Consider the following 69,853-nt stretch of genomic DNA (forward strand, 5'->3'; position numbering starts at 1 on the left):
GCCAGAGGTGGTGGCCAGTTCCCCTTTTTGAGGCACCTGGGAGCAGCCAAAGGGCAGGACAGGCATCTCTCCCTGAGAAATGGGGGCCAGAGGGACAGGACCGGCCTGCCTGTGCAGCCCCAAGCTGCCTGAGGGGGGAGGTTTGAGCTCTGATGCACACGAGGAGGCAGCAGGAGCCTTTGCTTCGACTTCGATTTGAGAGGCAGCACCTTCCTCCTTCCAACCTGCCGCGGGTGCAGAACAGCGCCAGGGCAAGGAGGGGGTTCAGCTGCTCAGCCCTGGGGTCAGGATGCCCAGGGGAGGGGGGTTCACAGCCCACCAGTGCTGTCCTTCACTGCCAAGGTGCAGCACCGCTCCAGGCACGAGCGCCACGACCCCGGGGAAGATGCTCCCGGTGACCCTCCTCCCACTGGGATGGAGCTGCTTTTCCTCAGCCCTCCTTGCACCAGGGCAAGGTCCCTCCCTGCTCCCACGTGCCCAGGGTGCAGCTGCAGGCTCTGGAGTGGGTTTGGCCCGGGCAGCCTGTGGGGTGTCACGCAGCAGTGATGGCATGGGGACCTGGGCTCCGTGGGGCTGTTATCCCTCCTCCCCACTCATCCCCTGATTTGAATCTCCCTTTGCAGTGTCAGAACGCCCATATTTTCCAGGAGCATGGAGGGATATGCCCTTCTCATCGCTCTGGATGCCCCAGACCTGAACACATCATTTAGACACCGTGCTTGTGGGAAGAGCCACACTAGAAGGAGACAGGAGCCTGGGGCTTTTTCCCACTCTGATTTTCCCCGAGGGTCCCTTCTGGGACGCACAGCACCCTTTGCATGACCTCCTTTCTCATCCCTCCCCCTCCCAAAGCTATAACAAGGCGTTGCAATAAGTTACAGCGGCAGCTGGGTTAAAAAAAAATGTGCTTTTTCTGAGGCCAGAGCGTCATAAACCCACAATAGGCCGGGCTGAGGGGGACACCCTGCCCCGCCACTCGGCTCCTCAGCCTGTAAAGAAAGATGAAGAAGGAATTAAAGAGCTGTTGGAGGGAGGGACACTCCTCATTATGTCTCCTACGCCGCGGTTTCCAGGGAGACAGCTCCCGGTGCCGCATCCCTCTCCCGTCCTGCTGCGGCCCTTTGGAAGTTACAGTAGCGGCGGCTGCTGTTTTCCCTCTGTTCCCAGCTGTCTGCCAGGCGCTCTCCCAGGGGCTCTGGCCCAAGGTGGGCCTTGACACCATATGGAAGGGGGGGAAAAAAAGCCCCCCTGGTACACATGAGGGAAGGAGAGGGAGGTGGAGTTCACGTTCCAGCCTGGAGAGGCTGGGATGCACTGCTGGCCTCAAGGACGGATAAACTGGGCTTTGGATTTTCTCTATAAACGCAGGGAAGTTGCAAAGAAGCTCAGGAATATTTGGGGAGTCATTAAAATGCCCGTAGATCAGATCATGTGCTCTGATATGTGATTTTTTTTTTGGAAGAATAGCCAGTGGGAAGCACACAACCGTGTCCAACGAGCCAGAGCTCCTCCAGCAAACGTGTCCCAGCTGGCAGCAAGAGAGGGACAGTGTCCCAGGAGTCAGTCAGGGGTCCTGTGGGCTCTCTCACCCTCCACATCCTCACTGCATCTATGCAAAGTGCAGCTCTCCATGTTTCTGGATGTACAGGAAAAGACAAGTGAGGCTTCCAGGAGCCCACGGACGAGGAGCAGGTCACGTGGAATCACAGAATGGTTTGGGTTGGAAGGGACCTTAAAGGCCACCTTGTTCCAAACAGCCTTCCACTATAGGTCTCACATCCTACGGGAAAGGTGTAAAAGGGCATCCCTGTGCTCAGGAAAACACTGAAAGGTTCACAAATCTACACCCACCCGAGTTCTGAGCGTGCTGGTTTGAGCAACAACTGCCACCAAGGGTCTGTTGTGCAGGCAAATCCAGGGCCCTGCCTGAAAACACAGAAAGCCATAAAAGGCATTAATTAAATGTTAATTAAGTGTAATTTACTGTTGTTTTTTTTCCTCTGGGTCCCCCCAAGTGCCAGTGCATTGGTTTGAGCTGCCTGTGTGGTGTTATTCCAGATGCCTGGAAGCAGCAGAGTCGCCAGTGGTTGCTGGTGTGTCCTGGGTTTGGTTTTGTATCTGTTCATGGGGAAGAGACATCCAGAGTCACAGCTGAGCTCTGACTCCTCCATCACATGCAGAGAGGCTCGGGAATACACTCTGGAGAAGGGCACTCCAGAGCCCTGCTTGGGATTTATTGCTTATTGCTTTGGGGGCTGGAATCTCCAGCACCCATTGAAGGGGGGAATCCTTAGGGGGATCCCAGGCAGCCCCCACCCCCTCCATCCACCCCTGGCACCTCTCCTGCAGCTGCCACCAGGAAGAACTGCAGCTCCCAGCCCGTCCAAGCAGAGCACAGCATCCCCAGATGGCCTCCCGGGCCAATTCCTTCACACCTGAGCACCCATCAGCTCGTGCATGAACACCCATTTGCACACACAGGAGAGCCCAGCAGCTTCCTGCATGGCCACCCAGCTAATTTATGCATGAGGGCCCAATTAGCACATGCTCAGCACCTGATTAGTCTCATTATTAACTCATGTTTGATTGCTCCATCACATGAGCACCCAATGAGTTCACAAGTGAGCTGTTTGCTCCCGGCTGGAACACGGGTGGGTGCACCCTGGCGTCACACCTGATCACACCCGGTTAATTTATGCATGGGTGCCGAGTTAATTTATGCACGAGCATCACATCCCTTCGTGCATGATCGCCCAATTAATTCATGCATGGCCGGCCGATTAATTTATGCATGAGCACCCAATTGCACGAGGCATGAGCACCCGATTAATTTATGCATGAGTGTCCAACTCCTTCATGCATGGACACCCAATTAATTTATGCATGGATGCTCAATTAATTTATGCATGGGCACCCAATTAATTTATGCATGGGTGCTCAAGTAATTTATGCATGGGCACCCAATTAATTTATGCATGGGTGCTCAATTAATTTATGCATGGGCACCCAATTACTTCACACAAGGGCACCCAGTTACTTCACACACCCTCTCCTGAGAGGAGAAGTTTTGCTGAGCCAAAGGCTGAGCCGTGGTGGCCACCAAAGGGGTCACTGGAAGGAGAACAGGAGTGAAGGGTGACAGCAGAAGGCCACTGGAGGAGAAAAAAAGGTGCAGGGAAAATGGAGATGAAGATACTAAAACAAGGAAGAACGAGAGAGGACGGAGGAGGGAAATTCAGGGATAGCAGAGGAGGGGATAAAGAGCTGTGCCAAGTGTTCCCCATCTTGTCCTGTAAGCTGATCTGGTGGAGGCAGGTATTTACAGGACGGGCTCAGCTTTCCCAGCTTGTTCCCAGTCTTGGCACAAAGGCCACGAGTAGACGGAGAAGAAGGGCCAGAGAATGGCAACAGGGCCCATGAAAGCCCCCGACAAACCCCATTGAGGTGGCGGCCCTGTTCCCATCTGTCAGCAGCCACTCAGTGAAAGGGTGTGAAGGGGAGGGGGGCAGGCGGTGTGAATCAAGGGCTGACACAAAGAGGAAGAGACTGATTATGCTGTTATTTCTCCACTTTCAAACCCCATTAGGGGACATGCCGGGCTTTTCTCAGGGTCTTTGGGATGCTTAAGCTGCCCATTTAGCAGCGGGAACGGTCCAATTAAAAGAAAGACAAAGGAGGAGCCCAGCCTGTCTTAATTGAAATGGGTTTCAGTCTAATGAGGATTAGGTTCAAGAACAGACCTAAGGGAGCAATCCAATACCCATTACCCTCCTGGACTGTACCACCGCGGGCTGCTGGCCCTGCTGCCGGCCTTTTCACCAGCACACAGCCTGGCACGACAGCCCGGGGTGGTGGCAGCAGAGCAGCCCCTCGCCCACAGCGAGGGCAGCTCCTTCCCCAGCCACCAGCCCCGGGGGCAGCAGCCCAGACCTGCAGGATTTGCTCTTACCTGGATATTTGGAGGTGAACATCCTGAATTTAGCCATCCCAGCGCTGGACACGCTGTGCTTAGCAGGGAGGAGGGCAGTGGGCTCCAACAAGGAGCGTTACTCACCTCCTCTTGCATCCTGCCAGCTCCCCCTGAAGCTTCTGGGAACCTCACTAGGGGGCAGTTGCTTTGGAATCTGGAATTAAAAGTTGGAAAAGACCTCTAAGATCACTGAATGCAACCATGAACCCAGCACAGTGTTCACCACTGAACCACGTCCCCAAGTGCCACCTTCACAGTTGTTTAAATGCTTCCAGGGATGGTGATTCCACCACTGCCCTGAGCAGTCTGTTCCAGAGCCTGACCGTCCTTGTAGTGAAAAAGATTTTCCTAATATCTAATCCAAACCTCCCCTGCTGCAACTTGAGGCCTCTCATCCTATTGCTTGTTCCCTGGGAGCAGAGCCTGATCCCCCCTCCCCAGCTCCCCCCTCCTGTCAGGGAGTTGCAGAGCCAGAAGGTCCCCCCTGAGCCTCCTTTTCTCCAGGCTGAGCCCCTCCAGCTCCTCACAGGATACTCCAGACCCTTCTCCAGCTCCTTTCCCTTCCCTGGACACGCTCTAGCCCCTCAAAGTCTTTCTTGTCATGAGGGGCCCAAAATTATCCCAGGATTTGAGGTGGTACCTCACCAGTGCCCAGCACAGGGGGACAGTCGCTGCCCTGCTCCTGCTGGCTGCACTATTTTGGATACAAGCCATGGGCCTCTCCCACCAGGCAGCTTTCCAGTGAGCAACAGGGACACCCCGAGCCCTCTGCCACATGGTGCCACCCCAGGATCCCTTGCCTGGAGCTGCCAAGCCTGGTGGTGTGGGAGAACCCCCTGCCCAGGGGGCACTTCCACCCCCACACCACCTCCCAGAGGGCTTCTCCCTTTAGTCTTGTTCCTGCTGCTGCAGCACTGACCTCGGCTCCATTCCCGATGCCAGTTCCATCCATCCCCATCCCCGATTCCATCCATCTCCATCCTCAGCTCCATCCCCATCCTGGCTCATCCCTTCCCATCCCTGGCTTCATCCCCATCCCGGCTCCATCCCTCCATCCCCATCCTGGCTCCATCCCCAGCTCCATCCCTCCCCAGCCCCGGCTCCATCCATCCTCATCCCAGCTCTATCCATCCCCATCCCAGCTCCATCCATCTCCGGCTCCATCCCTCCCCATCCCGGCTCCATCGCCATCCCGAGCCCCGGTGCCACGCGGGGGCACTCGCGGCCCGGCCACGCCGCCGGAGCGGCTCGGGAACGGCTCGGGAACGGCTCGGGGGGTCGGGCAGCCCCGCAGAGCCCAGCCCGCGATCCCAGCCTGGGATGAATCCAACCCCCCGCAAGCCGGGAGCGAGCTGTGGCCGGCCCCGCAGAGGGACCCCGGTTCCCAGGGGGTCCCAGGGGGGTCCCCACCCGGCCCCGCCGGGAGGCTGGAGGGAACCCTCAGCGTGGGATGATGCAGCTGCTTCCCGCGTGGGACCCTCAGAAGCCGCTTGTGTTCTCATTGCGTTCCAAACGCAGCGAGCGGCAGGGAGGGGGTGGCCGCAGCTCCCACCCGGAGAGGGGCTCCTGATCCCAGCTGGAATGGGGCTGCTCCCACACCCTGTGCTCACAGAGCCCCAGGGGAAACTGGAGCTCCCCTGCTGATCCCTCCCTGCCCGCTCAGGCCAGCAGCAGTTCGTGGCTGGCAGGAGCTGATACTGTGCAGCCAGAATAAGAAGGGCAGAACCTTCTTATTGCTAATAAGTCACTTCATTCTGCTGGTCTGGAGCAGCACAGGTCCCACACCGGCAGCAGCATCACCAGTGCCCGAGCTGAGCATCTCAGAGCTGCTCCCTCCAAAGCATCTGTTCCTCTCATCCCACACCTCCCCTTCCCCACACCTGCCCCTCCATCCTCTCGCTGGCAGCTGCCGAGTGAATTTGCGAGGACCCAGAGCTCTCCAGAGCCTCAGGAAGCGAGGCTTTAGGGATCATCTGGATTCTTGTGCGCTTCACCTCTCAGCTGCCAGGAGCTGGGAGGCTGGGAGCAAGCATCAGGCTGGGCAAGCCTGGGAGGCAGCTGGGCTGAGGGATGCATGATATTTTCCATTTTCTCATCTGAATTACGAGCTCCAATAAATAACGCTGGAAATCTCACATAGAGCGAGCGCTGGCCTCCCAGGTATCCCACGGTTTGAGTCAACAGAGGTGGAAGCAGGTGGCATTCCCAATCTATCATTTCCTGGCGGGGAGGGGGGGGGGATTTCTCGCAGTGACTGACAAACGGGTCCTTTCTGTTGTCGCCGTTCGTCTCTGTCAGCCCTCCCTTATCAGCGCTTTGCTGGGTCTCTCTCTGCCTCCCCCCAGCATTAATCATTCCGGGGATGCTGCCCACGCCTCTGCTGGAACCAGGTCGTGAAACTCTCATCCCACCCACTTCACCACAACCCAGCTCCAGTCACGTTTCAGCCTCCGGCAAACCCATGTGGGGCTCGGCGGGATGTTCTGGCCGCTCTTTTAACCCGCTCTGCCCCGGGGCCGGCAGCCGGTCCCCTCTGCCCCCGCCTGGGGGGCTCCTGCGGGTGGGAGAGGGCCAGCCCAGCTCCGGGGTGGGCAGGAATCCCGTCCCCACACGGAGCCACCGGCCCTGCCGCCTCCGCCCCGCAGCCAGGCAGGCTGCTGGAAAGGCTGCGGCCAGACTACAAGTGATTATTGTCTCTGCGTGTGGCCACGAAACGCGTCTGAGGCTGCTGCCTGCTAAGGAGCTGCAAACACAGGGCTGCAGGCAGGGCTGCGGTGGAAGAGCAGGCTTGCCAGGACCTCCCGGGGCTGAGAAGGGAGGGAGATGCTCCGGGGTCACCGGTGGTTATCTGGGTAAGGATATGCCAAAGCTGGCAGCTGCCTGAGCCCCCCCTGCTCTTTCTCCTCCCTGTCCTGGCAGTGGGTTCGGGGTCCCAGCTCTGTGCCAGGGGTGGATGGTGCAGGAAGCCTCTGTGGGTGCAATGGGGCTGCTTTAGCACCCAGAGGTCCCTGCCAGTGAGAAAAGGTCACAAAGATGCAAAGGGCGTGCCCAGAGGATCCCGGGCCGCTCTTCCCCCTTCCCTGGTGGGACCTGTGTGTGACCTCCCTGACTTCTGGTGACCTGGCAGCTCTCTGTGGCCCCAGCACTTCTTCCTGTCCTCCTCAGAGGAAAATCCCCTCCCTCAGGTCAGGGAATAAACAGAGGGAGGAAGCCAAGGCATTCTCACCTGGGCCTGGGCCCCCCCTGGAGTGGGAGCTGGAAAATGAGATTAAAAGTAGTGATTTGCTTTCCCATGCTGAGAGGAAAATAGGGACAAGGGATTAGCCCCAAGAGTGAACATGTCACACCACACCTGCTGCCGCATGGCCAGCAGTGCCAGAGCAAGGGATGGGGCCAGGATTACCCCCTCATCCCAGCCCTTCCACCCTCCCACTGCTGGTCTTGCACTCTGTGGTCCCACACAGCACAGGGCAATGCCACAGAGTTTCTGGGGCGTGACCTTCCTATGGTGCTGGACACTGGATCCCAGCATGTCCACACTGGGAACGAGACTTTGGGACAGGCTGCCACAGCACTGCCTCCTCCCAGCTCAGGATGAAGGCTGGAAAGACAAAAATACCACGGAAGTGGGAGGAAACACTGAATTTTAGACTCTTGTGCTGCTCCAGGGCTGAATGGAGCCACAGATGCAATTCCAGGCGAGCTGGTCCAGACCACGACCCTGTGGCCCAGGCTTTGCTTGGGACAGTGGAGGGAAGCGAGGCTCCTGATGGCAAAAACACTTTCATCACATCCCTGATCCCAAATTCTTCTCCTGCCTATTTATCTGGCCAGCAGACAGGGCCAGCAGCGTTCCCAAGCACACGGGAAGGCCTGGATAATGTCTCTTTCCAAAGCGGGTATCAGGCTTTGCATTAAAATACAGCAAGAAGCTGAGAAAGGGCAATAAAAGAAGATGAATGATGTGCAGGTGCTGGCTGGGATCCCCTGGAATGAGCTGCACTAAGTCCCCAGCTCCTCTCACCATCCTGTGTGCTTTTCCCACTGGCTTCTTTAGCAGGGAATTATTTTTTATTTTTTTTTTAAGTGTGTGGCTCGTGCTCTGAACACGCTGGGAAATTCCATCCTCTGGTCCCACGTTAATGGATCCAGCTGCAAAGATACTGAACGTTCTGGCCCAGGGTTTGCTTGCTCAGATCTGTCTCTCATTTCATTGTTAAACCAAGTGAATTGTGACAGATTTAAAAGTGAGACTCAGAGCAAAGCTTGGTGGGGAAGAACCTGTGGAGGTTTGAAAGATGAGTAGGAAGTAAATGGAGCTGTGGAGCCGAGTTTGTGCTCTACAAAAACTCCGCTTTTTTCCAGACCTATTTTAGTTCCAAACCACCGTGGGTCACAGCCTCTAAATTATAAGTTCAAACTGAAATTTTGAAACTCTAGGACATGGGAACGCAGCATCCCTGATAATATGCAGCAGTGCCAGGTGGAGACACTAAATACTGCAAAGAAATGAGACACTCTGCAGCTTTTCCAGAGCATTCCCATCTGCATTGTCATCACGCTGAGCTCTCCCAGCACCCCCATTTCCCTCTGCCTCATTCCCTGCCTGCTTCCTCCCAGCAGCCGGGAGGGATGCGGGACTGTTCCACAGGGAGCACACACGGGAGCGGGGAGGGGGGGGGGAGCAGGAGAAGAGGAGTTTTCCCCTGAATTTTCCTAGTAGCAGTTAACAAGCCGGCAGCCGAAATGCAGCTGTGCCTGCTCCGGCGCAGGGGCGAGCGCTCAGGGAGGTGGTTTCAGCGCTGATTTCCAGCGCTAACAGCAAAATCCAGCGGATTTTTTTCGGAGCAGCCAGCGCGGGGCTGTGGGATGCGACCATCAAAGGGAGCCTCTCCGCAGGGTGACAGTCCCTGCCTCTGCTCCCCGGGGCCTCCCCGTCCTGCCGCTCCGCTCCCTCCCGGCCCCGCAGCTCTGCCCATCCGCCCCTCCCCGCAGCCCGCGGGCGAGGGCGAGCCGTGGGAAACCCGGCTGGCTGCCCCACGCCAGGGCATCCTGCCGGCTGCAGGCAGCTCCCATCTCGCCACATCCCGGCAGCCGGCGGCATCCGAGGGCCAGACGCTCCGCCAGGGAAGCGGGCACGGTGCCACCCAAGGCAGCCGCCAGCCCATGGCCAAAGCCGCGGATGCAGCCGCGCTCCCGGCTGGAAAACCGCACGGGCTCGGTCCGTCTGCCCGGCTGCCGGCGAATTAACCCCGCGGGTCCCCGGTGTTGCCCTCAGGGCTGGCACTCGCCGCCCACCCGCGGTTTGCCGAGCAGCTGGGGGGGATTATCAGCTCCCGAGGAAGGCGCACGGGGCGGGAAGGGGCCCTGATCCCATATCGCTGCGGCAGCAGCCCCGTCCCTGGTTGCCTGCCAGGCTGGGAGGGCGATGGAAGGGCTGACTCAGCAGCTGGATGGAGCCTGATAATGCGGCGTTATCGCGTATAGACCCGATGTGGCTGATTGTTGTCCTGGCTCCTTTCCAGATCTTGATCCTTGAGGGAGCTGCCGTGACTCACCCGCGGGGCGCGGCGGGAGGAGGTCACACGCTTCCCGCAGCGCGTTCCGGGTGCAGCTTGCCCCTGTTTCAGTAAATGAGCCTAAATTTTATTTATCGCAGCCGCGGTGCGCTGCCTGCCACCCCCAAGCACGCAGCCGTGCTGTCTCTGCCTGCCTGACAGCGACATTCCCAAATGGATGCTGCCACCAGCCCATATTTCAAAGTCGCAGCGCAGGCGCCGGGGTGGGGGGGGGTTGTGGGGAGGACCCGGCGGCCACCTCCCTGTTTTCATTTGTGTGGGGATGCTGCGCGTGTCCCTGTGTGACATTTATCACTGAGTGAAGGCAGAGCAGCCCCGCAGCACGTTCTCAGCCCTCTGGAGCGTCTCAGAGGGGTCTTGCCTCCTCCTGCACGTCCTTTCTGCTCGCTGGTGGGTGTTTGTCCCGTGGCTGGCTGCCCTCCAGGCAGTGTTTGCATCTTCAGTGGGGAGAGAGACACGCAGAAATCCTTGGCCTGGTGAAAGCACAGAGCCTCTCCGGTGGGATTCCCCTCTCAGGAACTCTCACATCAGTATGGCCAAGCAGTCTGGAAGTACTCCCATTTGGATAGCAACTGGCTGACTAGTCAGGAGCAGCTTTGCTGGGAAATTGGTTCCTCCACACCTTCTCGGAGGGGGCAATACCTCCCTCTGCACCTTGCACCGCTGAATCCACACCCTGATACCCCTCTTGGTGGCCCTGTGGCTCCTGAGATGCAGCCAGCTTGGAAACTCCCCTGGGATGCCCTGGGGAGAAAACCCTTCCAGGAAGGCTGGTACTCACAGCCCCTTCCCTCCTGCCCTTTTTCCCACGGGGTGAGATGGGTTTTTTTCATGTGCTGAGCACATTCCTGCTGCTTCCTTATCAAATTTCATCTCATCGATCAGAGGGAGGACTGGCAGCCAAGCTCCATTTCTCCTTAATGCATTCCTGGTGGAGGAAAGTGTCCAAGCAGGAGGTGCCCAGCCGGGGCCTCCCTGGTGCCCTGGCTCTGCTCCACACCCCCCTCCATGCCCACCTACTCCTGCATGTGCCAGGTAGGGCAGCTGACACCTCTTCATCATAGCAGAGAATCATGGAATGGTTTGGGTTGGAAGGGGCCTTAAAAACCATCTCCTTCCAAACCCCCTTGCCATGGGCAGGGACACCTTCCACTAGCCCAGGTTGCTCCAAGCCATGTCCAACCTGGCCTTGGACACTTCCAGGGATGGGGCAGCCACAGCTTCTCTGGGCAACCTGTGCCAGGGCCTCACAGGGAAGAATTTCCTCCTGATCTCTAATCTAAACCTGCCCTCTGTCAGTGTGAAGCCATTCCCCCTTGTCCTGGCACTCCAGGCCCCTGTAAATAGTCTCTCTCCATCTTTCTTGCAGCTCCTTCAGGCACTGCAAGGCCACAATTAGGTCACTTCGAAGCCTTCTCCAAGTTGAACAATCCCAATTTTCCCAGCCTTTCCTCACAGCAGAGCTGCTCCACCCCTTTCTGATCAACGGGGATTGCTTCCTCTGGACTTGCAGCTCCACGTCCTCCCTGTCTTGGGACCCCAGAGCTGGAGGCAGCTCTGCAGGGGAGTCTCAGCTCAGCAGAGCAGAGGGGCAGAATCACCTCCCTCGACCTGGTGGCCACATCCTGGCCCTGTATGGCAGAAGCCACATCCTGGCCCTGTGTGGCAGAACTGCCTGGAAGTGCCAACCCTGAAAAGTTCCTATCGATACACAATTACTGTGCTCCCTCTTATCCTTTCTGTCCAGCTCCATGTGGGATGCTGAGCTCCATGTGGGATGCTGAGTCTAAAGGGGGCTCGAGGCAGTGCTGGCAGCCTGGGAAAATGGGTTCTGCCTCCCAGAGTGGCCTCTGTGAACTGCTGCTGGGGAAGCCACAAACCAACCCCTCGAAGCCCCTCTGTGCTCACTCAGGGGATCTGTTTGGTCTCCCCAGAATGGACACAGCTCCCCAGAGAGCTCTTTGCAAAGCTCATCCCTTTCCCAGCTGGGTCAGCCAGGGTTTCCCACTGCTGCCCTGGGTGAGCCAGGTGCTGGAAGCTCACAGGCAGGAACTTGTCCTCCTGGCCAGCAGAACCTGTCCAGCCCCACGGGGCTGCCTGGCAGGTCAGCAGCTGAATCACCCCCTTTCCAGTTTCGTGCCTGCTGGAGCAAATCTGCAGCACGGGGACGGAGCTGGTCCAGCTTGTTTGAGCATCCCCTCTCAGAAAATCCACCTTTTTTTCTGGGGCTGCCACACCCCTGCACCCCATTAGCCAAGTCACTGGGCAGGGTGTGTGGACTGGGCGCGTGGTGTCCCCGGGGACCTCGGGAAGGGCTGCATGTGACACTCGGGGCGTGGGGTGTTGCAAAGACATGATTGCAGAGTTCAAACACGGCCCTGGAGACCACAGAGCCTGGAGGACCAAGCTCAGCACCCCCATTATCTCACACCCAGACGAGCAGGTCCTTTACTGGGACACCTCGGAGGCTTCACTGGGAACAGCCACAGTCAGAGACAGGATGCTGGGATGAGGGTGCTGGAGGGAGGAGCTGAGCAGGCAGGAGTGATGGTGGTCCTCACACTCTGCCAAGCATTATTTTGGATAAACCCTCCTAAAGGAGCTCTTTATTCCCATGCCTTCAAGCTGGGAAAGGCACGGGAGCAGCAAACCATTAGATTGAACAGGGCTGAGCATCACAGGGCCCCCAGGCTCTGGAAAACAAACACTGCAGCCCCAAAGCCAGGGCTGCCATTGGGACAGGAGTCTTTAAAAACCTCAAAGAATCAGTGCCTGATAAAATTTGGGAAATGCAAACCAGATTTGGGAGCGAAGGAGGAGGGGGGAGGTGTTTTTGCATCCGGCATCCCAGGGCAGACGTCATTAGCCAGGAGTGGAACACAGATGTTTGTGTGGCAGGGACAGGAGCTGGGCACTGGCTGTGTGCACAGGGCTTGCCAGGAACAGAAGGAAAGGGAAGGAAAAGGAGAAAGGAAAAGAAAGCTGAAAAGAAAGAAAAGGAAATAGAGAAAAGTCAAACGAAAAGAGAAAGAGAAAAGGAAAAGGAAGGGCCACAGACTCAATGTCAGTCAATCTGCTGCTGCTCCACTGCAGAAACACCTCTCAGGACCCCACTCTGTACAGGTCCAGCCCTTGGGCCACTTTCAGTGACTGCTGAGAGTGAAACAGGCTGTGGGTGGAATTTATTTTGCCCAAACAGGGCAAGATGAGGTGACTCAGCTCTGGGCACCCTTAATACAGGCATCAAGTGGCACCAGCCCCTGGTTCCCAGTGCCCTCGGCTGGTCTGGCTGTGGCAGCGTGGCAGGCCTGGTGCTCCCACACCTGCAGTGAGCAGGAAGGGCCACGTTTCATCCTCACATCCCTGTCACAGGTGTCAGGTTTGGTGCATGAGGCAGCTGCCACCAGAGCAGCAATCCCAGGAGCACAGAGCCTTCTGTGCCTCTGGGCACCATCCAAGGGCTGTCCCTGTGCCTCAGACAACTCCAGCACCTCCCAGCGTGGCTCAGCACCCCCGGGCAGCCCTGATTCCTCTGCCCAGTCCTTCTGAACTTTTATTGGGCGAGGTGTTTGCAGGGTGGAGGTCTGTCTGCTTCACCATTGTGGGAGCTGCCAAAGCTCAGCCACCAGGGAGGTAAGGACCATCCACTCCAGCTCCTCATCGGTCCTGAGCATCTCAAGAGAAGCCTGGAACTCCCTCAGGGCAGATGACAGCGTTAGTCATGTGTTGCAGAGCGCAGGGAAATTGGTCCTTCGCCTGGGAAAGGGTTTGCAGGGAGGAGCTGATGGGAAATAATGGCTCTAGATCGCTGTGTTTCACGGTGAGGAATGTGTGCTTAGCACGTTCACCAGAGCCCTGTCCTCTGGGAGGAGCTGGATCGCAGGTATCAGTTGTGAAATCAATTAGCAGTCACTGCCCGATGAATGAAATCCCTGAGCACCATCAGCGTCCGGAGTCCCTGCCCTTGGTCCCCTGGTTGATAACATTGTGCCAGGGCTGCCCTGCTGATGGCCCGGCCATTCACCCCCTCACTGGCCGGACACGCAAACAGCGGCTGGGAAAAGGTGGGGAAGGCACTCATCCAATATTGGGAGCAGGTGTGAATTGAAGGGTTTAGGTTTCTCCAGATAAGCTCTCATTTCCCAGAAATGTTTTGCAGGGAGGCAGAACGGCTTTCAACAGCCCAGTCAACCCCTGGTAACACCCCCGGGCAAGGGAAAGGTGCGGGTTCCCTCAAAGGTTCCCGTAGTCCAAACTCCACCTCCACAGAAAAGGCCAATTGCAACGTGTGAACTGCTAATTTGTTCTCAGTGGTGCAGCCGTGGAAGGAATTCCAGCTGAACAAAGTCTTTTCTGCTCTGATTAATTGTCCCCCCCGGTTATGAACAATACAGAACAAAATAGGGATAATATTCATGCTCGGGAAAACGGGGAGGACAGTCACCCAAACGCTTCCATTAACGAGCCCGACTAACTAAAGCTGGTCCTGAATGCATGAAAGTCGTGGAGGAAGTCCTGGGAGGAAGGAATGTCCCCTATTAGCCAAGCTCCCAGCGTCTGGGGCATTACAATAGCGGAGCGATTCCTCGCTCCTCACTGCCTGCTGCTGCCCCGGGTTCAGTGAAATGTCAGCTCAGCATCGACAAACTACAAATTACCAGAGGGCGTGTAGCTCTTTCAGTCCCACTGAACCCTATCAACGGGGAAATAATCGTGTGTCCCCCCGGCTGGCTGGGATGGAGGCACATCCCCGGCGGGATGGACCCGGACCGCTGCCTCCTGCTCCAGGCGAGGGAGGAGGGAGCAGCCCCACCCCGCGACTGCCTGGAGAGCTGGGAGCTTCCCCCTCCCCGGCAAACTTTGGCAGGTATTTCCCAGCCTTTCCAGGTCTTTTCCGACCTTAATGATTCTGTGAAACGCGGGGATGGGAGAGTCAGCCTGGAGGAACCCTCAGGCGGCCAAGTGGCGGCATCTCCAGTGCAGGCTCCAGTTCCCTGCCCAGCGTCAGGAGGGAGCAATTTAACGTGCTTCCCTCCCCAAAAAATGTTCAGGCAAACAGAAAGCTCGGTGTGACTTTTGCCCCCCTGCCCCAGCAGCCCTGGAGCTGGTACAAAGCTGAGTCTCACGAGGACGTGGCTGGAAAGGGTTTGGTTTTCCTCGGTCCCGAGATGCTCTTCGGTTTAATTTCTCCAGAGCATTTGTTTCAGAAGCTGGCAAATATTGGGAAGTGGAATAATAAGGCAGTGATAGCTGTTTGCTGTCCTCGTGGGGGTGCTGGGAGAGCAAACCCACTCATGATGTTCCCAGGCCAAGCAGATGCTCACTGGAGCAGGTAACAGAGAGAGAGACTGGAAAGCTCGGCCAAAATTATCAAGCATTCCCGCAGATGTGGAGTCCCTGAGGGACTGAAATGGTGCCTCTGGCTGTGGTTACCTGCAGGGCACATGCCCATGGGTGGCTGTGTGAGGACTCCAGGCTGCCAGAGCCAGAGCAGTGCCCCTGAGCTGGGCAATGGAAGTGCCCGATTCAGAGCACCCAGGGGAGCTCTCAGGGCTAAGCAAGGCTCCAGGCAAGGAGCTGGTCTCATCAGAGAAGCAAAATACGCTGGCCAGGGTGTTGATACACTTATTTTGCCATTGTCCCTGCAAAAGGAGCCTTAGTGCTTCCCTGCTGCTGGTTTTAAACTAATTACAGTCCCTTTAAAGGGGGAAAATAAAAGGCGCTCCGTTTACTGGGAAGCCTGGTAGCATTTTACAGTCGCTGAGCTTTTAACCACAAACCCCCGTTTCTGCTGCCCCTTCCCCAAACTGCCTGCAGGCTCCGACCTCCACGGCAGGGGAAATATTCCCAGCAGTTGGGAAGGGGTGCAAAGATTGGCCTTTACTTTTAAAGGCTGGTTTTCCAGCACGTAATCTTTCATCCCGTGTGTCCTCCCTGAGCCAGCCCCTCTCCTTGCCCTCACCCATTGTTCTGAGCTGGCTGCTTGTTTTCAAGAGATGCATTTTTAACCGATTGCTGGTATTTTTTTCCCCCCCCCATTCACACCCAAAAAGTGCTGAGCTATCTCTTTGCTGCTCTGGGCTGTGTCTCACCTGATCTGTTCCGGGTCTCTGGCTGGCTTGGGGCATGCAAAGGGATGATGTAGGTGGCCATGGATGTGTGATGCTGTGACATCACCCACAGGTGTAGGGTTGAGATGTGCCATCCCCAGGCAAGGAGCACAGATGTCCCTGTGTCCTCCCAAGCCGTGCAGTGGAAGTGGCATTTGAAAGTTGGGAGCAAGTCCTGAACTTGCAGGTGGTTCCTGGCACGGGCAGGATCAGGCTGGACATGACCCAGGTGGTTTTCCTGGCCACTCCTGCTTCCAAGTCAATATGGCAACACATCTCTCACTGTGTTTATGTTGTCTACCCAATTTGCTCCCTATTCCAGCCCTGACACAGCTACAACCATTCTGGAGACCTTGGACAAGAGAGCAGTCACTGGCATGATGCTCGAGCAAAGGCAGAAGGGCTTTTCCCATATTTTCCCACTCTTCCCTCTCCTCTGACCCTTGGAGCCAACTGGTTTGAGTTCATGGTCACTCCCAATGTTGTATTAATGCTTCTCCTACAAGTCATTATGGCAAGTCTCTGGAGACCCAACCCTTGCTGCTCACCCTCGGCCAGGAGAAACCACCGACGGCGTTGGGAAGCTTCAGGGAGTGGGAATGGGAAAGGGAAGGCTTTGTGGGGACGCTGGGGAGCTCTGGTCCAGGGCATCCGCCACGCAGAGAGGGCTCTGCCCGCAGCATTCCCATGAGAACGAATTTTCCCTGCCGAAAAACGCCTCGACCTCCCCTCCCCGCCGCCCTCTCCCCTCCTTAATTGGTTCGCCAATGTTAAATGCTTTGGCTCCGCGTTTCAAACCGCTGTCTGGCTGCCGTCGATCCCCGCCTAACCCTCGGAGTTCCCCGGGGCTCCCGGCCCCTCCGGCTCCCCCTCTTTGCCATAGCAGCGATCCCCCGCGGGCACGGCCATTGTGTCCTCCTCCCCCGAGCCCGCAGCACCTGGAGACCTTCTTGTAAAAACTTCATTTGCTGGGGGGAAAGCTTTGATTAAAACAGCCTGGCGGGAGGCTCCCCCCGCTCTCCCGAGTCAATATTGGTTTTGGAACAGATGGGGGTGACGACAGGCCCGGGGGGAAGCGGAGCAGCCAGCGCCGCAGCGCCGGCGGTGCCAGGGATGCTGTGCCTGGATGCCTCTGTCCCAGCGCCCGGGGAGTGGCAGGAGGCCCCTTAGCAGCACTGCCGAGATCAAAGTGGGGCAGCCACGGAGAGGTGGAGCAGCCCCTGTGTGCCTGGAAACCTCCGGGAACAAAAGCATCAAAGTAAATCAAATGAAACTAATTGAAGTGCTTTAACGTTAAATAACGAGGGGAAGAGAAGCTTTCATGAAACGCCAGCTTCTTCCCGTCAAAAAAAATAAATAATAAAAAAGAAATCCAGGGACGTGCTTCCAAGAAAACCAAAGGGACAAGCCCTAACAACAACAACAACAACAACAAAACCCCAAACCCAAACATCTCGCACAAAAGGGCAGGATAATTCCGGCTGGGTGGCTGCACGGTCCCTCCCAAGGCGGATGGAGGCTGCAGGCAGCCCGGACATCCCAGCACGTGGCTCGTTTTCCCAGGCTGCTGCAGTCCCTGGGATGGGGGGGAAGCACCTTCAGCTCACTCCAGGCACTTTGCAGGTGGCAGAAGGATGTGTGTGGCTCCGGTGCCCAGCTGTGGGATGCTCCAGGAGCACCAGTGAGGGCGGCTGCTGTGGAGATCCTTGCTGGAATGCAGCACAACTCCGTGCTCCACCTGCCTGGAGCCATGGCTGAGCCTCAGCTCTGCAGGGCATGGGCTTCTGGGCAACCCTGAATTTGCAACACAAAACTCCGAGAGCTCTGATAATTGCTGGGACTGAAGGTCCAACCTGGGCTCCAGAGGTTCCCAGGACAACCACAGCAGGACTTGCTGTTGCTGGAGAGCAAAGGGAGAACTTTCAAGGCCAGGTTGGACAGGGCTTGGAGCAACCTGGGCTAGTGGAAGGTGTCCCTGCCCATGGCAGGGAGTTGGAATGAGATGATCTTTAAGGCGCCTTCCATCCCAAACCATTCCATGATTCTATAATTCCATGGCTTGGCACAGCCACTCTGTGCCGACAGGGAGCAGAGGGCTCCAGCTCACTTTCTCCAGCAGCAGCAAGGATGGATGGACACTAAGAGCAGTTTCTCATCCTTCTGGCTTGGGATTTGCACGTTTGCAGTTGCAAAGGCAAAAGGGAGAGTTGGGTTTCCCTCTCTGCTCCCTCAGAGCGGGATGGGAGCTGGATCAGCTGAGGGATCTACACCAACAAGGTCCCTCTCCCCTCCCTGATCTCTTGGCTGCTGAGCTCTCTGCAAAGCACCTCCTTTCTCCTTCTGAGAGCCCTGGGAGGCTGGAAGAGAAAGAAGCAGCAGAGATGGACCAGCCCGACCCCACTGAAATGTCCTTGTGAGCCGCTGGCAAAACGGGATTGTGGCCATGATGAAAGAAACCCACATGAAGACAATTAGACTAAATTATGTCCAGTCACAGAAGACAAGTTAGCAGGGAAATGGGAGGCAGCCCGACTCCAGCCAGGCTCAATGTCTGGCTTGCCCCATCGCTGCCACTCATACATCACCGATCAAGGGAAGCCCCTGCAGGTTGTTTTAAACCAGGGCCAGCAGGAGGTTGGGCTAATGAGTAAAATCTGAACATTCCTCAAATTTCCCATCCATCCCCAGTGAGGGGAGGGTGAGGGAGGGGGATGGGGACAAAGTGCTTCTCTCTGGAGAGAGGCTGATCCCAACAGAGGGACAAAACGCTTGTGCTGAGACTGGGGAGCTGCTAATCCCAGGGCTGATCTGTGCCAAGCCATGGGGTGGTAAAGATCTCCTCGAGATGAGGACACAAACCCCCTCCCCTTTCCCTCCCTCCCTACGTGGAGTCCAGTTTTGCCTCAGCTCTGAAATCAAACTGAGGGGTGGTTGGGAGACGCCGTGGTGGGAGCAGGATGCTCCGTGCCAGCTGGTTTATCCTCCTCCTTGGAGCATCTTATCCCAGCTCCAAGGCTGTGCAGAGCAATAAGAGGGCCAGGAAAACAGCCCTGGTCCCTGTTATCCCATTATTTCCCTGAAGATTCACTCAAGGAAGAGGCTGTTCAACACCCAGCCTCATCCATAGCAAAGCCAATAAATTAACCTCGCCCACCTATTCAGAGCTCTCTAAAGGGGGCTGTGGAGGAGGGGAAAGGTAATTAAAAGACATCAAAGAGGTGGCAGGAAGAAAAAAAAAAAAAAGGGCATTTTAAAGAGGAAAAAAGGGAGAGAAAAACCAGCGCTGGTGGATCCAGTCACAGTGTTCCAGAGAGCTGCTGCAGAGCACACACACCTCTGCAAAGGACACACCAAGCTTTGCAGCAGATTTTTGGGGTCCTGGGGTTGTGGGGTTTGTGTGACAGCTTTAAAAGGATCCCACAAAACCATGTTTCCTGAGATTTCTGACTCTGGACAGTCACTTGCAGAGCTGAGGCAGCTTTTTAAAGTTTGCCTTGGCTTTTGCAGCTCCCTTCCTTTAACATCCCTGGATGTTAAAGGCTGAAGCCAGCCTGCCTGCAAGGCAGGTCAAGGTGACTTTTGGTTTCCTAAGGGTGAGAGGATGGCCAGCTCCTGCCCAGTAAAGCAGGGTAGGGAGTGTGGTAACAACTGGACCAAGAGCAAGGGGAAGAGCCACCCTCAGGTTGCCAAAGGGAGAGGAGAGACACGGGGCAGTGTGGGAAGAGAAGGTCTAAAGCTGTCAGAATCCTTCCAAAAGTGGCTGGATTTCTGCTTCACGTGGGGCCAATTCCAGCCAAGCTGCCTTCTGCTGAGAAATTCCTGCCCCAGGTTCCCAGGCACTTTGCTCTCAGGCCTGACCCCAGCCTCTCCTCACCCACATGCCACTGGAAGAATTTGGGAGGTGTCTCCTGCAGACTTCTTGCAGCTCATCACCTGATAGCAGTAGCCTCTTGAACCAGGGCTGCTCGGAGCACAGAAGTCCTTATTCCACAGGCAGTGGCACGAAGATGCAGAGGGTAAAATCCCATGTCTGGATGCAAAGCCCTCTGGGGCTGGCTTCGTTTATCAGGTCAGACCGGCTGGTTATACTCGTCCTTCCGGCTTGAAATACACGATTTCTTTTTTTTTAAAGGCGAGGAAAAGAGAGGAAAATACAAGAATTTATCAATAACAAGTTTCCACCCTTTTTTCCTCCCTAATTAAATCAGCACACGGTCCCCACCCTGCAGCCTCGCCGCCTCCCTGTTATCCAGCTCCTCGCCCTCCACCGCTCTTCCTCCCTCCGCTGCTCTTCTGTGCCTGTGTCTCCATCTCTCTCTCTCCCTGGGATTTTAATTACATTCATCTATTTCCACTCACTAGGTCTGTCACTTTTCCAGCAGGACTGCTGTAATTATATTGTGGGAAGCATCGTTCACTTTGCCGGAGCCTGAGCGGATTAAGGATCCTCCGCACCTTTTTCCCACCCCTCTCTGCCAGGTACCTGCACAAAGATGACAGATGGTCAGGGGCCATTTATTTCCCCTAATGAGCTGGTACAAAAGGAGATGGCTCCCCAAACACATGTATATTTTCAGTTAGCTTAAAATGCCCCAGACTCCCAGGGCTTTGCCTGAAAGACGGGAAAGGTCTGAAGGACGGAGACGGGGGGTTTCGGGAGGAGCCCGGCTCTGGCTTCAAGGGAGCTTGGACTGTGGGAATGTGAGATCTGTTCAGCTCTAGGGTTAGTCAGGCTCAGTCTCAAGAGCTCTCCAGCCTTATCTCCACGTGGGATGAGCTCCAGTTCACTTTTCCTTTCCCAAGGAACATCAGACAAGGGTCATGCTCGAGGCTGGTCCAGCAAAGACTAAAACATGAAGCTGGGGCCAGAGTGAGCTTTTGGTGGGCATCAGGGGATGTCAAAGGATGAAGAAGATAATTCCAAGCATAAGCATATGCAGAGATTACAGCATGAAAAGAGAGCATGGTGCCCGTAGCCTGAGCTGATATAAAGCACCGGAGCTTTGAAGGATCTGCACAGATTTGTGCCAGCTGAAAGCTTAGCCTCAGAAGTGGATTTGGTTTAACCCTCTGGAAGCATGCTGGGAGGCACTGGAGAGAAACTGGGCACTGCATCCTCCCAGTTTGCTGGCTTGACCCTACCCCAGCTGATTAAAACATACATTTCCTCAGAGAGGCCAGACCTGTCAGTGCTGGGCATGGAGAGTGTCCAAACCCACATGTGCTGTTGTCCAGTTTCACCTCCCCACTGCCCATACAGCACCCAGTGCCCCCTGGCACCACCCTTCCCATCTGGACTCTGAGGTTAAATCCACAAGTTGTCCTTCTGTTTGCAATTCCAAGGAAAATAAGCTTGATCCTCCCCTTGCTTCGCTGTGCAGACAGCGAGGATTTGGCTGGGATCTCCCTTTCCCAGGCTGCCTGTGGGAAAGGAGGGAAAGCCACAGAGGGAAACTTTCCTAATTCCCTTCCACATGGCCACCACCTAACCCTGCTTTCAAGGATTATGCTGGATGGGCATTGCTTCCGCTGGCTATTTCCCAGGGGACGGAAAATAAATGAACCTGGAGTTTAAATTAAATCCCATCAATGGCAAAGCACTTGCAGGGCTGGACGTGTCTCTCCCAAGTGCCTCCAAGTTCCCTGAGCTCTGCTTAAGCTCACAAGGTGTAAGTGGAGCCAAGACCTCCACTTGCCTCTTCAAGCCTTCCCCATTTTTGTCTGGGCACATCACATGGTGCCCAGTGAAGGCAGGCACCAGGTTCAGCTCCACATGCAGCTTTTTTTCCCAGCACAAGAATTTCCTTTGCGCCCACAGACCTTTGGTCCTGCTCTTGGAGAACTTGGGTGCAGAAGTAAAGGCTGTTTCAAGACGTTTGCTCCCCACTTGTCTCCTCTGTGGATCAGCAAAGCAGACACCTGAAGCCCCGAGCCTGATCCCTGCCCGTGAGATAACTCTCATTTGCTAATTCCATATATTTTCCAGAGGCAGCACCTGAAAAATAGGCCCAAACCCAGCGCTCTGAAGCGAACGCTGTGGCTGCTGGAGGGCCCCTGGGCTGCCAGAAACGCTGTCTGAGAGACGAAACGCGCCGGTAAAAACCAAGGGTCTTGACCCTGAGGTGGTAATTAAAGATCCCACGGCAGTTTTTTTGCAAGAGTAAGGGAACTGGCCCTGCTGTCCTGGCCAAAATCCAGCTTGGGTAATTATATTCACCCCCTCGACCCCACCGGGCTGGGTCGGTGGCAGCTGTGACATGACATAGTGTGTGCTGGGGCTTCAGAGCCCAGCGGGGGCCCGGCCGGCCACGACTGGAGGGACCTGGGAGCAAGATAAAAGGTGAGCTGAGGGTATTCAGCTCCTAACCCTGCTGCTAGCTCATTAAAAGACAACATTTGCAGGTCCCCTTTAAACTGTTTATCCATTATTGAAAATACCATATGTTACATGTCCATGAAGATCAGCTTTCAGCCGCAAGATAAGCTGCGTCCATTTATTGTTCTTCCCTCTCTCCCTCCCTCCCTCCCTCCCTCTGGGCTTTTAATTACATCCATCACCTCCCACCCCTCTCTGGTGGAGCTGGCTTCGTGTCTCACCAGCCCCAGCGAGGGAACAAGGCCCATTTTTTTTCTCCCCCCCCTCTTTGGAAGGGAGCAATTGTTTCGCTTCCCGCACACAAGTCTTGGAGCGAGAGACATTTAGCAGCCGCTGTGAAATTTCAGCCAGGATTGGAATTTATTTTAAGACGCCGGCCTTTAAATTTTTCATTAAACCTTCTCCCCCTGCCATGCAGCGGCTTCTGCAGGGACCAAGGGAACGTGGTGTTTATATGCCTGGCACGTTGGGAGAGGATGGAGGATTTCACACCACCCCGGGCAGAGGCTTCCCAGCGCAGCACATGCCTCTGGTGAGGCTCCACAGCCGCTGCAAACCCCTCCAGCCTGGCTTGAATTTCAAATGCCACCCCGCTTGCATGGAGTTAAACGTGCTGCCTCTCGCAGGAGCAGCCCTCTGAGCTCCCTTTTTCCATGAGCTGCGTGTGGCTTCTCACCCGCCGGGGTGCTGAGCCCACGGTGTGGTGCTGGGAGATCACAGCAGGTGCTTGGAGCACTGCTGGCTCCAGGGATTGCTTGAAGCATCCTATTATAAGACCTGGGGTTTTGTTGCTTGTAACTCTGCCAGACCTCAGGTGCCTGAGCTGAAATTTTCCGTGCCAGGCGTCTGCTTTTGCAGGGAAAGGGAGATGCCTGCAGCAAACTCAGAGGGGATGGAACAGCCTGCAGGAGATCTCCCTTCTTCTCCCCGTGTGCTCTTGTTGGATTTACCTTCCAGCTCCCTCTGTATGTGAGCCAGGGGCTTGGCAAACATCAACCAAACCCGTGCACAAGACGAGCTGGGGCTCCCACAGATCCATGGCTCGTGATCGTGGTGTTAAAGACACCGTCACGCTCCACGGTGCTGGGATGGGGCTGCCAGCACAGGCTGGAGCAGCATTTCTAAAATGTCATGTGCCTGAGTTTGCAGCCTTACCCAAGTTCTCTCTTTCTCACGTGCAATAATTTTCTAGTGTCAGCTCTTTTGGATCATTGGCTGGTCTTTTAGATTTTCCTGAATAAGACCTGAAAAAGCGCCGTGAGGGAGTGCAGTAACTCCTGACTGAGCTTGGCAAACCAAAGGGAAAAGCCTGACCAACCCTCTATTAGGAGTCCTCTGGCCCAAATTTGGTTGCTGTCAGACCAGTGGCTTCCCTGCAGAGGGATTACAATCCCAGGAAAGCCACAGGAGGAGAACTGCTCCTCTGGCAGAGCCTCTCATGGATGGGAGCATCTCCACAGGGTGCAGCCCAGCATCCCACCTCTGCAAATTCCTCAAGGACCGTGGTGGTTTCAATGCATCCAGGTCCCAACTCTGCAGCCAGATCACACTAACAGGGTTTAACCCCTTTGCAGGCAAGGGGTTCCCCCAAACCCTCAGGGCTCCCTGTGCCCTTCCACATGGAACACCCCATTCCACACGGAACGCCCCATCCCGGCCCCACATACCAGACCCAAGCTCTCTGCCAGGTTTTTGCAGGGCAGCAGGTTGAGCTCCAGGCTGCCAGCCCATTTAACGTGCAGCAGCGAGGTGTATCATTAATTTATTAATTATTCATGGGGTGCCAGACGGGCAGGCAGAGATCAGACAGGAATTGCTGGCTCCCAGCGCGCTCCCGGACTCTCCTTATGGCAAGACTTGCTCTTCAGTCCCGGGCACGTTGTCACTGGCCACCTGCTTGTGATGGGACAGTCTTTGTTAAAATCCCAATTAGCATATAATAAGGTAGGAACAAATCCTGACTCTCCCAAGCCAGACAGGCCCCAATTTCCCTTTCTTTCCCTTTTTTTTTTTAACAAAAGATTTCCTGTCATTAAAACTCAAGGGGGGTGAGAACAAGGGTTTGGATTAGTGGGGGGGTGAGACCTGCTGGGTGCCTGGAGCCCAAGACCACATCTCACCCTGTGGGGAGCCCACAGAGCCTCTGGGGAGCCCACAGACCCTCTGGGTTGACCAGCTGCAGCCACCAGGACCCAGAATGAATTTCTACCCACAAACAAGTCAGTAGGAAAAATTTCTTCACAGAAATCTTGGTCAGGCACTGGAACAGGCTGTTCAGGGCTGTGGTGGAACCACCATCCCTGGAAGTGCTGAGAAACCCTGTGGATGTGGCCCTTGGGGACACGGTTTAGTGGTGAACACTGTGCTGGGTTAATGTCACCACTCCACTGGCAGTTTCTGGGGGTCTCATGGGTTAAACTGTGCTGGGATTTTGGCTACTTGTGTCTCCATGTGTCCATTTTCCTTCCCCCCCACGCCTCACACACCGTTCCCTAGAGCACCCAGCCACGTCAAGTTAGGCTTAAGAATGATTCATTTGAGTTCCACTTCCTTCAAAATCCAAATCCTGGGCTCAGTCCTTCTCCCTTCATTTCCAAACAGGTTTCACTCCAGGCACAATGCCTTCAGTAAGAACAACAGGCGGAAACTGGAACAAAAGTCAGTATTTTTCCTGTCCAGAGGAAGTCTGGAGCATTCAGGTTCAAACCACGGAGAGACAAAGATACATGAGAGACAACACTCTGTGTGTGATGCTTGGAGGAGCAAATGTGTCCTAAACCCATGAGCTAGGGAGGGACTGTGGCTGTCACTGCTCTGCAGGCAGTGGGAGGTGTGCCAGGCTGGGTGTCCTGCCTCTCCCACCCGACGAAGACAACTCTTCTTTGCCATTCCATTGAATTTTTAATATAAAGCTGATACCATGAAAAATGACGGCCTTCTCCCCGGGAGACAATGGGGTATTTTTCAGGGAGTTGTTTTGCTCATTGTGTCCCTCGTGGGGATCTTCTTTTGCTTATTTTTGACTGGGGCAAGTTTTATCAAAGCCGCGAAATGACTCCAAGTCGCGGTGACAATGGCGGGGGGGATGAAGTCACAACGTTAATCTTCTCTGTGCAACTCTAAAGAAGTGGAAACTTCCACTGAATGCCATGAAATCCTCCCCACAATGAAGTTGTTCAGACATGCCAGTCACAAGGTCATAACATCTACGGAAGTGGAAATCTTCCTGGAAGGAAAAGGTCTGGCCTGGTGCTGACAGGAGGGTCTCTAGATGTTGAAACCTGGTGCCTATATGGTTGTTTTTTTTACAAGTAGAGAAATGGAGAGTGAGAATTCATGGAATCCTATAATGGTTTGGGTTGGAAGAGGCCTTAGAGCTCATCTCATTCCACTCCCCCTGCCACGGGCAGGGACACCTTCCACTAAATCAGGTTGTTCCAGGACTCAGCAGCATCACCAAACACCTCTCGGAGCAGCGAGGAGCCTCCCACCCTAAAATAAGGATGAGATGACACAGCCTCAGGCTGCTCTAAGGGAGGTTCAGGCTGGACATCAGAAGGAATTTCTTCACAGGAAAGTTGTTAAATGTTGTCAGGGGCTGCCCAGGGAGGTTTGGAGTCCCCACCCCTGGAGGTGCCCAAGGAAGGCCTGGCCGTGGCACTCAGTGCTCTGGGCTGGGGGACGAGGTGGGGATGGGGCCCAGGGTGGACTCGATGGTTTTGGAGTTCTTTTCCAACCTCAGTGATTCTGTGGCTCTGTGATTCTGTGATCTGGATCAGGGATTCTGGTGTGTGAAGGTCCCAGACTGATCTTTTCCTGGTGCCTGACAAAAGAAAAGCGAGGTGAACACTCGGAGCTGTGGAAACCAACCAAGAAGGTGTTGCTTTGTTTTCTGTGATTCTTCTGAGCTCCTTGTGGGGTTGTTTGAGGGGAAGGGTGGGCTGGGTAAAGGACAGACACCAAAGTGTGTCCTAGTACCTGGGGAACTCCAGAGGAAAACAGCTTATTTCATTAGCCTTGTAAACAAGACGGACTTTTTCAAAATATTTATTTTAGGAATCAAATTAGATGTTCCAGCTCTTTGGGAATCCAATTCCCCCTTTCTGCAGGTCCTAGTCAGGGTTCCCAATGCATCAGTGCACGGCTTTAAAGGCATTTCTCCCCTCTTTTGGATTAGTGACCCATTCTAACAGGTCTTCATTGACGGGGAGTGTGGGTCTCTCAAAGAGTCCATTGGATACAGCTTACAAAAGAGTTTAGCCGGAGATGAAGAGTTTACAAAAAGTTTGTAGGAAACCGTGGAGTCCTTTTAAAAGAGAATAAACTGCCACTGCTGTGTCTGGGTTGAGTTAATCTGATTAGGCCAAGCTCATCAACAGGCCCACTGAAAAGAATGAGGCGGGGGGAAAGCAAGCTGTGGACGGGGCCAAGGGAAAAAAAACGAGGGACCTTTTTACCAGAGAAGTCAAACAAAACCTATTGTTGCAGAGCATGCTTGCCTACAGATGGCAAAATGACAAATCTTTTCAAAGGCAAAGCAAATATAATTGATGGCTTTTTTTTTTTTTTTCCCCTTCCTTTCCTCCAGGTATGGGAACAGACACTTAATAAGATTAAGGGAAACCGAAAGGAAAGGGGCTTGTGAAATGCTGTGGATGTTGGTCTTGGGTGTTTGGATGGCAGAGGATGATGGAGTTTACCCATTCTGCATTAAAAAAAAATTGAGGAAAAAAGGGGTTTTCATGTGTTGTCTATGCTCCTAAGTCCCTTGGGAAAGGTGTATGCATCATTCCCCTACCCCCAGTAAATGGGTGTACTCTTCCAAACTCTGGGAGATGGCAGCACCCACCCAAGGAGTGAAGGAGTGGACCAGCAGGACCTCACCTAGGAGAGGCTCAATCCCTTGGGAAGCTGTGCCATCCCTCCTGCCCTGGCTCCTGCCATGTCACCTCCTGGGCAGCAAAGGGGCTGTGCAGGGTCAGGCTCCCCGGGCACAGAAAGGGGGTGGTGGCATCACTGCCCCACCTCGCTTTGAGCTGCTCATTGTGGGCAAATTAAAAAGCCTAATTCAAAGCCCTGCTGGAAAGTTACGTCACCACCACCACCAGCACCACCTTCCCAGGAGATATTTTAGGCTCTATATTTAGACCAGCTCCAAGTTGTGCTCGGATTTAACATAGGCAGCAACTCAGCCAATATAATTAAGAACAGTATCAGTGGAAGGCATGTAAGGAGATTTTCTCCCCAAGGCCACCTAATACAGATGTAATTGACTCTATTTTCTGCTTTCTGCACATGGATTGCAGCAACTCAGCCCCTATTATCTATCAACAAATGAACAGGACCCAGTGAAAGGGACCTCTTCAACCAGGACTGGGGTTAGAGAATGGAGCACTGGGCTGTGTTAAATCTGGACACAACGCCGCTCCGTTCCCTCGCTTTTTATCTCCGCCGCCTTTTCAAGATGTTTTCCAGCGAAGGGTAAGTCAGCAAATATGTGTTTGGGCAAAGTGTTGGCACTTGCTAAAGAAGAGAACATCTGTCTCAATCAGCTGGTCTATTCTGCGGCGGCGGCTCAACGGAGGCTCTCAGCACGGAGAGACAAAACCGGGGCGACGTCTTCAGAAAGGGGTTTTTGTCTACGCGGTTGCAATTTTCTTTCGCTCGGATTTCCAAGGGCGGGGAAGGAGGAAGGGAGGGGAGAAAAGAAATTAAACCCCATTTGCTTCCTAGTTAAAAAAAAAAAAAAAAAAAAAAAAAAAAAGAGGCCTCGGGGAAGAAAAAATTTTAAAAAAAATAAAAATAATAATAAAAAAAAAAATCTGCATTTCTTAACGTTGCAAAAATTCCTGCGGCGTTCCCGCAGCCAGTTTCGCAGCTCCCGAGAAACGATGTCCTCAGTAGCAGTGGGAGAGATGAATAAGAGCTTGTTAGTGCTCAGACAGTAATTTTCTTAGAAATATCTTTGCCTTCAGCTGAGAGAGGCCCGATGGCTCCGGGGTTTGCTCTCCCTGTGCTCCGTGAGTGACCAGACGGTGCCGCCCCAGCGGGCAGCGCGTGCCGGACGTAGGGAACGTGCCCAGTCTGGAAGCGCCTGGAATTCAGACAGCGTGAAACCAAGCACGTGGAGGAACGAGAGGAGCCCTTGGCACACCTCAAGGCACGGCTATAGAGTTGTAGAATCATGCAATCATGGAATTGTTAAGGTTGGAAAAGACCATAAAGGTCAAGTCCAACCATCAAGCAACAGGTGAGCCCTGTTCACCACGTCCTCGAGTGCCACATCCACATGTTTTTTTGGACACTTCCAGGAATGGTGACTCCACCACTGCCCCATGCAGACTGTTCCAATGCTTGACAACCCTTTCCAATTTTTTCCTAATATCTAATCCAAGTGGAAGATGGAAGAGCCTTTTGCTCATGAGATGCGGCCTCAACTCCAGAGCTCTGTGAAGACACCTGGGCACAGACTCTGTGGGTAACAGGGAGATGGCAGTGCTGAAACCAAGCACATGGAGGAATGAGGGAAGCCTTTTGCATGCCTCAAGGCACGGCTATAGAATCATAGAATGGTGGAATCATGGAATTGTTAGGGTTGGAAAAGACCATAAAGATCAAGTCCAACCGTCAAACCCCACACCACCACCTTGTTCACCATTAAACCACATCCTCAAGTGACACGGTGTTTTGAACACTTCCAGGGATGGTGACTCCACCACTGCCCTATGCAGATTGTTCCAATGCTTGACAATCTCCTTTTCATGAAAATTTTTTTCCTAATATCCAATTGAAATGGAAGATGAAAGAGCCTTTTGCTCATGAGATGCGACCTCAGCTCCAGAGCTTTGCGAAGGCATCTGGCCACAGACTCTGTGGGTAACGGGGAGATGGCAGTGCTGAAGCCTGAGCCTGTGGTTTCTCCCTGATCTGGTGCTGTCAGAAGTGCTTGTAACTGGCTTTGGAGGGATGGGGAGGAGCAGAGCACAGCAGAGATGGGCCGGGGGTCGCATGGAGTCACAACTCACAAAAGCTGCTCCGTGTTTCCCCCAACTCCTTTCTGGCCCTGGGCTTGTTTGGGGGATTTTGCCAGTCATATGACCCTGATAATTAATTTCAGCTGATTAGAGCTGTAAGCTCTAAGGGACAAAAGAGGCCGAGCGAGGTTTGAAAAGGATGCTCGGGGCAGAAGGGCTGTACTGTAATTTGTTACACATTATCGTCTGCTAAAGAACCTCCTCGCAATCTGCCAGGGCCTTAATGTCTTAATTTCTCCTTCAGCATTCCCTTTGACACACTATCCAAAGTGATGTATGGCGAGGGGGGGGGGGGTGGTGGTGGGGGAATGATTGCATGGGATCAAGCCGAGGGAAATCCAGGAGGGATTACAGCCCAATCCCTGGGCAAACAGGCGCTGGAGTGGCTGAACAGCCACAGCTGTCTGCCCAACAATACCCAGAACAAACAGCGCCGGGGGAACAAGGCACGGCCAGGGGCACAGGCAGCCAGCCCCGGGAAGGAGACAAAACCCCCATTCAGCCCCCTGGGACCCCGGGGCCTTTTATGAGCCTTTTCACCCCAGCTGCAAAGCTTTTGAGTCGGGGCTTCCAAATTTTTTAGAAGCCCGGCTGTAATAAAATTGGGTTTAGGGATCAAAGAGAGCCGGGCATCCAGTGAGTATCCGGGCTGGGCAAGGACAAGTGGGGACTGCCACCAGCAGTTTGTCCTCTTCTGTTCACCCTCATCTAATCAAACACCAATATTAGGGTTAATAACCTGTCTCACGTTGCCGGTCTTCAGGCGGAAAGAGCCTTTAAGCTGTTTTTATTTAAAAAAACACAACATGTATGAACGTGATGGGGTTTTTTTTTAAGGGATCAAGATTAAATATATAGGCCATGCCCAGAGAGGAATCACAGGGACTTTTCACATAAGCCTTAAGAAGGAAAATCCCAGGTCTCCCATCCAGAGACAGTTTAAAGGCTTTCACTTTCCCAGCGCGGATTCAGGACAGGTTGATGGTGGCACAGGCTGTAAAACCCAAATTATCCCAAGCCAGGGTAGTGCTAACCACAAGTGAGTCATTGCATGAGAGCAGGAGGGAATCCACGTGAATAAATGCAGTTCCAGTTGCAATGGAACAAATGCAAGTGAATAAATGCACTGGGATAAATGCAAGCGAGTGGATGCAATTCCAGCTGCAATTCCAGCTGAATTCCAGGATTCACCAGTCGTGCCACTTTTTTCTTTGGTGTCTCCTGTGGACCTTGCTGGTGAACCACACTGATGATAAAATAGGAGGTAAAATAGATGCACATGAGCTGAGATGGAGAAAAGCTGCTTATAAGGAGAAAAGCCTTTGTGAGGAAGACTCTGCCCACCCTCTGCTCAGCACCACCCTCCACTCTGATTTCCCAACACCCCACATTTCTCTGACACCCTGCAGGAAGCCAAAATTCCCAGGGACTTGGCATCCTCTGGCCAAGACAGACCTTAAATGGGGGGCTCAGGTGGGAATGAGGCTCAGAGTAAAGCAACACATGTCCAAAACCCCAGTCCTGGAGTAAAACAGAATCCTGGCTTAATCTGAAATTACTTAAGGGAATGAGAGTCTTTCCCCTGATTTCTCTGAGCTTTGAAACCTGAAGACACGTGAAACTGGAGGAGAGGGGCTGGGTGTTATGTCAGAGGTTTAGAATGACAAAAATTCTCCCAAGTTATCACATGGAATTCTCTCTGGAGAGGAGCACAGTCAGTAATCACTGCTCCCAGCCTGGGAATTGCAATATTTGATGTAGATTCTGTTGAAAAACTTGCTTGATTGATGTTATTTTTTTCCCCACTGTAATTATGTAATTAATGCATTCAGAATTAACTGTCAAAGGAGGGACATTATTTTTTGTTATTAGTTATTTCCTCACAGCGCTTTTACAGTCTCCCTTATTTTTAAGGGGAGGCTGCACAAAGGGCTGTTGTTCTGCATTTTATTGGTCTCATAAGGAAACAGATCCCTGAACCTTCCCAATGACACTTATAAAGCCAACATTTATTATTCCCCAGCGAGGCAACCTGCCCTTTTTTTGCAGAGGAATGGGGCTGCACCGGTGGTGCTCACCCAGAAAAACAACACACCTCCCACAAACCCAAAAATCATCATTCAGCCCAGAATTGCTGTTTCTGCGGTCACGTGTGCCTTAGTGTGAGAGAGGGAAAGGAGCCTGAAATAAATGTATTCTCCTGGAGCCTTTGATGTCTGCGGGAAGATGATGCTGTTTCCTACAGTACGTCTGCCTTGTGTGCATTTGGCAGCCTGGATGTGGCAAAACCACCTGAAATTGCGCCGGAGATGAAAGGCCCGGGAGCTGAGCAGGGAGGAGAAGGGAAAGATCTCCAAGTGGGTTTATTTCCTTTTTCAACCATCTTTTTTTCCCCATCTATCTTTTTTTTTTTCTGTCTTTTATCCTTCCTTCCTTCCTCTCTTCCTTCCTCCTTCTCTCTCTCCCTTCCTTCCTCCTTCTCTCTCTCCCTTCCTTCCTCCTTCCCTCCTTTCCACCCTTCCTCCCTTCCTTCCTCCCTCCCTCCCTCCTTTCTACCCTTCCTCCCTCCCTTTTCCTCCCTTCTCTTTGGCCCTCTGGGGCCCTTCCAGCCCCCTGGAATTGCCCCTGTCCCAGGCTGAGCCCACCAAACTCGCTGCACTTGTGCTTTCGGACCAGGAAAGGCTTTTTCCAAAGACCCTGGAGCGTTCAGCAGGGACTCAAGCTGCCACCACTCAGGTGTGGGACCGTCTCCACATCCCAGCAGTGGCCAGGGAATGCCCAAATTACTGCAGGAGCAGTGAAGGCAAACGGAGAATGATTCATTGGGGCAAATTAAAAGCAAAGCAGGAGCCGGGCCAACAATAGGGATTAAATGCAGTGTGTGGTTACATTCTCCTCCAAAAGAATTCCCACAAACTAAGCCGTGTTGCCCTTGGTTTTCAGAGGAGAATCAAACCTGATTTCATGAGAGTTTTCAAAATTTTATCAGGTGACTCTTTTATCCTTCAGAGCGGGTAAGAAAAGGGGAAAGAAAAAAAAAAAAAAAAGGACGTAATGCTTTTCAAGATATCACCCCGAATTTCATCTGTTGGCCTATGGAAAGCTAATTCCCAATTTATGATTATTAAAAGATTAAAGCCTGCAGCACCGAGGTTTAACACATATGCTGCATTCCCTGAAAAGGTCTTTAAAGAGGCAGGTTGTGAAATTAGCCAAGAGCTCGGGGGCTGCTTAACGATGGCAGTTCCACGTTAAAGGGAATTCTTTGGACACGGGAGCAGGATGTGCTGTGCCAGGGGAGCTCCCCGACCCTGGAGGGGCTGTGGGTGGGCACCGTGACCCCCAAAGCCCCCCCCAGGCTTTGAGACACTCTGTACCTGCCTGTGGGAGCACCTGGGAGCCCCAGGGTCCATCTGCACATGGAAAAGGTGGAAGATTTGGCACTTCCACCGCGGTGACATCGCGTGCCTGGTGTCACGCTCTGACGGTGGGCACAGAGCCCTGTTTTAATTAACCTTGATGACAAAAAGCAAGGGAATTTAGGCAAGAGGCAGACAGTCCCCTTGCGGGGGGGGGGGGTCAACTCACTGCCAAGCCCCCCCCCCCCCTTCTGCCGGGGGGGGACAAACTGCCGGGTGCCCTTGGTGCATCCACAGGGCTTGGGAAGGGGGTGTCACACCATGAGGGGTGACAGGAGGGGGGGTCCCTCACAACTCCAAGGGGATCTGACCCTTCCCGACTGGCTAAAATGGGGGTGGTCGCGGGGCACTGAAGCATCGCAAGGGTTCCCCGGGGAGGGGGGGGGTAGAAGGCGCTGTGGGCTCTGCCCCCCCCCGTTTGCTTCCAGCTTCCCACGCCGCGGGGGCTGCGCACACCCCCCTGACCCCCGTCCCCCATCCGGGTTTTGCTCCAGGGGGATGCAGGGAAAAGGGGGGAAACGGGGGCTCCCCGGTTCGGAGAGGGAAGGCAGGCAGCACGCCCGGCGGGAAGAGCGGGAATGCCACGGGGGGTGGAGGGGCGGGGGGTGTCCCCCAAGACTCCAGGGGGGTCCCGACCCTCCTTGACCGGCTGCACCGGGGGGTTTGAAGCATCGCAAGGGTTCCCCCGGGGGGGGGGAGAAGGCGCGTGGAGCTCTGCCCCCCCTTCCTGCCCCCGTTTGCTCCCAGCTTCCCACGCCGCGGGGGCTGCGAACACCCCCCGCTTCCCCCCTCCTCGCCTCCCTTTCTCCGCATCCCCCGGGATTTGGTGGGGCGGGAAGCGGGGGCTTCCCAGTGCGGAGGGGAAGGAAGGCAGCGCGCCCGGGGCGGCGGGGCGGGCGGGCGGGTGCGGGCCGCGCTGCCGGGGCGGCGGCGGGGCGGGGTTTTCCCATGGAGCCGGGAGCGCTCCGGCACGTGCTCCGCCGGGAAAACGGGGAAAAAAAAAATAAAAAAAAAAAAAAAGAGGGAAAGGGGGGGGGAATGGGAGAAGGGAAGGGGGGGGGAGAGGGAGGGGGGAAACGGGGGGGGAGCGCGCGCGCCGCCGCCTCCTTTGATTGACAGGCGGCGCGCCCGGCAGCCAATGGGAGCGCAGAGCGCCCGCCGGGCCCGGCCGCACCCCCCGCCCATTGGCCGCCCGCTCGCGTGCCGCGCCAGCCGCCGGGCGGCCCTCCCGTGTGACACCCGCGCGGAGGAGGAGGAGGAGGAGGAAGAGGCGGGCGGGCGGGCGGGCGGGCGGGCGGCGAGACCTCAGTGGGTGACAGCGCGGCGGCGGCGGCCGGGGAGAAGGGGGGGGGCGCTGGTGGTGTGAGGCAGCCCCGCCCTCGCGTCTGCCCCCCACGTGGGAGGAGAGGAGCGCGGAGGAGGCGGGGCGGGGCGCGGGGCGGGGCGCGGGGGGGTGTGGGCGGGGCGCGGCGCGGGCGCGGCGCCCAATGGGAGCGCGAGCGGCGCGGCGGGCCGGGCGCTGATTGGGCGGCGCCGAGTGTGGGAACGGCCGCGGCGGCGGGTTCGCACGGGCCGGGCCCCGCGGCCGCCGCCGCCGCCGCCGCTATAAAACGGGGGGCGCGGGGCGGGCGCCGCGCACGGAACCGGCCCCGCACCCGCCGCACGCGCCCGGCCCGCGACCCGCACCCGCCACCACCGAGCCCCTCGAGCCATGCCCGCCGACACGGGCATGGAGAAACCCACCGCCTCGCCCATCGCGGGCGCGCCCGCCAGCGCCAGCCACACGCCGGACAAGCCGCGGAGCGCCAGCGAGCACCGGAAGGTAAATGGAGGAGGAGGAGGAGGAGGAGGGTGCCGGTCGGGGCGCAGCAACGCTGGCGGCGGAGCTGGATGGCGGCAAGCCCGCGGCCGTGCTGAGGTCGGTGACGGGATGAGGCGGGCTGGGGGGATGCGGGGTTGTGCGGGGCGGTCGCTGAATGGATGCGCGCTCTCTCCCCCCGTGCAGTCGTCCAAGCCCATCATGGAGAAGCGGCGCCGGGCGCGCATCAATGAGAGCCTGGGGCAGCTGAAGACGCTCATCCTGGACGCGCTCAAGAAGGATGTAAGTGAGGGCCGAGAGTGCGGGGGGATGCGGGGTCGGGGGTCTGTCCGGCTGCGGGCAGCCCCTGATGGAGCCGCTGTCGTCCCGCAGAGCTCCCGGCACTCCAAGCTGGAGAAGGCGGACATCCTGGAGATGACTGTCAAGCACCTGCGGAACCTGCAGCGGGCGCAGATGACGGGTGAGTGGCTGCCCCGCTCCGGGGACAGGGGACACAGGACTAGGAACCGGGCTCCGGACCGGGAGCTGGGGCAGGAGACTGGGCATGGAGATATGGACCGAGGACAGAGGACTGGGAACCGGGTTCCGGACCGGGAGCTGGGGACAGAGAACTAGGGACCGGGTTCCACAGCGGGAGCTGGGGACAGAGGACCGGGGAGGGCACTCCGCGCAGGGGACACGTGACAGGGGAGCGGGGATGGGGTTCCGGATCGGAGACAGGGGATCGGGAACCGGCTCCAGACCAAACGCTGGGGACCGAGGACTAGAGCTCGGTCTCTACAACGAGGACTGGGGAGCAGGGAAGGAGCTCCGGACCGAGGGCTGAAGGCAGAGGACCTGGAACCGGGCTCCACATTAGGGGATAGTTGACCGGGCGCTGGGGACAGGGGACCGGGCTGCAGGGTACCGAGACCGGTGCTCCGGACCTTCCACTGACCTTCCGCCCCTCCCGCCCCCTCCCAGCCGCGCTCAGCGCCGACCCCACCGTCCTCGGCAAGTACCGGGCTGGATTCAACGAGTGCATGAACGAGGTGACCCGGTTCCTGTCCACCTGCGAAGGGGTGAACACCGACGTGCGCACCCGCCTGCTCAGCCACCTCTCGGCGTGCCTGGGCCAGATCGTGGCCATGAACTACCCCCCTCCTCCGCCGCCGCCCCCGCCCGCCGCCCAGCCCGCACATCTGGCGCAGCAGCCCCTGCACGTCCAGCTGCCTCCCGCCGCAGCTGGAGCCGTGCCCGTGCCCTGCAAGCTCAACCCCGCCGAAGCCCTGTCCCCCAAGGTCTACGGGGGCTTCCAGCTCGTCCCAGCCACCGACGGCCAGTTCGCTTTCCTCATCCCGAATCCGGCTTTTCCTCCCAGCTCCGGACCGGTTATTCCCCTCTATGCCAACGCCAACGTCCCGGTGTCCGCGGGCAGCGGCTCAGGGAATGCCGGTGCCACCCCCTCGGCATCCCCCGTGCAGGGCTTGACATCATTTGGGGGCAGCATTGGTCCAGCGTCCCAGGCTGGGAGTCCCATCGGAGAGCGCAGTGAATCCGTCTGGAGACCCTGGTGACTTCCCTAAAACTATTCCCCCTCTCTCCAAAAAAAAAACAAACAACAAACTCTTCTTGTTGGCTCCGTTGTATGGAGCCCCTGTTATGTTTGGTTTTTTTGTTTTTGTTTTTGTTTTTGTTTTTTTTTTAAAAGCAAATTTAACCAGAAAGGAAGAAAAAAAAAAAAAAAGGACCTCGCTATGAACGTGCTATTTATTATTTTCGGAGGTTGGGATCTCGACTTGTATTTTTACTCCTTTAAAATGCCTTTATTTGAGATACTTTTTTTAAAGAAAAAAAAAATAAATGAGAAATAGTTTTGTAACAAATATTCAAAAGTTATAATGCCAAAGTTGTTTGTATCCCGTTTGTCTGTGGGTGTGTGCGTGCCTGTGTTGAAGACTTCCAAAAAAAAAAAAGAAAAGAGAAAAAAAAAAGCAGGTGTTTAAATAAAGAATCTCTTTGAAATAGATTTTCTTTCCCCCCCCTTTCCTTTCATTTTGTTTGAGGGTGGGCAAGGACAGGCTCATCCTGTGTGTGCAAGAAAAAGTAGGAATGAACTTTATGGCCTTAAATAAGGCTGTTGGAAGGGATACCGGTGAAAAATAGTTGGAGGGGGAAGGTGATGGGGTTGAGGGGGGGTCTGGCAGTGTTAAATATCTCGTGAGAGCTTAGTATGTGTTCTGTTCTCAGTCAGAAGAAAGATTCCTAAAAAAATCCGCCCCTGGAAGCTGAGGAAACACAGGCTGCTTGCTACCTGCTCCAGAAATCAGGCTGCTCTCCAGCTTCCCCTCCTTCCCACCTCTCCTAGGGATCGCCTGTGTGGGGGTGGCAGCACAAAAGTTACTATCTTGCCTACAAAAGAGGCAAGAGAGTCTGTCCCTATTGTGAGGAGGGTAATTAGAAGGTATAAAGGGTCTCATCGAGTATGCAGCGGGCTCTTTGGGAAGTTGGGAGCCCTATTGAAACGCCTGGGAACTCGGAGCTGAGGGTTAATGTGTGTCTTTTTTTTTCTCGCCACTCTCATTGACAGGGCCAGATAGACTCTGATACTCAATGCTGTTGTAAATTCAATTGCCTGGCCTCACAATGCCTACCTCATAAAAGAGAATAACTCGGGGTTGTGGCTTTTTCTTTTCCAGTAAGCAAGGGAACTGAGGAAAAGACAGTTTTGCCACCCATTCTGACTCACCCCCAGTACTTGAATCCTGGCCAAGTGGAAGCAATTGCAGCCTCACACACAGAGCATTAACCACTTCCAATTGTCACCAATTAATAAGGCCGTGGTGTGGAGAAAGACCATTAAGAGGGAATGCACAGTATGGAAAGGAAAGCTTTGTGTGCTTTGCTCCAAATTTATGAGGTGGGGCCATCGTGTAATCTCCAAGAGAAATGCCAACAGATGATGTGTGTGTGCCAAGGCCAGGTCCAGAGGCATCACCCTCCTTGGCTGGGCTCCCTCCTGGAATCTGTGGGATCCCTGTGGGCAAAGCTGATTCTCCTGACCACCCCTTCCTGAAAACCTGGGGGTTTCCCTGTTGGATGCTCAGCTTGGGCTGGATCCCAGCAGCTTTCCACTGTTCAGAGCACGACTTGGTGTTTGCAGAACATCCAATAACACGAAAAGCCCAGGGATTTTTATTATCTTTTTTAGAATGGAAATGCAACTTCATCTTTCAAGGTTTGGTTCTACCAGCAATCAGGTTGCAGCTTCTGTGAGAACAGGCCATGTGGATGTGTGTGTTGGGGGTCTATAAAGCAGATTATCCGCTTTCTGAAGGCTTTTTGCAGCTTCCTGATAGTTCAGCCACAGTTTGATAAAGGAGCACAGGCTGCTTGGAGCCTGGTACTGATCCAGTCCAGCAATTCCTCTGCACCAAAGCGTGGGCAATCGATCAGTCTGAAAGTCCTCCACCACACAACCAGAACTAGGTATCCATTTGAATCAGGAGGTTCCCAGGAGGTTTTGTTATGCAATCACAGACATAAAATCATGTTACAGCAATTCTCCTCCATCCCCCACAGCCAGTTACTACCCCTCCTCTTCTGTCTGAAGAAGGCTTGGAAGAGCAGATGAAAGCCTGCCTGTCGCCTGCCTGTAACCAAACACCTCCCTGGGGCAGCACCACGTCCCTCCCTGCCCAGAGCCCCCCGGGCTGCCCCTGGATTCAGCAAAATGTCTTTTAATGACAAGGTACCCAGGCCCCAAAAGTGAGACTGTCAAGACTGACTGCTGAGCGCAGGCAGGGAAAAAAAAAAACCTCTTTTTGAGTGGGTTTGGAGTGACTGCAGCAGGGCAAACATGACACACATGCACGGCCTTCCTTGGGGATGCATCTCCCAGTGCAAGGGAAGCAGTCACTGCCTGCTCTGCCTCTGGAGTGAGGCCCTGGAATGTGAGCACACAAGGGTACCACCATCACCTCAGCCTCCCCAGAAACCACAGAGCCCCAGGGGTCAGTGTTTATGTCCACCACTGCGACCTGCTCTCCTTTTGGCCCGAGGTAAGTCATGGACTGCTCTGTGCCTGGGACAGAAGCTGGACTGTGCTGATCCATGGCACCAAACAGCCAAAAGCTCAAAATCCTTCCAAGGGGTGTTGTTGCCGTTAACTCCAGATGATTTCAGATGTACAGCTCACTCTGTCTGCCCAGGGGTTGTACCCAGACCCTCCACTACTGCCCCTTCTCCCCCTCTACCACGCTGTTCCCCCCCAACAGGAGCACTGCCGTGCTCCTCCAAGGCTCTCCACGCAGCTGCTCTTCCAGGCTGTGCTAAATTTGGTCTTTATCCCTTTAAAGGTGCAGTAAAAGAGCGGAGTATGTGGCTGCTGAAAGGTAAAAGTCCAAAGGGACGGACACAGCGCCAAAGCGATAATGGCTGGGGAGCGCAGGCAGCCAGGAGTTCATGGGATAATGGCATGATCCGGGTGTGGTGGAGGAAGGCCAGGTGGGAGGGAGACAGCGGTGAAAGCCCTTGATGCCTCCTCACCCGAGCTGGACTGCAACAGCTGTACCTCGTTGCATGGGAAAGGATATGGGGATAGGTGTTAACGAGCCATTTCCAGAGCCAGCAGAAGGTTAACCAGGGCTGGGAATTGAGTTCCAGGCACAGGACTTGGCGAGAGGTTCAGCACTGGTTCAGCTGTGGCCCCACAGCACTGTGGCCCCACAGGCATCTGGAGAAGTTCTGTTCCAGGCAAGGAAAGAGGGGCTCCCACAAGGCTCCAGGTGAGAAGCAAAGCCCCTCTCAGCTCCTGGGCCTGCCCAGTTCGCCAGAACCACCTGGAAAAAGGACTCGAGGCTTGGCCTGAAGGCTTGTTCCCTTTCCATCTCCTGCCCTGGTGCCTTTGCATTCTGCTTACGAGTTTTCCTGTGTAGCAGGGGGGGTTGGAACGAGATGATCTTTAAGGTTCTTCTCAAACCAAACCACCCTGTGACCCTTTCAGGGGTTATCCTGCTGCCTGCCCTGCTCCCTGACTCCCACAGCTGTTTCCTTGCCCTCTGCCTCTGACAGCCACATCTCCTCTGCTGCTGCTTAGCAGTTCCCCTTCCCTACCTGGGAGGGAGTGATGCAGCTCAGGGGAAGCTGGAAGAGGAGGGCAAATCCCCTGGGGTGCAGGGGTGGGAGCTGCCATCCCTCCTTTTCCACGTGGGGTCTTGCCCCCTGTCCCATCCCAGTGGAAGGTGGAAAAGGGGTGCAGGAAGGAAGGGCCTGATGGAGTTGCAGAGGGATGATGGGGGGCTCTGGGGTCACCTCCCTATTATTCCAGAGGCAGCCAGTCAGTCAGGGAGAGGGAGATGAGGGCATCCCCGACCCCCCCCCGGGCCCAGGGCAGCGAGGCAGGTGGGGCACAGCCCGCCCCATCCCTTCGTGTCGTGCATCCCAGAGACCCTCCGAGGAGAGGGAGCCTGGCTCAATGGATGCAGCCGGCTTTACTCGGGCTGTTAAGCTGATTAATTGAAATGAAGTTCCTCCAGAGAATCGGCGTGTTCTTTGAGGTCAGGGTCACAACACTGAGACGCTTAATCAGATCTTTCCATTTAGCCCCTCTTAGGAAGGCTGGAATGCAGCTCTTTCAAAAGCCGGGGCGCTTGGCGCCAAATTTCTGCTCTGCTATCTCGCCTCTTCCATTACATTTACCCAGCACATCCATCATTATGAAATAAAAAACCCCAACGCCACAAATCCGGCTCAGGTGATCTTCCCGCAACCGAAGCCGTCAGGGAAGGGGAAAAAAAAAAACAACAAACCATCCCAGCTCCCTCCGAGGGTGGTGTTGGTGGTGCTTTTACACAGCCAGGAAAGGGTAACTGTCACTCTGAGTCAGTCCTTTCCTAGGAAGGGGGCAGATGTTTCTGTGTGGATAACAAATTCCTTTATCTGACTGAAGCATTTCTCTGGGGAAGGTGGAGGAGGTTATTATAAGGTTACCCCGAACCATTGTCAAAGAAAGGGGTTTTTCATTGCAATTCAAGAGCCCATCATATTACCCAGAGATAAATCAGTCCTGTAGGGCCACGGAACAGCTCTTATGCAACGGGCAAGCCAGATCCCACACGCATTAAAGCACTGAAAGCTTGTCCATTGTAAAACTGATGGGCCAGGAGTTTGCATTTCCAATCAGCAGAGACCCCTTGGTTCCTGTTTCAGCCCCTGTGAGCAGGGGCTGAAATGTATTCTTACATCTGAATGCATTGATTGAATAAAACATATATTCCTATATTCTATAATATTATATTAATTATTCTATCAGATTGTGGGGCCAATACCTACATTTATAATTTCTCACAGTGCAATACATGCCCATCACATTTTTAGGCAGAGCTGCATAAGCTGTCAGGGGTCTCCTCAGATCTTGGTCATGCTGGCTGGAATGGGGGTGTCCCCCAAAAAACAACCCTTTCCCATTTGCTGCCCTGAAGTACAAGACAACAGCCATGAAGAGGAATCTGTATTACAAATAAACCTGCCTGATGTGGCTCTTCATCAGTCACAACCAGGCTCTGCAAAAGCTGTCAGGGCTGTAAGGAAGGCTGAGCTTCAAGAACTGCTGAGTTTTGCCCTTTAAAAATGAACCTCTTGAAGGCACCTTAAACCCAACAGCAACATTAAAAGTGTCAGTCCTTGGTAGGGCAGAGTGCTCAGAGTAAGTTTTTAAAGCCATGATGGTCTGTTTGCAGCTTTAGTTTTTAGCCCCACTGGGCTCCTCCACCAGCTGGAGACACCTTTTTGCTGCAGACACCTCACTGGGCTGGGCACAAACTGGGTGCTTCACAAGAAGACTAGGACCCTGATTTGGAAGAGACCCACCTACTTCACATCCTTGAAAGTAACCTGTCTCACTTCAGAGGGAGCACAGAAAAGTCTATGGAGGATGTAAGAATATATATGCAGAATATATATATATATGGAATATATCCCACAGTAATTTTCTACCCATCACCACCCTGCTGTTTATACTTTTTGCATAGTAAAAAGATCCACCACACATCCACAGTTTATTCCTTACTGCACCCAACAACCCACATCTGTGGTTCACACAGAAGTTCACACTTCTTTTTATTCTCTGATTTGCCAGCTCTGGGATGAGCCATCCTTTTTCTTTTTTTTTTTTTTGGCAAACTGGGCCTTTCTGCCTGCTTGCAAGATCGTGGAATCCCAGAAGAGTTTGGGCTGGAAAGGACCTTAAAGATCATCGTGTTCCAACCCCCTGCCACGGGCAGGGACACCACACATCCCCACACATCTGGCTGAGGGTGCTGTCCGTGCATCTACGCAGAGCTGAGCAGTTTCTCTTTCTGTTTGGAACAACAGAACATTTCCGAGGCAAATATTTGTAAACAGACTTGTTTTCAAAGAAGAGAAAGATTTTTTCAAGGCCAAACCGTAAAAAATAGACCCGGGGCAGATGGAAAGAAGCCATGAGAATCCACGGAGGTTTCAGCAAAGGCCTAAGCCAGGGTCTCTGAGCAGCCCATGGGTTTGTTGGGGTTTGTTTTACAGCATTTGGGTGCTAAAACAACTGACAAATACTGAGCACAGAGGCTCTGCTGCCATTCCCTGTGCCTTCTGGAGCGACAGGGGCAGGTGAGGGACTGCTGAGCGGCGTGGGTGGGATGGTGTGAAGGCAAAAGCTTTCCCCAGACAGCTAAAATCAATTAGCAGCATTTAGAAGCTATATTTAACTCTGTTGCTGAAAGCAGGCAGATCTTGGTGTATAGTTCTCTCATTAAGGCTGTTTACATGTCTAGAGACTTTGTTCTTCTCCCCCCCCTCCAAATCTGGAGAAGATAAACCAAGGATGAAACACTCTGTTCACCAAGGGGCAGCTGCCAGAGCACAGGTTTCCTCTGGGAAGACAAAGCAGCATCAGCTTGGAGAGACTGGCTCAGATTCTGACCTTGTGGTTGACATAACTGACTTTAAAACCTGTCCCCTTGTAGAGGAGGAGGGAAAAAAAATGATACCAAAATTCCACTTGGTGAATCATAAAATAAAGTCCTGACCTACAGTGATCCAACATGTACATCATGGGATTCTTCACAAGAGCAACAGAATAAGCCATAGGGACCTCCCTGATCTAGTCAGAGCACGAGCATTTTGCACCCTTGCTGTTCTTCTTCCATCTCCCCTCCAAGCTTGTTCTCTCTCTGCTCCCCCTGTGCCTCGTGCTGTTATTTGGCCCTGCACCCTTGCCAGGAGGACTGAGTGGGTTCTGTGTCTTCCAGCATCCAGGTCCTGGGGGAAAAAAATAAGTGAGAGGGAGGAACAAATCCAGATGCAAACAGCAAGGTCAGTGATGTGTGTCACTGGTGCTGTCCCCTGTATGTGGAACATCAGCACCAACTTAAACTTCCAGCCAGGGAGTGAGACCCTGCTCTGCAAGACACCCAAAGAAATTAGAGAGGATGTGAAGAAGGACCATGGTCAGCAAGTTGGTTTTTAGCATTTATTACCCTGTGAACAGCTTTTCTCTAAGTCCAGCTGGGAATTATCTTTCCGTGGCTGCTGACCATCCAAAGCTTTCTTTGTGTAACAGCTTGGGAAAGACAACAGCAAAGAGCTGCACACAAAAGCTGGGAGATGACACAAACTGCTATTTAAGATTCAAACAGATTAAGACACATCCATTGCCCGGTTATTTTTAGTGGGGACCAAAATGCAGTGACCTGGCTGTGAGGAGGGTAAATTCAGCTGCCTTGGAGCAACTCCACTGGATGGGAAAAGAACAAGCTGCTCGTCATGAGCCTGGCTGGTGGTTGTGTCACCTACCAATGTGACCTGTGCTACAGACCTCTCTGCCTTTCCCCTCCTGCCAGAGTGGACTATCCTTCAGAAGCAGCATGTTTACAAGTCCTGAAGTGCCCTGGCCCCTGGCTAGAGGAGAAGGAAGCTGCCTGTGCCCCTTGCACACGTGATTCTGGAAGCACAAGGTCAGACCACTAACAAGAGACACAGCAACATCTTTGAGAAGCTCTTTCTTCTTTCCCATTGCCGCTCACTTACTGCTCCTGTTGAAACAGCTGCCAGCATGTGTTAGTGTAAGGTGAGGTAACAGATCTTTGTGGAAAAAGAATCAGGGAATATCCTGAGCTGGAAGGGATCCACAAGGATCATCCAAGTCCAACCCCTGGCCCTGCACAGACACCCCAACAATCCCACCCTGTCCCTCAGAGCGTTGTCCAAACCCTCCTGGAGCTCTGGCAGCCTTGGGGCCGTGCCCACTGCCCTGGGGAGCCTGGGCAGTGCATCCAGCCTGGGATCCTGGCTGTGTATCCAGTGGCTGGAGCTCAGTCTCTTGTGCCTTGACATCCAAGCTAATAGACCACAGTCAGCTCAGGAATTACAGACACCTTCCTGCAGGTTTGCTCCCCAAAAATGAGGGTCTTGCACACCCTCGAGCTCCTTCTGACTGCTTCACAGAAAACACACTCGACGGGAGCTGCATCACATCGAAGGGTGGGGGAATTAATGCCATTTTCTCCATGTGAATTGCTATTTGGAGTTTGCTCCAAGGTCAGATACCAGTGACATCAGTCCCACCCCAGGTGAGATGTTTTACGAGAAGGTACAGGTCACTGTACCTTGGATAATTCCCATTCCAGCACTGAAACTGGCAGCTCACTTCTTCCTGTCTAATGGCTCATGTGGAGGCTACAAGGCAGAAAAGTTCCAGTCTGCCTGAATTACAGGTTGTGGCCGCGGAAAGCAGATCCTGCCCGAGACAAATTGAGTCCTTGTACCTTAAATTTTATCCTAAATGCTCTCCAGGCTGTGGGATTGTCTCCGAGCTCTAAGGTTTCAGCGGGTTGGGCTGGGAGGTCTCGGAGGAGCCATCGGAGCGGGGCTGTGCTGCTGCACAATTGATTCCCCACATCGCCCGATTTGTCATGATGAGCAAAAACCCTCCCCTGGAGAACCCAACTGCCTGGGAGCAGAGCAAGGCAAGAGTTCAGAGCAGGGTCTGAGGGCCCATTTGCTCTTCTTTCCCAGGCCCTGTCCATCTCTTTATCTGCTCATCTGTTTGCCTCGCTGCCTACCCACCCATCTGTATTTATGTATCTAATAGATATTCTAACACACAGAGGATTTAATAAAAACCCATCCTTGCTCAGGGTCCAGCAGCGTTTCACTAAAGTGTTTGGGAAAGTGTCAAGTGTCTTTCCCCTCCCCTCCACCTCCCTGGCAATCTGTGCATCCAAATTTGGGAGCTTTCACCGCGTAGCAGATCAAAGTGTTATTTTTAAGTGGAGAATTACAAAGCCAGTTGTGGGTTTAGTTCTGCATTTGCTGGGTTTAACCTTCTCCCGAGCCCAGGGAAGTTGTTATGATTGAATTGTGACTATAAACCTCGCTAATTGCAGTCCAAACAAACCTCTGGGTCTCTTCGCCAGGAAATCAAAACACGGGGGTTGTGTGGGATGAAGGAACCTCCTTTTATGATTTGCCTTTAATATCTCTTTGATACACAGTGTTAGAAGCTGACCTGTGTGTTCACAGACTAATGTGTGCTTGGCTTCCAAAGGTATTTCCATGGCCCAGTCCCATTCCTGGGGTCACAAAAAAGTCCTAGGATAGATATTATCCTCCGTAGCATCCAAGCAGGGATGCAGACAGAGATTCCTCCAGGTGCTGTGCAACAGGCTGATACATATTAGTGCAAAAACTCCCTTGGCTTTAGCAAGAATTAAGATCCAGCCCAGATCTCTCTCTAAAAGACAGAAAAATTTGCAGGGGACCTGAGATCAAATTATTCCTGAGCCTGATTGGCTCCAGGCCACGAATTTGCTGGTGGCTATGCTTCCTTGGAGGGTGTAATTTCTATCCTAGAGGACATGCAGCTCTTCTACCACGCTTTAGATGTCATTTTAATTCTAAATTTGAACAGAGAGACGTTCAAAGCTCCTCAGGAAAAAAAAAATGTTACGAAAAACGTTGTTTTGCTAACAACCCTTTTGTCTAAGATCTGTCGTAATAACACGTCTGGGTGTCAAAGCACTCACGTGAAATAATATTTAGAGTGTAAAAAAACGAAAAATAAGCTTAAAAACCTAAAAGAAAATCATTTAACAAGTCACTGTATTTTGCTGTCACTTTAAACTTTAGCAGTGGGGGTTCACTAGTGGCAGATCCTCCCAGTTCTCCCCAGTTTCTCCATTTTTCTGGTCTCTGGGGTGAGCTGCCTTTGGCATCACATTGCATCAAAGGTCTGACTCAAAGTTTATCAAGATTAACTGGAGTCTTTCCCTTCCCCTTATTTCTATGGCCACTGAACTGCTGCATGGACTCCATTAAGTGTTTTCCCAAACTTTCATTCAGGACTTCCTTCATCCCGACTTCCCTCAGGCTGACAAGCACAGGTCACTCTCTACCTTATCACTTCCCTTTTCCACACAGTTCTTTGCAAAAGTGGATTTGGGCTGGTTCTTATAAAAACAAGAAAGCAAAAGGCCAAACAAGAGAACTCCTTTCCAGCTCCCACAGCCTGTGCAAAAATTTGCTAAGCCCCGTCCTGGGGCTTTTCTGCTCCTCTGCAGAGATTTTCTTCCCACACTCTTGTTTTCTGTGAACCTGCTGCCTCAAATTCCTACAGAGGAGTTAGGACAGAAATGGACATGCCCTGTTTTCACTTGCTGACCCTCCAGGATTCCTCTGACCGAGGTCCATCCACCTCCACCTCCTTCTCCTGTCAAAGCCTATATCTCAGCTTCACGGGGATGCAGAGGAGCTGTGCCTGGGACTGGCTGGGAAGCGATTTGCTCCAGCCATCTCATAATATATGGATGATGGAAGTCTCCCACTGATGACCTGTCAGGCAGCACTGGGTGCTGGATGGGATGACACATTCACAGATAACAAACTTTGCTGTCAATCACCGGCAGCGCTGGACGTGCTCTTGACGTGACAGTTGTGCCTAACAACAGTTTTGATTGGCGTGTGTACGAATTGCAGAATATGGAATGTGAGGGGAAACGGGGCTCGGCTCCAAACGGACACAGCCACTGGTGCATTTTAAAAGCCAGGGCAAAAAAAAAAAAACAACAAGTGAGGGGTTTTTTTTAAGGTGCCGTGGCACCTCGCCGTGCTGCTGTCCTGGCATTCACCTGGGGAATATTGAGCCAGGGGTGTTTTGTGGGGGCTGCCAGCGGTGTCCTGGTGGAAAGCCCAAGTGCTGGAGGTGGTAGCAGGCCAGCCCCAGCCCAGTGTCACAGCCAGACAGCCCTGACACTGCAGTGCACAGGGCTCCTCGAGTCACTCACCCCATAATGAGCTGCCTCTGGATTTCACTGCTTAGCCCCAGGTCTGGCTGCTTCCTCGAAAACTGAACAGCCACCTCTGCCCCGGGGAGGGCAGGGACCTTTCTGGTGTCTCCTGCACGTGGCCCTGCTCCTTCTGACCTGTTCCTCTGCCCCCAGGCCTGACTGCACTGCCCTGGGCAACTCTAGGGCCTGGGGGACCCCATTTTGAGAGCACACAGTTCTCCAGAGCAACAGATGCTCCTGCATCATTCTGGCACCGGAGCTGGAGCACACCCAGTTCAGGAACTCCAACTGAAGCCTTGGGTTAAAGTGGGGAACACAGAGAATCATGGAATCATGGACTCATTCAGGTTGGAAAAGACCTCTAAGATCATCAAGTCCAACCAGTAACCTGCCCCTAAACCACGTCCCTAAACACCACACCTACATGTTTTTGAGCCCTTCCAGGGATGGTGATTCCACCACTGCCCTGGGCAGCCTGTTCCAACACCTGGCCACCCTTTCAGCAACGGAATCTTCCCTAACATCTAACCTAAACCTCTCCCAGCGCAACTCTGAGGCCTTTTCCTCTTCTCCCATCAAGCACAAGAGCACGGAAACCCAGAAAGGATGGACGTGGCCGGCCAGCCAAAGCAATTCCTGCAGTTTTGGCTGGTGGCACCCAGTGCCACGATCCCGCAGGGAGAGCGCACGGGGCTGGTTTGCAGGGCTGGCTCCTCGCAGGGAGCTTCCCCGTGCCTGTCCTCCCTTCCTCTCCTCCCTGAACCCTCGCAGCTGCTATTTTCAGCTGAGTGACGGAATCCAGGCAGGTCTGTCTCGAGGGAGGGCGGGGGGAAGTCAGCTGGTGAATCAACAGCAGGCCAAGGCACGCTCCCCGGCCGTGGCTCCGGGGAAGTTATTCATCTCGCAATTCGCCCTTGGGTTGCCTTGGCCTCGTTTTTCCCATGGCTGGGCCCCGTGTTGTTGCAGTCATTGTGCAGGTATCCTGTCGGGGCTGTCGGGCTGGGAGTGGCCCCGCTGACGGAGGGCAGGAGGCCTGGGAAAGTGTCGGCCTTGCCAAGAGCGTGGAGGGGAGGCCGCTCGCCCGCCCGCCCCGGCGCTGGAAACTCGCCGGTGGCAGATTGTTAAATGTCATTACAACACTCGCACAGGAGCAGCAGGTTCCGCCCTGTGTCGACCTGCTACAGGCACGGGAGGGGAGCCGGGAAGGGAGTGGGTGTCCGGGGAGGAAAAGGCGGCCGAGAGTCGGCGGGGATGGAGCTGGCGGAGCTGGCGGAGCTGGCGGCCACGTGCCCTCCGTGCCTCCTGCCACGATCCACCCAGAGACCTCACAGGGAGGCGGCTGGGGCAAGAGAAGGGCTTTGGAAATCGGCAGGTGCCGTGGGGAAGGAGCACGGGATGGGGCGTCTGGGCTGAGCTGAAATGTGGGAATCAAAGGGAAGAGGGGAAAAGGCAGCAGGGAGGTGGGGGGGCTGGGGGCTGGGGGCTCTCCTTAGCCCCTCTGTGGCAGAGAAATCCTCCCATACCAAATCGATCCAAACCTGCGGCTGTCAGGAAATCAGGAAATGCTTCCCCATGGATAAGCCACATCCCAGCTGGTGCTGAGTCCCTGAACCTCCTTCTGCACAGCTGTAGGAATTCAGGCTGCTCAAAGGGGGCTGCTGCATCCCAGTAATGCCTATCCTCTAATCCAGCACTGTACCATCCCACCATCGTGGTCTCGTGGAATAACACACTTCAGACAGGATCAAGCCACAGATGGGGTCAGGATTTAACGCATCAAGAAGAGTTAGGATGGGAAAAACCACAGAGAAATGCAATTTTTTTTTCTCCCTTGAGCCCAATCTTCTTTGCATTCCAAAGGACGTGGCACGGGACAAACCCCACAGATGAGCAACTGAGCTGAGCCAGGTCCTGTGAGACCCACATCATCCACCCCCAGCACCTTTTTCATTGACAATCCAGACCAGTAGCCCAGTCTGGGACTGGAATCAGCAAGCTGAAGAGGGCTCTACCACTGAAAGGAATTCGTCCCCAAATGTTATTGGTGAATTCATGGAGCAGGAGAAGGGATGTGGCACAGCCTCCATCTCTCTCTCTGCAAGTGGCACCTCAGTGTTTGACTTGTTCACACTGCTGTACCCCAGTATGGGAGCAGATGAGGGGACAGTCCCAGCCATCAGAACAGACAGAGATCGAGCAAGGGAGGAAGCAGCATGGAAAAGTCAGGAAGAACATCCAAATGCCCCAAATTCCCCCTCTGAGACATACTGCATCCCACCTGAAGGAAAAGGAGCACACAGAACCACCCAGTGCTCCCTTTCCCGTGGCAGGACACAGGGGCTCCAGCTCCTCTCCCTGCTCCCGGTGCTGCCCGTGCCAGCTCAGAACCCCACCGGGCTGGCGGAGTCACCCTCTGCCAGAGATAAAGGGATTCTGAGGGCAGCCACAGCTGGCAAACACACACAGCCACGAGCCTGCAGGTCGTGTGTAGATGCCCTGATAAACCAGGAGAAGGTCTGACGCGTGGGACCAGCGCCCGGCGCAGACAGCCCTGCCTCCCTCCCTCCCTCCCTCCCTGCCTCCCTCTCTCCCAGGCAGGGCCGGGTGTGATGTGCATCGCTCCAGGGGAGATATGTGCCTGCACCCTGCTCCAAAACCCCGGGAGCCTCCAGGGCAGCACTTTGAACGTTTAAGCAGGTACCTTTCCTTTTCCCTTTGAATGCTCAGCCTCTTAAATCAAACCTAACTCAGGTTCAGCTCCAACTGACGAGGGAAATCCGGAGCTGCTCGGGGCAAAAGCTAATGTGTTAAGCACTGAGATATAGTCCAGATGTAGAACTCTCCAGGGCCACAACGGGTCTTTGAGCTGCTTGTTTGACACCTCTGGTTTAGACATTAAAGGTCCCACCGGGGAGGAAATCCTCATGGCCTGAGTTATGTGCTATTTACGGATGGGGCTCTGGGCAGCCCTTGAAAGAGCTCGTAATAAAACCTGGAATAAGAGTAAATTATTAGCATAGGCTGGGAAAGGGGGGTTTGTTTTTTAAGGCAGCTGGTTTTATGGATTTTTTTTTGCTGGATGAAGATAAAAATCCTTCTGCCTCTGAGGGATAAGAGAATGCTGAAGAGGCAGAGAACTGTGTGAAAGCTCCAGGTCCCATTTGGAAAAGCACTCGGCAGGCAATAAAACCATGTTCCTTGAGCTAAATTGCTTGCATGTGATAGCAGAGGCTTTTCCCCCCCGCCCCAAGTCAGATGTGGGGAGGAAAGACCAGCAGTTACTGGCTGGATGTTTCAGCTTCCCATTCAGAAGTCTGTGAATCCATCCCTCTCTCCACTCCTCTCCCTGGCTCCCAAGTTTTTCCTTATGTTGCCCCCCCTATGAGGTGCCCTCCTCTGTGCACCTCTTTCCTGACTCCTCATTTCTCCTCTTCCCTTCAGGAAAAGGGCTCCACCTGCCACCACATCCACGGCAGATGAGAGCAGAAGGAACAGCCACAGTTTGGGTTACCAGGCGTAGTGTAGGCATGGGATGGTGCCACCTCCTCACTGGAAGGGTGATCAAGCACTGGCACAGGTTTCCCAGGGAAATGATGGAGTCACCATCACTGGAAGCGTTCCAAAAATGTGTGGGTATGGCACTTGGGGGCATGGTTCAGTGGCGAACACAGCAGTGCTGGGTTAATGGTCAGACTGGAGGATAACAGAGGGCTTTTCCAACCTGAACCTGTCCCAGCTGCTTCCCACTGCTGGCAGGCTGTGGGACACATCCCAGCACTTCTGCTCCTGTCCCAGCCTGGGGACCAGGGCTCCTTGCAGGACACTTATTAGCCCTGGTATCTGAGTGCCTGGAGCTATGGGATGGGGATTAAGTAGTTGCTCATGCCTTTCCCAGCTCACTTTCACCAGCCCAGGAGTGAATCACAATGGATTTTGTTCTTTTTGACTCTTCTAAAAGAAAAAAAAAGGAACTGACCCTTAATTTGCAGATTTTCCCACTGAGCTTAGGAGTCTTCAGGGGTCTTTACAGGGATCTTCACCCTCCCATGGGGATCTCACCTAGAGCAGAGGAGTTCAACCACTTGACAGAGGGTGGTGATGTGGCCAGATTTTGAGCCATGACTCCCAAAATAGGTGAGCAAACCCCCCTGGATCCTGACAAACAGACTTCCCACTCCTCCTTCGGGCTGGGAACACAAACCCTTCACCCTGGGGCTGCAGCACGAGGGGGAATGACACGGTTCATCCAGCAGCATCCCCTCCCTCACCTCCAAGGCTCTGAGCTTGCCAGGAGGAACCAGAGCCCTCAGCAGCTCTTTGCCCGTGTTCACATGCATTACACACACAGCTGTCATAATTCTCCCTAACCTGAGTACTTTAAGGATGCTAACTCTGTGTCTGCATGGCTTTCCTCTCCCCTGACATGACTGGAAGTGGCAGGATTTCTCCTGCCTATCACTGGCTGCCCTTGAGTTGTCTTCCTGTGCTGCTTTCTTTTTTTCCCCTCCCAGGGCTTTATTTTTCCTTGTCGCCCTCTTTGCTTGTTTGTTTTCTGCCCTGCTTGGTGTCAGCCATTGAGACAGGACGTCCAAAGCAGCTACAGGGCTCGTTCAAAGGGTGACAGAACTGAAAAGATGGGGGTTTTTTCTGTTGGTGAGAACAGCCCTTCTCTTTTCATCCAAGAGGACACGGCCAGTGATTGCTGTGGACTTCACTGGTGCCAAAGACTTGTAAGGAAGAGCAGTGAGAGCTACATGCTCACAGAGCTGAGCAAGGCACTGAGCTGCCACCTCCTCAGCTGCCTGCTCTCCATCCCTTCTCTTTTCTAGATCTCACTGCACAGCCACATCAGACTTCCCAGGGCCAGGCTGGGGTCCTGCCACTGCTGGAATGCACTTTGTGATTCGGGGGAAAGCACAGCAGAACTAAATATATACATGAGGCCAGATTTTCTGGAGAGTTCTGCCCACAAGTACCAAACAAAGGCCAGAAAAGCACTGCATCCCGAAGTCATCCCCACAGCAACCTGGGTGCACAGGTTAAGAATGGATGGGTGGGTTAAGAATGGATAATAGGAAGAAATTCCTTACTATGAAGGTGGGGAGGCCCTGGCACAGGTTGCCCAGAGAAACTGTGGCTGTCCCATCCCTGGAAGTGTCCAAGACCAGGTTGGACAGGGCTTGGAGTAACCTGGTCTAGTGGGAGGTGTCCCTGCCCATGGCAGGGGGTGGGATGAGATGAGCTTTAAGTTCCCTTCCAGCTCAAACCTTTTTATGATTCTCTGACTCACCAACACGTCTGCAGGACTCCTCAGCTGTCCCCAGACAAGGCAAAGTCTTAGGGGTTCTAAGCAAAGACCTTGTGGGGTCACAGACTTGGCTGCTACCAACCCTCACATTTTCACAGACCTCCCTGTAGGTTTGCTGGTTCCCAACCATCCAGGTCCATCCTGATCACCCTGCTCCTGTCAGCATCATGCTGAACATTGCAGAGGAATAACCCAGAGACCTTCACAAAGTGTGCAGAGGAACCACCAGCGAAATGCAGCCACCAGAGTGTGGCTGGCCCTCAAAAGGTTGTGGTACTGCACAGAAATATGGGCCTGTCACGCTCCTGAATCACTCCAAAGGGCCCTTGTCTGGGCAGCTTCCTCGACCTGCTCAGGGAGGTGAGATCTGTGCCCAAACTCTGCTCTCTCTGACCTCCTGACTCACCTGTGCTGGGCTCCAGCACAAGGGACCTGCTGGTCTGGCCCAGCCAGTCCCTGCTCAGGTGTGGCTGCATTATTTGCTCAGTGATTACTGAAGTAAAACCATCCTTAAAAGCACCTCCTTCCACTGTGCCTTGCCTCCCCTCTCCACTCCTGGCAGGATGTTCCCTGACATTTGAGCAGGCTGCTCCACTTCCACGCTGGTTCCTGCCAGCTCAGGGATGCTCCAAGGAGAGACTTGTGTTGGATTTAGGAGGTTTTAGGAGTGTGTTGTGTCCAAGCCAGAGGGCTGAGCCCCTGCTCAGAGGGCAGCTCAGACACCCAGGTTTGTACCTTGTCCCATTCCTGAACAGTCCCATTCCTGCAGCTGATGGAGGAGTGGGAAGGAAAAAACAGAGGAGGAAGGATGGGGCTTGGAGAGTACCCAAGTCATGAACTCAACACTGGCTCCATCTCCCCAGTTTTATTAGGAAAGGGGAAAAATTACATTTTCAAACATATATATTCCACATAAACATGGTCTGAGGCACAGAGAGCCACTGGAGCACATCTGTGTTCTCCAGTTCAGAGCTCCCCTGCGTTTGTGCTCGGTGCTGTTCAAATGCTCTGATCCTGACTCTGAGCTCGGAGCTGACCCCCCCCCCAACTCCCTGGAGCCACCAGCAGTCATTCCAGTGGCATGCCCTGGCACTGGCATGTGTCTCTCAGCCCTCAGACAGCAGGCTCTTGCAGTCTAAATGCGCTCTGCGTCCTGGGAAACCTCTGGGAAGCAGCTCTTAGGGTGAAAGAGCTCCTTGTGTAGCTGTGAGAGCAGCTCTGAGACACATCCTAAAGGCTGGCACCAGCCTTCCTGTCCCTCCTCCAGCTCTGCCACCGGCTCTGCTCCCCCCAAAGCAGAGGGGTGGCTTCCAGCACACCTGGCCAGGTGTGTGTGTGGGTGTGACACACGCGGGGACCCCGCAGTGGGAGTGACAGAGGTGACAATTCCTTCCCACGCTGCCAAGCACCCAGGCAGCAGCCAAGCCCAAAGATTACACGGTAGAAGGAGGCACAGCCCTGTCTCCCCCGCCTTTGATGTAGGTTTAACACATTTCAGGCACCGGAGAAAGACAAGCACAGAACTCACAGAGATTCATTTGCAGGCATTCAGCAGTTTTTTTTTTTTTAATTTTTTTTTTTAAAGCAGATATTTCCCCCTTCTTCAGCAGCAATTCCTTCTCACCTTTTTTTTTTTTTTTTTCCCCTCTGTGATACCATAACGTGTTGTGACATCCCAGTGGCTGCACACAGGGGCAGAGATCTCCTGCCAGCTCATCCTGCTGTCAAATAAGTGCAGCCCAAGAGGTTCAGCTCAGGTGTATAAAAGAGTTGATTCTGCCTCTCCAAAGCAGTGGAAATTCAAAAGCAGGACACCATGGGATCTTGCTGGGAATGTTCTCTTGGAACGCTCAAGCCCCACAGAAGGCAAGCTGACATTTACACTCTGTTTAAAAATGTATTAAACTAACAAGGATTTTTCTAGGAAAGAGGGTAGATTTGGGTCACAACTCCTGTTTGCTCAGAGGAGGGTAGGAAGTCTGTCTGTTTACAAGTATGGGTTTGTTTTTTCCTGTGGCACACACGCACATTGTGGTCTCAGAGCCTAATCCTGGAAACGTTCTTATTGGAGAGAGCACTTGCTGGAGGAATTGTCCTGCAGGATACATAAAAAATATTTGGACTATAAAGCTCTCACACGGATATGGAGATAGCAGTATGTGTCTGAGAAACAAAGTGCAGGGAAGAACCATTTCAAGCCCTTGCAAGATAGATATTCCTAAATTAAACCAGCTCACAGAGAGAGCCTGGATTCAGGGACAAAACCCATTATTGTTAATAGCACTGAGCCGATTTTCACGAGGAAAGAAATCATTTGTGCTGCTCTTAGATCCAAAAACAAATATTAAAGTATTTTCCATAGAATCAATAGGTATTTAATCCCTCAAATTGGTGGTTTGGATAAAGCCTAGGACTGCATGTCTGGCAGGCTCTGTGGAGGACTGCAAATGAGTTTCACAGACAACAGTTTGCCTTCCCTCATCCCCAATTTCCTGTGCCCACCTTGGAGACTGAATTAGACACACTTGAAGCCCTCTCTCTAAAGGGAAGGGATTCTTCTCTGAATGGGAGCAGCCATGCAACGGGGAGCTGGGAAATGCCTGGGATTTCTGGCTTAGCTTTAGATTCCCAGGGCAGCTCAGCTCTTCCGAAAGGCAAGCCAGAGCCTTAGGTGTGTGTGTGTTCCCCATTTCCCTGTCTCATCTCCCATCCCATGACTGATGAGACCAGCTGGGATCTCCACTACACATGCTGCCAGTGTCCTTTCCCAGAAGGGGGGGAAAATAACTCCGTGCTGTTCCATCCTTTGTGGAAACAAAGGAACGTTTGTGTCTGGCTGGTTGCTTTAAACTTAGCAAACCCTCCCTGTGCAGCTGGATTTGGTTCCCCAGGGGCTGTTCACGTCTTGGAGGAGAGTTGCTCATCACAGCAGTGCCAGAGGAGAGACATCAACACCCCGTGTCACTCCTTTCAGTGGCCCCTGCCAGAGCTGCCTCCCTCAGCTCCCTGAGGAGGAAACAGGCAGGAAAAGTGCATGATCCTGGGATTCTGGTGTTCCCCCCTGCCATAAATTACTGTAGAGATGCACATCCTGAGCAGTTTTCACAGCTTCTGTGGTGGTTTGCCTGGGCCAAACCACTTCTGCTAAACCTTAAGAGTGCCCTCAGGATGCCATCCTATGGGTGTGGATATGTTAAGGACCCAGGGGCTTTGCACCCTCACCCAACTCTACACCAGCTGTTCACCTGTTAAATTTCAAGTTACAAAATTACATATATATTTTTTTTTAACCTTTTTTGTCTTTCAGAAGCATACTAACTGTTTGCCACTGAGGCCTTTCATCTCCTGTATTTTAATACGTTCATTTGACAGTCATCTCCTACCTCACCCCTGAGGGCACGGAGCTGAATTTGGGCTCATTTCTGCCCCAAGTGAGGAATACAGTGACACAACTGAGAGAAGGATGGCCAACACTGCCTTTCAGAGCCACCACTGCCTTTCAGAGCCACCACCCCTACATTCCTTCCCAGTGTTCCCAGAGCCAAGCTGACGTGGCCGTCGCAGAGGGAACAAGCATCTGTGTGGCCGCAGTGTCATCCCTCTGCACAGTGACTTTCCTCACGACAAGGGGAGATGTGTTCAGCAGCCTGGGGCCTGCCAGGGCTTCTGTGCTGCTGCAGACTTTTAAAATAAATAAGTCTTGATCCCTCGGCAGCATCAGTGTCAACCCCTGTCTGCCCGGGCCGGGGGAGCACATCCTGCAGCCCCGCTCTGTCCCAGGCCTGTTCCCAGCGTTTGAACTTCCCTGACACTGTCAAGACACGGAGCCCACAAGGCAGCAGCTTTGTTAAATGACTTTCCAAAGGGCCCTCGACCCGGCGTGGGAGGGCGAGGGCACCATTTGGGGAAGCAAACAAGAGCAGGAGAGAGAGAGAGAAAAAGGGCCTTTTACGACGGGCACAAATGTTGAAGCCCGCGAGAAACACACGGAGAACGTTAATCCATTAAGGACCAAATGGAGGCCATAAACCAGGATTTTTTTATTTTTAATTTTTTTTTTGGTTTATTCCTATTGCTTTGATTTTAACTGCTTGTTACTGAAAATTGGCCACTTAGCCAGCCTGGAAAGGAAAAATTAAGTCTTAGCCTTGTGCACAGGGTTTGTAAATCAGACTTCGCTGAGGAAGAAGTTTCTTCTGATGGTGTTTTCCTCACTGTACGAATTTCCATCCCTTTTCCAGCGGAAAATCCCCTCCTCAGCAGCAATTCCAGAGCCTGCAGAAAGACTGAACCATGCAATTCCCACATGTTGCATGCTAGCCATTTCCTCCCTTGGCATTTACAGCATGCACCACTCCTGATTAGCAGAAGGGATGTTGGAAGTTCCTTGGGTAATTAGCTGAGGGGAGACAGGGATTCATTCCCGAACTTTGAAGCCCCGGAGCGTGCGAAAAGTCAGGATGTGATGTTGGATTGGCGTCACTTCCTCTCTTTCAGTCTCACCTCACAACCTTCCTTTTCTCTTTGGCTGACAATTAAATCATTCTGCACGGGGCTGGGGACGGGGTTGATTGCCCAGATCCTGGTTCAAGAACGAAACTCTCTGGAATTATGGGCCACGACGGGAAAACAAACCCGTTTGCCCCCACGGTCTCATCCTGCAGGTGAATGTGCCTTTGCAGGGTTTTCACCTCCCCTTTTGCTTGGAGTTGTTCTCCTGCTCAGATGCCCGTCAGCTAAATAAGAGCAATCTCCTTTCAAATGCAAGGAATGGCAATAAACTTGGCAGGAAAATCACTCCTAAGCAAATGGTGAGCAGGGGAGAGGGAGCTCTGCTGTCATGGGTGGATGAATTGCTGCCTGCCTGACCTCCATGGATCCAAGCTGAAGAGCAGCATCAGACTCCTTTAAAAAGGGATTTAAAAAAAAGCAAAAAAACCAAACCAAATCAAAATGGGCTAATGGATATCACAAAAAAAGACTTTTCAGCGGGATCTTGCAAGGACAAGAACTAGTTTTCCCTGGGAAAAGCTGGTGGATTTCAAATGAAGGCATTAAATATCAAGCTAAGAACAACTCCGGAATATATTAATGAAAAGTGAGACCAAAGAGCTTTTTTTTCTTTCTTTTCCCCCAAACAGTGGGGACTGCACTAATTAGATTTCAATCAGTTTTAAAGCCATATGCTTTACCCTGCTGCAAAGCCATTTACCTGCAGCTCAGACATGCACAGGCACCTGCAAGAAATAGGGTAGAGCAACTTATTGAGTTCCTGGAAGGCAGGAGATCTCCTACAGCCCAAGCAGATGCTGGAGCAGATCTGGTCTCCTGAAGAGCAGCCTCTGCTATAGATCTGTCACACTGCACTGACAAGGCAGTGACTCCTGACTCCTGATTTCAGGAATTCCCTCTCTGACTGCTGTAATTTTCCTGAGACAGGGAGTAGAGGGAACACTGGGGGGTTTTTTTCTCTCCCAGCTCTGATGGACTCGCTGCATCCAGACCACCAAACTGCCAGGAAATAACTTCCCCTCCTCATGCAACTTGGAGACAAACTCACACCCAGAGATGAAAGGGGGAATGCAGCTTATCTCCAGGCCCCCTTAACACCAGCTCCGTGTCCACAGCAGATGCAGGACGGCTCTGAAAGCAGAAGAGGACGAGGGGTGGAAAGCAATGAAGAACTGATCTTTTGATATCACACACAGCATCCTGTCCCAGGATTCTCCCCTACAGAAACAAACAGTAACCACGTTATTGTGAGCATCACACAGCCTGGCAAATCAATTGAAGCGAATGGGCAAGGAGATTTTTCATTTTTTTACCCACTTGAGCAAGTTTTTCTTTTGGAAATTCACTGTTTTGAAAGAAGGGTTTTTCTCCCCCATCCTGGCCTTCTCCTGTTTGGTCTCAGCCCCGGTGCTTGCACAACACTGGTGTGGCAGTTTGTTCCTGCTGACTTCTCTGGGTCTGAATTTCAGATTCGCTTACAAATGACCCAAACCCCTGGCTCTCCCTCAGACAAACGTCCCTGGAGGAGGAACACCAGAGGTGTCTGGGTTACGTGTCCACATGCAAACACCGCTGGCTTGTGGAGTCACCAGACAGAGCTCACAGGTGGGGCCTTTTCAGGAAAACAGGTTTCAGAGTTAACACGGTTCACAGTCCTGTCAAGGAGGTGAAACAATGCAAAACAATCCAGTTTGACACTAAGTCACCTGGAAAGAGTCAAACTGGGGGGGTGGGGTGAATATCCTTCATGTTCCCCGGCCTCGTGGGACACATTTAATGCTGGCTGTGGTGACAGGGGGGTCCAGGGCTGGGTGGACCCTCAGCCTGATCCAGCTCAACCTTTGGGAAGTCGGGTTGTTCAGCCTGGAGAAGAGAAGGCTCTGGGGAGACCTTCCAGTGCCTAAAGGGGTTCCAAGGAGAGGGGCTGTGGACAAGAGGGAATGGCTTTAAGCTGAAGGAGGAGAGATTTAGACTGGATGTTGGGAAGAAGTTGTTCCCTGTGAGGGTGGTGAGGCCCTGGCACAGGTTGCCCAGAGAAGCTGTGGCTGCCCCATCCCTGGAAGTGTCCAAGGCCAGGTTGGAGCAGCCTGGTCTAATGGGAGGTGTCCCTGCCCATGGCAGGGGGTGGGACTGGATGATCTTTAAGGTCCCTTTGAACCCAAACCACCAGAGAACATTCCCCCACTCCTGCCCCGTGCCCGTGCCGCTCCGACGTTCATTCAGCTTCCAATCAAGTGGAAAGCAAACATCTCTGGGAGGACATGGAGAGCCTTTTCTTCCTGCCTTTATTCCTTTTCTCTCCCTCTCCCTCTCTCTCTCTCTCATTCTTCCTCAGTGAGATTTTAGGAGGGGGGGGGGGGGAATTAAAAAAAAAAGCCCCCAAGCAGGCGGGTTGCCTTGGCCAAGGGGATGAACAGCCAGGGCTGCCGGGGCTGGACGGCCGGGCAGGGCAGGGTGGTTGCCCATTGTGGGGGCTGCCCGGGGTCATCCCAGACCATATGTCACCATTCCAGCGTGCAGGGCTCCGGGGTCTCCATGGAGCCCCATCAGCTGGGCCCTTTGTCCCCACGCCGTCGTGTCCCCCCCCCCCAATATATTCATGGCCTCGCAGTGCCATGCCCGGGCGACAGAAACAAATTGATACATACAAGCGCCCACCCCGTTGGGCTCACATGAGCAGACAATAAAAGGACATTTCAGACTGTTTAAAATCTTGAGAAAGGGCCGGTTTCCATGGTGATGGGATGGGAGGCCTGTTGCGGCCCATTAAACTCCAATCACATGTAAATTTATCCCCAGGCCTCCAGCGAGGGGGGACCCCCAGAGCTGCAGAATAGCCCCCGACAATAACCAGTTTGTTTATCAATTCAGGTGCCGTTTAATTGGCTCCATTCAACCCCCTCTTTGTTTAAAGTAATAACCTTTACAAAGCCCCACTGATTTATAATTTCCAGCACTCTATTAGATGGGCTTCTTTAAATCCTTGGTACCACCTCATCTCTGAGAAGAATAAATCAAGCCGAGATGCTCCGCGGTGGTACCCGCTGGTGGAGGGGTCTGTCATCCCTGAGGAGCCTCCTGGCAGCCCTTCCATGTCCTGGCTCCATCCAGGCACGTCAGGGCTGTGTTTGCAGAAGGTGGGACGATGGTGCTGACCTCCTTTTAAACTTTGGCTGCTCTGCAGAGCGGAGGAGGGCTGGGGTTTTGTTTAAACACGGTTGCCCTGGGAGGTTTGCAAAGAGGCAGAGAGAAAACATCTTGAGCCCAAGCTGATGGGCAGCTCGGGGGAAACTCATTTTAGCAGTGAGGATCTCAGTGGAGGAGGAGGAGGAGGGTTTGTTTCTTCGGGTAGTTTTTGGGGGAAGTTTCAGGGCGAAGGAAGTGGTGTTGAGGCTGCTGTGGTCGTGCCACAAAAGCAGCTGCTAAAGGCCCCTGGGTGCCCCAGGCTGCCAGCAGGCAGAAAAGGGAGGCACAAGGCTGGCACAGGTGCCCAGAGAAGCTCTGGCTGCCCCTGGATCCCTGGGAGTGTCCAAGGCCAGGTTGGATGGGGCTTGGAGAAACCTGGGCTAGTGGAAGGTGTCCCTGCCCATGGCAGGGGTGGGATTGGATGATCTTCAAGGTCCCTTCCAACCCAAACCATTCCATGATTCCATGCAGTGCTCAGAGGGTTCTTACACACTGCCCCAGGCTCCTCAGCACCAACAAATGTCACATCTTGATGACAGCCAAGGATTGATGGATATTCAACAGCACAGCCAGGACATGCTGGATAGGAAGGGGGAGTGGCAGAGCCTTTATTCTACAAAACATAGCCCAAACCTCCCAAAGCATGCTCCAAAAACCTCCCAGGAACCCCATCCCAGACAGAAACCCACCAGAAGAAGCTCTGTGAAGAATTAACTGGACCCTTGAGACAGACAGTAAAATGTAAAGGTAAGGCCTGTGAATCACAGAATCACAGAATGGTTTGGGTTGGAAGGGATCTTAAAGATCATCTCACTCCAACCCCCTGCCACAGGCAGGGACACCTTCCTCTAGAGATATGAAGACATGAGGGTTGGGAGGGGGACAGGCTGCATCCACCCAGTTATTGGTTCTTGATGGGAACAGTTGCCTACTAATAAATAAGGTGAAAGATGAGCCCTTGGTGGAACCTGGTGCCTCTGCACCCTCTGCCCCCTATTCCATAGATCCTGTTGGAACAGCTCCCTTGGAGCAGGGGCCCACATCTCCTGAAATCAGCCTCAGGAAAACACACAGGACGTGCCCTTTTCAGACCTCCTCCAGAACACCCTTCAGCCTTGCTACGGATGAAGGAAGAAGAGAGCCAGCCCTGCCAGGAGCAGGACCTGCTGTGGGAAGCCTGGTTATGCCAGCTGAGAAAACAGGCAGGAAGCTGGATAAAGGGTGTATTGAATGGATCCCACAGTGCTATTGACAGGAGATATGACAAGAAGAAGATAAACACTGTATTGTGTATTAGACTGATTTACCACCTCTGTTGGCTCCTCCTTCCTTTGGGGAGCTGTGTATCCTGCAAATACTGGGCTTTGCTCCTGATGAAAAAAGAGGGGAGGGAAATGCTGATGAAGTTGTCAAGGTGATGTTCTCCTCACCCCACCTCAGAGCCTGAAGTCACTTTATTTCCTCGTGTGCAGAGCAGGTGCAGTTTGCAGTGGGACCCACTCAATGGTAGCAGGGCAGCCTTCTCACATCCTGCAGTCTCTGGATTGCACAATGAGCTCAGCTTTCCCCAGGTGAATCACTAGTCCATCTGGGAAAAGCTAAAAGCACAGGCTCTAAGGGCACAGAAATTAGGCAAACAAAAATAACATCAAATATGTCCATTTTTGGTAGCAGTTGGGTTTCGTTCTTTACCCGCTGCTTGAGCAGAGAATCACAGAATCATTAAGGTTGGAAAAGACTCCCAAGGTCATCAAGACCAACCTTTGATCCAGTCCCACCACAGCCACTAAACCATATTGCAAAGTGCCTCATCTACTCATTTTTTTGGGGTGTTTCCAGGGATGGTGACTCCAGCACTTCCCTGGGGTATGAGCAATTCCATCTGAATAATTCAAAAAGCCCCCAGTTGCCTTCTACTTGCAGACTGGATGGCAAGGAGAGCACGCTGCTGCCTCCCACCCGTGTGTGCCTGAGAGGAGACTGGGATCCCAGGCTGTGACCAGAGGACCTCCTTTGGAGGGAAAGGGAAGCAGCAGAGAAGGTCAGGGGTTAAATGGCAGGACTGGACAGGTTTTTTGCACGTGAAAAGTGGGTTTTGCAAACCCAGAGTAATCCCAGGGGTTTGCAAAGCTTTCAAACTTGCCCCCCAAGCCCAGGGAAAAGCTGCCCCTCGCTGTTGTTCCTCGAGGGGCAGAAGGAGCAAATCCATGAATACATTATCCTCTGGACAATGAGCTCACGGTCCCAATCTTTATTTTTCAAATGAGACTTAAAAAAAAAACCAACCCAACCTGACACACGAACATGAAAGCCCCCCTCCCTGATTTTTCTCCCCTCTTTTCTGGGCTCCATCACGCAGAGAAGCTGCTCAGAATATCCCAGCACCGCGCACACACACCCATCTCCTCACTGATAGTGAGACACGGTCTAATTAAGAAGAAACCTCCACAAACCCCTTTACAAAGTCTGAGTGGCAGGTTATTATTGTAGCAAAGTGCAACCTCTGCCATTTTGTCAAGAAAGCCCATCAAATTAGGGAGAAATAAGATGTCCATCTGTTTCATGAATGGCAGCGCCCGCGAAAAAAAAATCAGATTCCCACAAGTTCCTTAAGTCCCAATTATTCCCAGATTATCTTTTGAGATCTGGGGATCTCAGTTGAATAAACCTGTGGCCTCGTTACTGACAGCCTGGTGCATCTCTAAGGAGGGCAGGGTGGAATCCAGGCCCCTGGGTTAGGGTGTCAATCCCTCGGGTGACCCCGGGGGTGAGGGATGGCGCGTTAGGGACTGACAGGGGATAAACAGTCCCCGCACACCCTCGCCTCTGGCGCTGCAGCCGGGTAAACAGAGGGGACAGTCGCCTCGGAAAGTTAAAGAATAACGAGGCAGGGAGGGGGAGGAGGGGTGGGGAGAAGTGTGGGGCTTCACGCAGGCTTTGGGGACTTCAAACCGAGAGGGAGGTAAATAATCTCGGGAGGGAGGGAGGCAAAAGTCACCCCGCTGGTGTTGGGCTGTGTCAGCACCCAGAGCTGCCTTTCACACGGGGAGATAAACCTCATAAAGGCCTTTCTTAGGTGAGAAGAGGGATGGACTTTTTTCACCCTCTGCCATCGTTTTCCTGAACACCCCAAGTTTTGTTTCTCTCCCAGGATGCTGGGAGTGCACTTCGTTGGGAGAAGGAAACACCCTTGTCCTGCCCTCTTCCCTGCCCTAATCTCTGGATTGATTTTCTAACACTTTCATCTCCCCAACGAGGCTGTGGATAATGTCCCCCCTCTCTTTTAGGACTTTTCAAAACTACAGAATCATAGAATATTTGGGGTTGGAAGGGACCTTAAAGATCACCTCATCCCAAACCCCTTGCCAAGGGCAGGGGTTTAGTTGAAGACTTTTGCTGTGGAATGTTTTTTTACTTCTCAACTCTCTCAAAATGCATTTAGTTTAAAAAGAAGAATGAGACTGGGCGTATGGAATAAGAGTTCCAACTTGTTCTCCTCCCTCTGCTTCACCCACAGAGTTTGAACCTCATTTTTTTTTCCCACCAAAGCAGAGAACATGTTCTCTTGAAAGTCAAGCAAGGACAACAGTGCATATAAAGGCAAGTTTGTGTCCCACAGCTCCATCATCCTCTTTCTACCATGGGGCCACAAAAGGAGATAAGAGATTTTGACAACCAACACTTAAAAGATCCACTGGCTGGGGGGATCCAGGACTGTGGGAGACATCCATGCCCACATATCCTCACTGTAAATGGGGCAAGAAGAACCCCCAGTTCTCCCCCTTCCACTTCCCAAACAGCAGGGATGCACATGGAAAAAAAAAACTTCCTGATGCCTTTTTTTCCCCCTTCTTTTCTTTTTTCTATTCCAAGGCTTTGATTGCAAATCCTTTTGTCTTGCAGCTCCAGGGAACTCCCCATCTTGCAGGTAGTGCTTGGCAGACTGAGGGGAAGCTTCACAGCAGAGATTGCAGGCTGAGCCCTGGAGAGAGGCTGGGCCAGCAGGGATGGGGTGGGTGGGAGAAACTCATGGCTTTATTAAATTGATCTAACAAGCAAGGCTTTCCAGAACGTTGCTGGGAGCACACAAGCTTCCAATCTGCATGCATTTCCACTTCAAACGCTGCACAGAATCATCTTTATTGCTGAAACCGGTGTCCCAGCTCCCCAAAATGAAAGCTCCTCTCCAAAAAGCTCTGTCGAAGTTTCACAAAAAAAACACCAAAAAAATAAATAAAAAAAAAAATAAAAAAAAAATAGGAAGCCCCAGAGCTTAGTCATGGTGTTTTCTGTCTGGAATTGTTCCATGTCAGGTTGCTGTGGCTCGAGAGCAAAGCACTGGAGCTCTCAGGTTGATAAAAGAGGGAGCTCTGACCACAGTGGAGCTGAGCCCACATTTCATCCAGCTGGATTCCCCAGAGCTGGTCTCATGGTTCAGCCTGCAGCTGAGGCACACAGATGGACCCATCCTGCTCACATCCTGGACAGCTTTCCAGTGATAACCCAACAGCTTTTTGCCCCCCAAAAACTAAGCCCTCTTCTCCTGGCTGCTCTCCCTGAGGCTTCACGAGTGTCTGTGGGGATCCAGAAGGACTGACAGGACCACAGACCCAGTTTCCACTGGGAAACCTCCCACTGATTTTGGTGGCCAGGGAATCAAGTCTCCAGAGGATGCTGGCTGGCTCTGACCCTGGGGAAGGTGCCCAGCACCCAGAAATTGAGGCAAAATTAGAGGAAAACCGTGCGAAATATGTTTGGTTTGTGAGCTGCTGAGAGAAGGAAACTGGAATGCAACAAATGCAAATACCTAAGGGAAAAGCAGCTGGAGAGAGGCAGGGAGACTGAAGGAATGCATTAATATTCCAGGGAGAGGTTGCCCTCCATAACCACTGGCTTTCCCTCGCTGCACCCTGCGGCAAAGCAGAGCTGTGGGACTGTCCCAGCCGGGTCCCTTCCATGAATCCCTGATGGGAAAGATCAGGGGGTCCCTGGTGCCAGCCACACCTCTCTTCTTCAAAGGCATTAATAGCCCAAAGAGGAAAGAAAAAAAAAAAAAAAAGAAAACATCTTTTTTTTATCGATGACCCGGATTGTTTTTTAATGTTCCCGGGGAGGGGCAAAAATAAACAACAATCTGCTATATTGAAGCCGGGACACCTACCAGGTCAAACTGTGCATTAAACTGTGCCATGGGACAATTTCCATACAAATGCTGAAAAGAGGCAGTTGAAAAAGAGAAAAGCCAAAAAAAAAAAAAAAAAAAAAAGGAAGAAAAAAAAATATAAAAGCCCTCCACAAGCCACAGACACAAAACTGAAACTCTTGATTTCATTGTGCGCCGGTGACAAGAGCAAACCCAAAATCAAAGAGTTTCATGGTCATTTTTCTATCAGAAAGTGATGTCGAGTGAATAACTTATTTACATGCCAATGTGTAGCACTGAAATGGCCCAGGATGGGAAAAAAACAGGCCCTCTGTTATCAACAATGATAGCAGCAGATCCTGGGAGCCACCCCGGGAGGAGGGCCCTAACGAGGCGATGGCTGCAGCCGGGGAATGGCAATGAGTTTTTAATTGGTGACACATTATATTTATCAAACTGACAGCAGAGGGGGAGAGCAGCAACCTCCTCGTTGTGTGTTTTCCTTACACGACTTCCTTTGAACCCATTCACGTGTGAAAGGAATTTAAAGGTTATGGGGGGTGTGGGGGGGGGGTGAGGGAAGAGGAGGGGGGAAGGGAGGGAAGGAACCCTTGTAATAATCCAGCGTCATCCTGAATGATAACACTGAATTATTCAGTAGGGTCCTTAAAAGGGTGGCTAAATCAAGGCTGAAACAAAGGCAGAGTGATGGCATTGTGCTGCTCCTACCACTTGGGAGCTATTTAAAACCAGGCAAGAGAAGGGAAGCAGGGGAGGAAAGAAGTCTTTTCAGAGTCATTTAGCAGACCAGAATGGACTCTGTTGCATGGCATGGCAGAGTTATTAAGAAGTGTTTAATATTTGTAACCAGATCCTTTTGTTAGCTCAGGGATGGCTGGGAGAGCCTGTGGAGCAGATCAGGGCACTCACAACCTGGGAAAAGGGTCATTTTGTAGGCTTGGTCAAGGTTGGGAGAGGAGGGATTTGGCTTCTTCCTTTCCCTTCTTCACCTCCTCTTTCTGAAGCTTTTACGTCCTTTGGCCACAGAGTAGGTTTAGATTAGACTAGATATTAGGAAAAAATCCTTCCCTGTGAGGGTGGGGAGGCCCTGGCACAGGTTGCCCAGAGAAGCTGTGGCTGCCCCATCCCTGGGAGTGTCCAAGGCCAGGTTGGACAGGGCTTGGAGCAACCTGGGCTAGTGGAAGGTGTCCCTGCCCATGGCAGGGGGGTGGAACAGGATGACCTTTAAGGTCCCTTCCAACTCAAACCATTCTCTGATCCCCTGACCTCTGCCAGAAGGAGTCAGGGCCCATCATCCCAAGTGCTGACACTCAGCATCCATGCCATGGATGCAGCTTCCTGGTTTGACCCTGGGCTGATGTGACTGGGCACCCACCCTGGTGATGCCTAAGAGGACATATGATGGTGACAGGCCAAATGCTGGTTTCCCAAACCTCTCTCCCAGACAAGGACTAACACTTTGATTTTTTTTCCCCCTGATCCAGCTTAGTCAGGCTGCAAGGAGGAGCAGCCTAACTCCTGTTAGGCCATTCAACTGTTTTCTGTTGGTGGCAGAGGGAATCCATCACAGGATGTCCTGAGATGGAAGGCACCCACAAGGATCATCAAGTCCAACTCCTGGCCCTGCACAGGACAACCCCAAGACTCCCACCATGTGCCTGAGAGCCTTGTCTGAGCACCCCCAGCTCACTGGCCACAGTATTTCAGTTTGGGTTTAAGTAAACAGGTTTAAAAAAAATACTAGCTCGTACAAACTAACTACCAAGTGGAAGAGCTTCTTTTTTAGTTCCTTTCTTGCTTTTGTGGTGTTCCACCCAGGACAGCAGCACGAGCATCTTCCCCCACCACTAAACCCACCCCTTCTCCTTCTAAGCCTTTCCTTTAATCATTTGTTGACCCAGAGTTTTAGTGTCCAAATTTGCTTCCTTTTTTTTTTTTTTTTTTTTTTTAAAGCCCAAATCAGGTAAAAAAAAAAAAAAAAAAAAGAGAAAAGAAAGGCCTGAGAAGAGTCTAATGAAATATTTAAGATTTTTTTCGAGGGAAAGTCTTGGAAGTGCTGACAAAGGTTTTGTTTGTTCCCGTCCTTTGTGAGAATTATTGGAGATGAGCCTGGAAGCAGGTTGCAAAAAGCACCAGGGTCACTCCATATTGAGGGGAACTGTGTTGGCATTGGTCACAGCTGTGCTGCCTTGACTCCCAGCTGAGCCACCAGCCCCCCAGCCTTTGTCCCGCTTTGTGAGCGGGGACACGGCGCCAATTTTATACAAAGTTGATTGCACGGCCCCTTTGTTCCTCCCCCACCTCACACACGTACCCACACTCACACACACACACACCCCCCCCTCGCTCTCTCCTCAAAAAAAAAAAACAAAACACACACACAAAAAAAAAAAGAATCAGGGGAGTGACAATGTGATGAATTCCTTCACTGCTGGGCTGCATAATAAACCGAAACGCTGCTGCCCCGGCTTTAAGGGGGAAAAAAAATCGTATCCCACTGCTTTCCTCCTTGGAACCTGATTTTTTCCCACTAACTGCTCCCTGATTTATGGAGCCTCTCTTGTGTAGAGCATATGTGGCTCCGGGCATTCGGCATTCGCTGACATTTCACTTAAGCAACTGTGAAAGGGCAAATTTTCCTTGAAACTGAGCTGCAGCTGGAACACAGGCAGCTCCTTCCCTTCCCTTCTCCCACCACACTCCCCTGGATGCAGGCAGGGACCCCCAGCATCCCTGATGTGAGAGGGTGGAGCGAGGAGGGTGCCCAGCTCTCCCTGCAGCATCAGCTCTGTGAGTCCCCGTCCCAGTCCTGGGCTGCCTTTTCCATCCAGGATATCCCTGCAGGACAGCCCTCGGCTGCCTGACAGCCCTCAGGAGCATTTCCGTGCTCCTCCAAGGGGAAAGGGGCACCAGCAAGGCCATGAGGATCCACAGATCCAATTTCTGGTCTCCATGCTCCCTCCACAAGAACAGGGAGACCCGTTTCCATGGGAGGATGGTGCAGCAAGGGAAGGGGCACTCACCAAAACACAAGCTATTTTCTCTTTTTTTTTTTTTCCCCCCACATAATATATAGATGGCCGTGGCTTTTGGGCTGTGTTTTTTCCCACCCTCCTCTCCAGCAGGGTCCCCTGCTGCCTCGACCCCTTTATCCTGTCCTACATTTCACCTTGGGAAAGGAACCAGACAAAAGTGTTGTGGAAGAGCCTGGCAGGGCTCAACCTTCACGCGTGTGGCTTCCAGGGCATCGCTGCAAATACCACGAGGGGCAGCTCCTGATTAAAAAGTCTGTGCTCTAAAATGGAGAACCCAGCCTTTTCCCACATCTGGAACTCCTCTGGAGCATCCCCCTCACTCCAGGCACTTCTCGTGGCAGCAGGTGATGGAGGATTATCACCGAAACAGGGACACCGAGACTTCTCTCACCATGTCATGGCAAAGCTCTCTGCTCAGAACTGAATCTGGGGGCAAGATGAGAATTTTCCTCTCCTTTCCTCCTTTCCAATAACCACACAGACTCCAAGTCTCAAATCCTACACAGAAAGATCACCCTGGCAGGTTCTGGCCAGGACTGTTGTGACTTCAGTGCAGGCACAGCTTTGAGCACACACTCAGCTTTAAAGAAATGGGTTTGAAGTTTCCCAGGCCATACTCAACCTGTTTGCTGCTACCCCTCCAACGCATTTAAATCAGCCATTACAGCTCACTCATTGAAAATCCTCAGCTCTCACAGTGGACAAATTCACATTTTACTGCAGTTCAGGCTCTACTCTGAGTAAAGACACACTTTCTGCAGTCATATGACTGTGAGAATCTCAGCTTTCATTTGAAAAAAGTGGTGAAAATACGGCCCTTGTGGCTTAAAAATGTAATTTGAGGAAACACCAGAGGCTAAAAAAAAACCTGCAAGGGCAACCAAACCCCCCATTTCTTTCTTCTAAGTCTCACGACTTTAAATTTCATTTCCTGACCGTCGTGCACATACAGGGCTGACTCGTGATTTTCTGAATGTCTGGGGACACCAGTACCATTCTTCTTTAAGGTCCTCAAGGGCCAACACACAGAAAGGAGAATTCCTGTGATATTTCTGCAAAACAGGGCAAATTTTCCCAGTTTTTCCCGTGCTGTTTCCACGGTTGCTTTAAACGAATCGAGCACGGGATTTCCCACACCCGTGTTTGTGACAGATGCTTTCCAGCACACGACATCCAGGGCTGCTTTTTGCTGCAACTCTGATCATCTCGTTCGCAGTTTGAAGCAGAGAATTCAGCCACATGTAATAAAAAAAAACAATAGTTAGTGAAGACAAGAGAAGTTCAAAGGCAGAAGAAAATCAAAAGAAACCAAAGGAAGGAACCCCCAAACCACCACTGGCAAGAACAAAACAGAGACACCCTAGAAACACGTGTCATCATAAAAATGGTCCAGAGCAGTCTCTAGGACTTCTCTTTAACCTTCATAAATAGTCCCTGTCAGGTTTACTGAGTCTTCTCCTTTCCCTGGGAGCTATTTGTAACTGGAAGATCTCAAAGTTCTTTCTAAATGTGGATATATCATAATTCATCCCCATTTGACAATGAGCTAAAATCGTGTCAGCTGCAGCAGGATTGCTGATTTATTAGAAATTTGGAGAAACACTCCGAGCAGGGAACAGACAGGTCTGTGTCACACTCTGCCTCAAAAGTAGGTGATAATAAATGCATGAAGAGGCTATTTTTAAAATGTGGCATCAGCCAGTTGTAAAAATCCCTTGGGAATATTTAACAATCCCCAAAAGAGGGGAAGAAGTCTGAGGGGAAAAAAACCACTGCTCACAAACACCAGCTCTCACCTACCCACAGCTGGGGATGGGTCTGGAAAACACGAGAGCATCCCTGTGTGCCATTTAAGCAGGAAAGATGCACCATCATTAAGCAATTGGCTAATGACTCCAAGAAAAACACTGGGAGTCTGATCTGTATTATTACCATTTGTACCTGCTTATTATGACAGGCTGTCCCAAGGACCCAGCTGCACTCAGAGAAAATTAACTTACACCAAGAATATCTCCGAGCTGGGCTCAGGGAAAAAAAAA

The 69,853-nt window shown here is 53.0% G+C and overlaps 1 protein-coding gene and 2 long non-coding RNA genes across 4 annotated transcripts; 2 read left to right on the forward strand and 1 right to left on the reverse strand.

Annotated features, from left to right (window-relative positions):
• Positions 1-888: 888 nt before the first annotated feature.
• On the reverse strand, positions 889-15,740 carry LOC135426017 (uncharacterized). Its single transcript, XR_010435825.1, has 3 exons — positions 15,642-15,740; positions 1,852-1,926; positions 889-989 (listed from the first exon to the last, which is right to left on the reverse strand). It is a non-coding gene; the product is annotated as an uncharacterized LOC135426017 (long non-coding RNA).
• An 18,377-nt stretch (positions 15,741-34,117) lies between these two features.
• HES4 (hes family bHLH transcription factor 4) lies at positions 34,118-36,315 on the forward strand. 2 transcript variants are annotated; one of them, XM_064678467.1, is made up of 4 exons: positions 34,118-34,406; positions 34,494-34,589; positions 34,680-34,767; positions 35,271-36,315. In XM_064678467.1, the coding sequence occupies exons 1-4, from the start codon at positions 34,200-34,202 to the stop codon at positions 35,861-35,863; spliced, it is 984 nt and encodes a 327-aa protein (XP_064534537.1). In that variant the 5' UTR covers positions 34,118-34,199; the 3' UTR covers positions 35,864-36,315. The 2 variants fall into 2 exon arrangements, with proteins under 2 accessions (XP_064534537.1, XP_064534538.1); XM_064678468.1 differs by having other exon boundaries at positions 34,119-34,310.
• A 10,561-nt stretch (positions 36,316-46,876) lies between these two features.
• Positions 46,877-55,627, forward strand: LOC135425988 (uncharacterized). The gene is made up of 2 exons (XR_010435818.1): positions 46,877-47,586; positions 55,225-55,627. It is a non-coding gene; the product is annotated as an uncharacterized LOC135425988 (long non-coding RNA).
• The last annotated feature ends 14,226 nt before the right edge of the window (positions 55,628-69,853 follow it).

The sequence above is a fragment of the Pseudopipra pipra genome, chromosome 22 (assembly GCF_036250125.1).
Source record: "Pseudopipra pipra isolate bDixPip1 chromosome 22, bDixPip1.hap1, whole genome shotgun sequence".
In the NCBI taxonomy this organism is placed as follows: Eukaryota; Metazoa; Chordata; class Aves; order Passeriformes; family Pipridae; genus Pseudopipra; species Pseudopipra pipra.

Bases quoted from the DNA above. Each gene is read 5' to 3' on its own strand.
- HES4 (XM_064678467.1), top strand. From the start codon at position 34,200: ATGCCCGCCGACACGGGCATGGAGAAACCCACCGCCTCGCCCATCGCG. The intron at 34,407-34,493 runs GTCGGTGACGGG...CCCCCCGTGCAG, and splicing joins AAGCCCGCGGCCGTGCTGAG to TCGTCCAAGCCCATCATGGA. The intron at 34,590-34,679 runs GTAAGTGAGGGC...GTCGTCCCGCAG, and splicing joins TGGACGCGCTCAAGAAGGAT to AGCTCCCGGCACTCCAAGCT.